The 72,089-nt window shown below is 39.9% G+C and overlaps 1 protein-coding gene across 1 annotated transcript; it reads right to left on the bottom strand.

Moving 5' to 3' along the window:
* Positions 1-31,229: 31,229 nt before the first annotated feature.
* On the bottom strand, positions 31,230-66,044 carry Btla (B and T lymphocyte associated). The gene is made up of 6 exons (XM_051149989.1): positions 65,873-66,044; positions 42,366-42,689; positions 38,735-38,767; positions 37,350-37,508; positions 35,419-35,465; positions 31,230-32,053 (listed from the first exon to the last, which is right to left on the bottom strand). The coding sequence occupies exons 1-6, from the start codon at positions 65,979-65,981 to the stop codon at positions 31,805-31,807; spliced, it is 921 nt and encodes a 306-aa protein (XP_051005946.1). The 5' UTR covers positions 65,982-66,044; the 3' UTR covers positions 31,230-31,804.
* Positions 66,045-72,089: the final 6,045 nt, after the last annotated feature.

The raw sequence follows: 72,089 nt of genomic DNA, 5'->3' as shown, positions 1-72,089 counted from the left end.
GAATTTTCAAATTCTGAGACAGAAGTGATTGCAATGATATTTTAAACATTTTTTTCTAGCCATTCTTTTCTTTTCTTTTCTTTCTTCTTCTTCTTCTTCTTCTTCTTCTTCTTCTTCTTCTTCTTCTTCTTCTTCTTCTTTTCTTCTTCTTCTTCATATTTTGGCTCTTTTGAAACAGGGACTCCCCATTTAGTTCAAGCGAGGCTTGACCTTCCTATCCTCTTACTGGGATTATAGTTGTATACACCTATACCTGGCAGCCATTCCTTTTGAACTACCGATTCAAATCAGAGAGATTCCAGTATATTCCAGCTAAATGTAATACTTCTCTCTCTATGAAGATGAGAAACTGATCTGCAATGTTATGTGAGATGTGGATTTCCATTACTACATTACCTTGTACAAGCTCACCACCATGTCCCTCATGCTTTTTTTTTTTCTCTCTAGCCTCATTGAAAGCTGAAAGTGTGTCTTGCTGCTTTATTTCCATTAAGAGGCCAATATGATTCAGTGCACAGAGGAAGAAATAAATGGGACACTGAAGAAATGCTCTACAGACCCACCTTGCTGCACTTGGAAGTTATCTTTACCGTTAAAAGCATCATGAGATATATTTAGGTTTCTCAAAGGGTGCTCATCTCTTCCCCAGGAAGTAGTTATCATAATGTCGGCAAGAGGTTTCAAGTCCCAAGCTCCTTTGGCTCACCCTGCTCACTCCCTGGAAGTTATGGGAACAAGGTTTAATCATAATTATGGCTTAATGCCCAAATGCAAGTAGGTTATGGTAAAATTAGAAATCAAACATCTGTAAGAATTTTCAGCCCTGGAAAAAATGAATTATTTTTGCAAAAATCAAATAATATTTAATTTTGCCTTGGACTGAAGGGCTGAGAAGTATATGTAGTTTTAATCTTGTAATTATTACAAAGAATTTTTAGAGTTATTGATGGCCTGTTATAGTTGATCAGAACCTGAAAAAATCAGGAATGTTGCTTTTTTCGTTTTAGAAAAATTAAAGTGGCAATCCCAAGTGTTTCTGTTTTCTTAAAAAATAATAAATTTAAAGGTATTCTCCTGTATCCCAGGTTGACCTCAAATCCACAGCGTAATTAAGAATGACTTCGAATTTCTGATCCTTCTGCCTCTACCACCCAAGTACTGGCAGTAGAGTCATAAGTCACTACAAATGGAGTACGCAATGCTGGGGATGAACCTCAGGGTTTTTGTGCTCGAGCCAACTGAGCTGTACTCTTAGGCCTTGAGTGTTTTCCATATAACAATAAACTATGTGTCTCCTTGGCAGCGAAAGGGAAGTTTGTTAATGGGATGAAACAATTTTGCCAGTTTATAGTATTCAACTGTATTGGGGGATTTCCAGAGAAGAATAAAGAACGAGATAGAGAAATCGCCTAAGCAGGTTTCAGAGTGGAAGTGGGAGCTAGAGAGGGAGGGTGGAAGTGAGGAAGGAGAGAGGGGGTGCATATGAAGATATAGGTGTGAGGTCCTGTGACTGGGGAGGATTGCAGGTCCTGCAAGGTAGACTGTCAGGCTGCAAACTCAGGGAAAGCCAAGGTTTAACAGGTTAAAACTTATTTCTTGGCAGAATTCTCTTTTTTGGAGAAAGTCCATCCTATTTTGTCTTATTTTATTTTACTTGTATACAAATGTTCACAGCAGCTTTATTCATATTAGCCCCAAATAACAACCTAAATTTCTAACAACAGATTAACAGGTTAACCAATTTAGATCCGTCCATGCAATAGAATACCGTGCAACAATAAAAAGCTGAAGAGTATTGGTAAGTACAGCACCAATGCTTTTCAGAATATGTATAGTCAGTGCCAGAAGGCAAAAGGGGTCCCTACTCTCTTCAGGCTTCCAGGGGTCTAGAAGAAGCCTCCCCACATACAAGGAATGACCCATATGTCAATCCCACTTAAGAATAACTTCCTTGGCAACCTAGAATGATGTTTCATTATGCATTTGGCCACCGTGCCAAGCCAACTTGACTCATGAAATTAACCATCACGTTGTACTAACCCTTCGCAAACCTGTCAAGCATTGTGGTCCTTTTCTTTCTCATACTTCACAGCATAATTTCTCTGGCTCTACAGCTTGTGCCTTTGTTCAACTTAGATCATCATCTCATCCCTATTCATACATAGTATCCTTTGCTTTAGTGTAGTTTAACACATCAGTCTCATCTTCCCTCCAATTCGCAGAACAATACAATCTTGTGTCTTTGTCTTCCTGTAGTGACTTTCAGTCATATTTGAATTCAAAGTCACATCACTGAAATGTAATGACGAATGAGCCAACTCACTGAGCACCACACATAAATGAGTCACAGGATACACCACAGGTTATCATCATACGCTAATTCGAACAGGAGTAAGACAACCCTTTGGGTGATAATTTCAGTGTTTATTCCGTTCCAGGGGTTTTAAGTGTGAGTGGATTTCATTGGTTTAGGAGGTTGAGGGTTTCTTTATAAATCAAATAAGTTAAAGAAAATATTCTTCTATACCACTAATCAGCTCAAGTGATCAAACGGCCTCAAGCATCCTCATAGTTAGTGTTCACAATGTTGCTCACTTTTCTCTCCGTACCTGAGGAGAGATGTGCATTGTGTGCTACAGCATCAAATGGCCAGCCAAGATTCATCTGTGTGAAACCAAAGAAAGCACTTGTCACATTCCAATCTCTGTATTTAAGGTACACACACACACATGCTCTGTCTCTGTCTCTCTGTGTCTGTCTCTGTGTCTGTCTCTGTCTCTCTGTCTCTGTCTCTCTCTCTGTCTCTCTCTCTGTCTCTGTCTCTCTCTCTCTGTCTCTGTCTCTCTCTCTCTCTCTCTGTCTCTGTCTCTCTCTCTCTCTCTCTCTCTCTCTCTCTCTCTCTCTCTCTCTCACACACACACACACACACACACACACACACACAAGAAAATAAAAGATTCAACTAAACTAGCTCTACCATTGAGAATCCAAAGCCATAAACTCGGTGTTGTTAAAAAAAATACAGTACACATCAAAGTGGTGAGGATCTTCATAGCGGGGAAGAAGATCCAGCGTAATAGACCTCAGCTTTCCCCAGACACAGGATTGATGACTGTCAAAATGCTGATGTATGCTAAGGAGAGGGTCTCGGCATGTTAGGGGAATTTTGTTCCACATGACCAGGCCATCTGGGCTCACTGGTACTTACCCTAGAAGACAAACTTCCTCAGCTCTTTATATCTGGAAGTAGTGATGAGGCCAGAACAAGGTGGCCTTAAAGCTGAAGTTTGATTCTTACCCTTTCTGGGGGCTGACAAGAGCAAAGGGGAGTTGCTGCCCTCTTGTGTCCATCAGTTGGCTAGGGCTATTATAGCAAAGTGACAAAAAAAAATTGACCATATTAAACAGTGGCATTTATCTTCTCAGTTCAGTGAGATCATGTACATCCAGAGTGGTATGGCCATAGACATCTTCTTCTAGTTCTACGGCCAGAATTCCAAGATGGGAGTTCTACTGACTCAGTGTCCAGTACAAGCTGCCTTCATGGCCTTCCGAAAGCAACCTTCCTGTCATGTGCACACATGGACCTTCACAGAGCCGGAGTGCTGAGAGATCCAGATCTCTCGGGTCATCTACAAGGATACCAAACAAGGTCCTTCCATAACGACCTTCTGTAACTTGAAATATTTCCTTCAGCATCTTCATCTTCAAAAGTCACCACACTAGAGCCAGGACAAAGCTTGTTAAACCTTTCCCACTTGACATTTTTTTTTTTTTTTTTTTTTTGCCTGAGACATTTTTATGCAACTCCAGATACACAGACATACAAAATAGGCATACAAACCAAACGTTTACTTCTAATAGTTCATAAGAAAATTTATTTTAAAACAATTCCTTGCATACAAACAATGTTATTATTTATTAAAAACAAAAGCAAAATTTTCATACTAGTGAGATGAATGTGCTCATTTGTTTTGCACAGATAATTAAATCTTGGCTGAACATTTGATACTGCCGGACATGGAGCATCCTCAACACTCTTTGGAGTTTAGTAAATGTTTCTATCATCAGTCATGTCAAGAACACTGCTTCACATAGATGCATAGTAAAAGATACGAAAGTATGTTTAGGGTCATTTTAAAAGTTGTTGGGAATTCTGTTCTAATCTCAAGCCAATAAATTTTATTTATTGATTTTTTTATGAAACTCAAGTCAGTAACTCAAACAATTTTTAGAATCAAACCTTTCAATATAATAGTAGCTTATTTAATATATTACACACACACACACACACACACACACACACACACACACACATATATATGCTACTGGTGTGCTGATAGGTGGTTAAAGGAAAATACTGTCTTTACTTTCAGTAATTAAGTCATAATATTTCTATAAAAGAATAACACTTATATGTGCACTAAAAACATTGTGATTCATAACATACAATAGTCTGGAATTAGCATCCATAGGCATGATCAGCTGAATGTACGCTCAGTGCACTGTTCATGTTGTGTGTTCAGAAGCGAGACTGAAAATGAACTCCTACAGGGCAACCTGAGTGAGCACTGCCAGGAGCACCTTGGATTTATTATGCAATTAATTTTGAATTCATCTTGATTCTGAGTGCAGAACCATTTTACTGTTGCCAAAATTTTGCAATCTCCACATTCATTTATACAACCCCAGCTCAGGAAGCCTGAGGCCAGAGCTCCCACACAGGAAAACGAGAGAAACAAACATTTGCTTCAGCCACTGTACAAACAGTGTTAGGGGGTAAAGTCAGATGTCAAAAAGGAGATAAAAGATTTGTAACAGCAGACTTTCTATAAAGAAAATTTTCTTTAAAGAGGCTCAGGAGATAGTATTCCTGCCTAGCACAACCCTTAGCAGAACAAGCAGGGAATTCTCCTGGTGGCACTCACTTCCCTTGCTTTGTTTTGTTTTGCTTTGAGATAGAGTTTCTCTATGTAGCCTTGACTCTCCTGGACTCACTTTTTAGACCAGGCTAGCTTTGAACTCACAGCAATCCACCTGCCTCTGCCCTCAGAGTTCTGGGATTAAAGACATGTACCACATTACCCTGCTGTCACTGATTGTTTTTCAAAACAAACATTATCGGAGACTGAAGTCATTGTAGAGATTCCAGAAGCCATCTTATTCTGCTCATGTCTCTTCGTGGGGCAGTTTGTTTGGAAATGTGCTGAGAACTCTGCAGGTCCTCATGACAATGTAAAAAAAAAAAAACTCACAAGAACGTTTGTCAGGAGGGAAAGTATTTTGCCTGTGTAAATGTCACTGGGATGCTCTTTCAATCACTATAACTAGCAAAGCACTCTTCTGCCTCAGATTTCTGCATGTTTACATGATTTGAAGTGTAAAATATCCAACAGTCCAACATGGATGAATATACAACTTAATGCCATTAATGCCTGGGCAAATTTTAGTTATTGATGAGAACTCTACAGTCCTGGGGACTGAACCCTCCCATCACACTAACCATTTTACTTTTGTTTTATTATATTTTGAGAGAACCTTGCTGAGTTGCTGAAGTTGGCCTTGAATTTATAATCCTCCTGCTGAGCTAAGATTATGGACCTGAGCCACCAGGAGAGCTCTGTTCCTTTCTCTTTAGTGCAGCATTAGGTAGGTAGTCTATTTTTTATCCAGATCAAATATTATTAGAAAGTAAATGCCTGTGGTTTTCATGTGATTAACTATGGTTAAATGCTATAAAGTATTTGGCTTTTTTTTTTTTTTTTTGAACGTTAGTCTTGGATTTGACTTCTTTTGTAATGCCAGCCTCCCACTTGTGGCACTGAGGGAAATTTTAGGGGTCCTTCTGAAGTCCTGGTTTTGTTCCTCCTCTTGACCTGAAATAAAGCCACTTCATATGTTCTTTCTGATTTGCTATGAATTTTCATTTACATAACTTTTCTATAGAATAAGACACATATCAGGGAGTGAAAAAGCAACAAATTCAAGAAATGTGAAATGCAACTGCCTTTTTGGGAATAAACTAAAAGGTAACAGCAAAAGATGTTATAAAAATATAAAAAATTTTTGAAGGATGTGTTTTTGAATGAAAAGGGAATCACTGGAGTAGGGGTAATTTAAAGGTCTTTTTTCTAATTAAATGGAAATACAGCATAACATAGCATGTGGGATATGGCAGAAGCAGTACTACAGGGGAGGCCTATAATGGTGAGTGCAGAGTGCCCCACTCCTGTAGCAGACTGCTTAAGGGGCCTCTCCACATTCCCTGCGCCCCCCCCCCCATTCTCTGGAGACTCCACCAAACATTGCAGATGACTGAGCTTTCCTCCCCCTCTCCATCCCTTTGTGTGATCTGCCTAGACCTAGAAACACTTTCTACAAGGGATCACCAATGGCCACACCTGGCAAAGACAAAGGTAGAGGAATCGCACTGTCCTTTCTGTCCTGTCCTTTATGATCTGCGCTCTCACCCTCAACATAACAGCCCTCTTGCAGGTGCCCCTCTTTCCTGCTCGATTCCGTTCACTGGAGCCGCCCACTCTCCCTAGCCGGCCCTTCCCTGTCTCTCCAGACCATTCTCTGCTTTGCTGCAACCTACTTGCAAGATCCTCTCTTCCCACTACACCTCCAGCTCCCTGGGTTCCCATCTCTAGGTGTGAACAGGATTTTCCTGAAGCCTTTCTCGGCCTTTCCTCCTAGGCCACTTCTGCTCCTCTCTGCCACCCACTGACATGCAGAAGAATTCCTAACCAGGCCACCCACAGCAATCAGATTTTTCTGAAATCCAGACAGGGCAGCCAAAACCAAGGAACAAAATGCCCACCCAGTAAAACCAAGACTAGATATCAACACCCAAAACTACTTCAATCACGCTAACCACAGATGCCTAGACACAATACAAAAACACACTCCTTAACAGCCGGGACACTATGTCTTGTACAGAACCCAGTAATCTTTTTATAGTAGATCAAAGGTGATATAACTATATAGCTATATATAAAAGTGTGTGTGTGTGTGTGTGTGTGTGCGCGCGCACACGTAAAGTAGATATGAATAAATTCCTTAATGAAGTCTGTGAAAACACAAACAGTTTAAGGAAATAATGAAAACAGTGAAGTAGAAATAAAATCACTAAAGAAAACCTAAGCTGAGATAAAACTGGAAATGAAATGAGGTCAAACAAAAACCTCACACAGAAGCCTTACCAACAGGGTATAAGAGATGAAAGAGAGAATGTCAAGTTTGAGGATAATTTAGAAGAAAATTATTTCTCAGTTAAAGAAAAACTTTAAATAAAAAAATTAGGCACAAAACACCAGGACACCTGGGACACTATGAAACCACCAAATTTACTAATAATAAAAATAGAGAAAGGAGAAAAAAAACCCAGGCCAAAGGCACAGAAAAATTTCAACAAAATCATAGAAGAAAAATTTCCCAATCTAAAGAAGGAAGTATCAATAAGGGTATAAGAAGTGTACAAGACCAAAAAGACCAGAAAATAATTCACTGCAACACAAAATTACCAAAACACTAAATGTAAAAGAAAAGAAAAAATACTAAAAACATTAAGGGGTGCATGGGCTAGCGCTAGGCCCCCTCCACATATGTAGCAGATGAGCAGCTTGTTTTTCATGTGGGCCCCCTAACAATTAGAGTAAGTACTTGTTGTGGAAGTTTTGGGTGATATGCAAATATGTTTTTTGTTTTAATCCCATGTGTGTGATATGGGGACTGCTCCAGTTTGTCCACAGCTGATAGTTGCCTCCTGAAAGGGCAATTTGTTTATTAGCTGTGAACTACCTCATGTGGGGACATGGCCTTTGTCAGTGGGAATAAAAGCCAGACCCAAAGAGAGACTGGGGGCTCCAAGAAAAAAGGCTGCAGATGCTTCCCCCTGCTGCTCCTGGTTGCTGTTGATGAAATGTGACAGAAGAAGGCAGAGATATCTTCAAAGGAAGACTGGCCTTTCCCCCAAGGAACCTGACAACCCTAAATAGCAGGAAGCAGCTAAGGAAAACTACACCCCCTCTCCCCATTAACCTTCTTTCTCTCCTACCTAGTGTTTGGGTGTTGGAAGGGATTGAGGTGGTGTATGGATAAAGAGATTTAAAGAACCCAAAATAAAAATACAGTTTAAAAGTATGCCAACAGGCTCTGTCTCTGATTCTGTTCCCTGCCTTTGGATCCCTTTCACAAGGATGGGCTGTCTACAGTGAGAGAAGATTCACCCAGTCCTGCTGCAACTTGATGTACCAGGGTGGGTTGGTACCCAAGGGAGACCTCCCCTTCTCTGATGACAAGGGAATGACGGGCTAGGGAATGGGTGTGAGGGTGGGACTGGGAGGAGAGGAGGGAAGGGGGCTGCCATCAGGCTGTAAAGTGAATTTTTAAAACACACACAAAAAAGAAAAAGTTTCAAGGGGAAAAAAGACCAAATAACTTATAAAGACAGACCCATTAGAATAACACCTGGCCTTTCAATGGAGAATCTAAAAGCCAAAAAGGCCTACATGTATGGTCTACAAACTCTAAGACCACTGACATCAGCCTAGATGTCTCTGCAAAAATACCAATTGCACTAAATGGAAAAAGAAAACTATTCCACATAAAGCCAAACTTAGGCAGCGGTGGGATTTATCTACCACCCCAACATTACAGAAGGCACTAGAAGGGCAACTTCAATTTGAAGAAGTTAGCCATATGCAAGAAAACACAAACAAATAATCCTAGACCAGAAAACCAAGGAGGCAGGACCCACACACCAACAACAGAATAACAAGGATCAATAATCATGACTCATAGAAAACTCCCAAGGTTAATGACATCAACTTCCCAATTTAAAAAAAATGGCAGAATAACAGTTTGAATAGAAAACAGGATCTATCTTTCTGCTGCATCCAAGAAACAGACTTTAGCATCAAGGATAGATTTTACCTCCAGGTAAAAGGATGAAAAGAAGATATTCCAAGAAAATAGGACAAAGAAGCAAGCAGGCATAGCAATTTTAATACCTGACAAAATAGGCTTCAAACCAAAACTAACCAATAGACAGAGAGAGAAAGCGGGACACTACATACTCATCAAAGGAGAATCCCACCAAGAAGACTTTGTAATTCTTAATACCTATGTACCAAACACTAAGGCACCCTACTTCATAAAAAGAAACACTGCTAAAGCTTGAATAGCACATTGACCCTCACACAGTGATAATGGGAGACTTCAGTACCCCACTCTCACCAATAGTCAGGCCATCGAAACAAAAACTAAATGCAGAAATGGTGGAGCTAACTGACATCATAAACCAAATGGATTTAACAGATATTTACAGAACATTTTGCCCAAACACAAAAGAATATATCTTCTTCTCAGCAGCTCATACAACTTTCTCCAAAATTGACCAGATATTGGACACAAAGCAAGTCTCAACAGATGCAGGAAAATTTGAATAACACTGTGTCCTGTCTGATCACCATGGATTAAAGCTAGATATCAACAACAGAAAGTTTACAAACTCATGGAAATTGAAAAAGTCACTAGAAAAATGAGCCGATCAAGAAATTAAAAAAGAAATTTAAAACATTTTAGAATTGGATGAAAATGAAAACACAACATACTCAAGCCTGTAGGACACATTGAAGGCTATTCTAAGAGGAAGCTTTATATACCACTAAAGTTCTTAATTTAAAAAAAAAAATAGAGAGATCTCATATTAACAAATTAATGACATTCTTGAAAGATCTAGAAGAAAAAGAGTAGCTAACACCCAAAAGGAGTAGATGCCAAGAAATAATCAAACTAGGGCTGAAATCAAAAAAAAAAAAAAAAAAAAAAAAAAAAAGAAAAAGAAAAAGAAAAGAAACAAACAAACAAGCAAAAACAATATAAATAGTCAATAAAACAAAGTGTTGGTTCTTTGAGAAAATCAATAAATTAGTAAACCCTTAGGCAGACCAATAAAAATACCGAAGAGAATATTTAAATTAATAAATTAGAATCAAGAATAGGGACATCACAGAAACTGAAGAAATCCAGAGAATCATAAGGACATTTTTTAACTCCACCAAACTAGAAAACCTAAGATAAATGAATAAATTCCTCTATCTGTATTACCTAGGAAAGTTAAACCAAGATCAGATAAGCAACTTAATAAAACCCATAACTCCTAGTGGAACAAGAGCAGTAATGAAAAGTCTCCCCTCCCCTCACCACCACAAAAAAAAAAAAAAAAAAAAAAAAAAAAAGGAAGCCAAATGCTAGATGGTTTTAGTGCAGAATTCTACCACACTTTCAAATTCATTTCACAAAACCACAACTACCCTGGCACCCAAACTATATAAAGACCCAATAAAGAAAGAAATTATAAACCAGTTTCCCTTGTGAACATACATGCAAAAATTCTCAATAGAATACTTACAAACCAAATCCAAGAACACATTAAAAAGATCGTGCACCATGAAGAAGTAGGCCTCATCCCAGAGATGCAGAGATGACTCAACATATGTAAGTCAATAAATGTAATCCACCTCATAGACAAACTGAAGGACAAAATCCACATGATCATGCCATTAGATGTAGAAAAGGCCTTTGACAAAACCCGACCTACAGATTCTACCAAAGACTCCAAAGCTAATAGAGAGTGCAAAATCAACAGACAAACCCAATGGCTTTTGTATGTAGCAATAATAACATACTTTCAAAGAAAAAACTATGATAGGTATCCCATTTATTTTCAACATCAATAAAAAGCAAATGTAAGATATCTAGAAATTAAGTTAGGAAGTAAAAGACTGCTACAACAGAAATTATAAAATACAGGGAAAAATTGATAAGGACACAAATAAATGGAAACAATCTCCATATTCATGAATTGAAAGAATTAATACTGGTAAACACCTGTATTACCCAAATAGAGTCAATGTAATCCCCCCTCACAAAACATATAGTAACCTGAAGGTCCATGGTAGTTTTAAGTAAATGGAATCAAACTTAAGGTATAAAAAATACCTGATTTTTCTATATACTCCAGAGCCATAGTAGCCAAAACAGTGTTGTACTGACATAAAAGTCAGATACTTGTATCTGTAAAACAAATACTGACAGAAAAGTTAGATGCTTGTATCTGTGACACAAATGATGAGGATTTTTTTTTTTCATTTTTTGGTGGTTTTTTATTTACCAAAATGCAAAAAAATTCACATTGAAAAAGGCAAATTTCTATAGTGAATTTTGTTCAATAACTGGATATCCACATTTTAAAAGGCTAAAATTTGATCACTATTTTTCACCTTATATAAAAAGCAACCCCAAATAGATTTTTTTAAAAAAAACCTTAGTATAAGACCTGAAGCTATGAACATACTAAAATAAAACATAGCAAAATCTTTTTTTTAATTTTTTATTAATTTATTCTTGTTACATCTCAATGGTTATCCCATCCCTTGTATCCTCCCATTCTTCCCTCCCTCCCATTTTTCCATTATTCCCCTCAATTGGCACAGGCAGTAACCTAGCAAAACCCACATGTGGGGCTACATCAAGTTAAAAGTCTTCTCAGCAAAAAAAACAGCACAGTGATGAGACACAGTACAGAACAGGAGGAAACATTTGTCAGCTATGTATATCACAAGGAGTTAATATTCAAAACATATAAAGAAGTTTAAAAATGAATAATCAAACATAGCCAACTAAAATGGGGACATCATCTGAATACACAATTACCAGAAGAATATGAAAATGTTCTCAGTATCATTAGCCACTTGGAAAAAGCAAGCTAAAATTGCAATAAGATTACATCTCAGGCGAATTAGGATGGTTATTATCAAGAAGCAAAACAAAAAAATATAAATGCTGGTGAGAACATGGAGAAGAGACCCTGTACACTGTGGAAACAGAAGTTTGTGTAGCCATGTTAAGAACCAAATAGAGGCTACCACACGGTTCAGCTACCCCATTCCTGGGAATATGCCCACCAAAGATGAGATCATCAAGCAAAACCGATCACTGCATAGCCATGTTTATTGTGGAACTTTCCACAATAGCCAAAATGTGGAAGCAGCCTAGGTGCCCATGAACAGCTAAATGGACAAGGAAGATATTATAGAGAGAGTTGGTGACATGGTTCAGTGGGTAAAGACACCAAGTGCCAAGGCTGATGACCTGAGTTTGATCCCCAGAACTCATGTGGTGGGAAAAGATGAAGCAACTTCCCTAAGTTGTTCTTCTATTTCTATACGTATATGTGCATACACACACACACACACACACAGAGAGAGAGAGAGAGAGAGAGAGAGAGAGAGAGAGAGAGAGAAGTGTATACACACATACTAAACAATTAAAACAATTAAAAAAGAAATTATATATGATACATATTTATAGACATTAAGAATAAAATGCTTTCATTTTAAAAAATGATAGCATTATAAAACATCATATTAAGTGAAAATTTCTGACACAGAGTGATAATTATCATGTATTCTACAATAAATAAGACATTAAAAATTAAAACAAACTTTCTACTTAAGTATTTTTAAGGCAGTAGCTTAAATTGCACAGGCTGCTGTAGATTGCCAAGCTGGCAAATTTTAAAATGTAAAATGATTTTTCCATAAGTCAAAGAAAAAGACAAGAACAGACTAAGTTTGGCCAAGGGGTGATGGAAATAGAAGTGGTCTCTAGGAGAAATAAACAATTCTTCTACTTGAGATTCCAGAGGCAGGAAGGGTCGAGACAGGCATGTAGCTGCACAGATAACTGTTTGAAATTCAGAATTTAAAGCATAAATTTGCAAGTATCTAGTCATGAAGAGAGACAGGGGATAAAAAACAGAAATACAATTAGAATGTGTCCAAAGTATGAGAGACTATCTGAGGACAACACTTGGCTCAGTGACGAAGCCCAGAACCTTAGAGGACTAGCTACATCATTCTGAAAGGGGAAGAGAAAAGCTACTAAAGAATTTTGAATTTAGTCAGGTTATCGTCTACATATGAGGAAGAGAGAAATGATCTGATGCATAGGTCGTTTTTAAATGTGTAGTTCTCTTTATCATCATCATCATCATCATCATCATCATCATCATCATCATCATCATTATCACCCAATATGATTCCAGCTGCCTGAGAAATAAATCTAACTCCACATCCCAGAGAAGGGTGGTTCAGGGAAGAAGAGAAGCTACAAATCATTAAAGGGTCCTTGGAAGTTTTTGTTTGGTTACAGTTCATGTGGACACTTATGTTCTGTCATGCATCAGTTTGTCCTTTTTTCCTAATGGTATTTCCAAGTCTCTTGGTTCCAGAGATTTCTCATGCTTATAGTCTATGGCTCTAGACAAGTGGTCATCCTGAGGGAGAAATCTATCCAGTGTAGAACTGATCCTATTGCTGTCAGTACTGGGAGCCAGGTGTATACAAGAACCCTTCCTGGAAGCTTTTCCCACCCAACAGCTCTGGCAACTCCAGCTTCATTGTCTGCCTATTCAGCATGTCCCAGCATTTCCATCAGAAAGAAAGCCAAGATCAATTTCTGTGAGCCATCCTTCTTTAAGCTCAGGAACTGGCTTTGTCTGGTGTTCAGTCCTCGGGGGGAAGGGGGTACTTCTCCTTGACACATGCAACCACAATCACTACACTGCATATTCCTTCTCATGTACCAAAGGAATACCAAAGGAATACCTACTGTAGCCCAAATCTCATATGTTAATTCAATAAGTCAATGGCTTATAAAGTGTAATTTCTTTCAAAGGAATGTTCTTTAAATCTATTTTTAAAATCTTAAGTAGATTAAGAAAGAGAAAGACTTGTCGTTCCATGTATTTTAGAGTGCCAAATATGCTATTTAATGTTTTTTGGATAATTGTGGTGAAGCCTCGCCTTGAAAAATAAGTAATTTCCCTTAAATCACTGTGGTGTTTCTTCACAACACAGCATAGTCATACAGTGCAGAAACCAGCTGTAGAATAAAATGTTTGTACGGTGTCAGATATTTGTATGGTGAGACCCACCGTGCTTCGAATGGTGTCACATTCTTAAAACGGCAGCATGTGGGGGTGTGGAGGCAGGAAGATCAGGAGTTCAAGGACAGCTTTTCTACGGAGGGAGACTGAAGTCAACTGTGGCTACCAAAACCTGGTCACAAATAAACCAACCAAACAAATGAAAACTGGAATGCAAGACTCAGAGGAAAACTACATTTCATGGCCCATAGATTTTTCTCTAAAGACAATAGCTCATCAACAGAAGGGGCATTGTGGAGTGTCATGTAGATTCATGTCTAGGGGCCATAGCATAGTAAGGACAAGAATGTTTCTAAAACGACTTTATGATCTGCATTTTTCACCTGCAGAGTTGGTTGCTCAGATAAGATGAAGTAATGTAAACTATTCAAGGCTCACCCCTCAGGACGTGTGAATATTTTCCACACTCGCTAGGATGGAAATTAGGAACCATTGTAACTTTCACTGTGCTTAGGGTATACACTATCCAAGAGTAGATTCAATTTTGCCTATTATTAAGTATAAATATTTCATTACCTTTAATTTTTTCCCTCTAGGTACAATCCAAGAATGTCATTTTTCTTCAAACTGGAGGAACAGCCCAGGTGCAAAAATCAAATCAGCTTCTCTCCGGCACATGTGCTGATGGACATGTTGAATGGTTTGTGGGCCTGTAACGGGCGGGGGGGTGGTGGAGGGGAGGATACACAGGGACACAGATGAGTTAAGGCAAGGGGGTCACCAGACAAGGTCAGAGTGGACTGTGACCCAGAGCATCTACTGGTACAGACTTTAAATATCAAAAGTAATTGCAGAGTCAAAACTTTGTGAATGCAGAGATAGTGAATCGCAAATTAGAACTAGAGGCTTGGGCATAGAAAAACAGGGTAAGAGGAGTGAATTCATCTCATGGGTATCAGGAAACAGTATTAGAGTGCACAGAAGGCCTCACAGATTACCCTTAAACTTAAACATCCATATTGTCTAGAAGTAGGGCAAGGAATCCAAAGCCAGCCGTGGCTACACAGCTGATGACAAGCCAGTTTGGGATTACATGTGACTTGCATCAAAAGCAAACTAAACCAAACCTTAAAGGACCTATAAAGAAAGTGATAGGAATTAAGTCTGAAATAATCTTTGCCCCAAAAGGCACAAAATATGGGATGAAAATGGGAAATATTCAAGGCTAAAGAGGGATAAAGAGTTCATGGGCACGGGGTTATTATGGTTATATTTTCAGCATAGGTATTTTTTCCTGTGCACCCACTCTTAAAGTAGTACCCAACACTAATTTTAAGATTCTGTGGTAAGTAAAAATATGCTGAACACAGTGCACAATATGACAACAAACATGAGTATTCAGTGGAACATAGTGAAGGCTTTACTATGTCAAAGACAGACAGAGTCGGGATTTTTTGTTTGTTTGTTTGTTTGTTGTTTTTCTGGGGGAGGGGTTGAAGACAGGGTTTCTCTGTATAACCTTGGCTATCCTGGACATGCTTTGTGGACCAGGCTGGCTTTAAACTCACAGAGATCCGACTGCCTCTGCCTTCCTGAGATTAAAGGTATGTGCCATAGCACTTAGTTCAGTGGCACCTTTTATCTGTTCTCTACTTAGGAAGATTTGGACACTTGAGACAAAGATAATTTTATCTTTTCTCTTAGAAAAAAAAGGAATGAAGAAAATGAGGGAGATAAGCTTGAGAAGAGGTTTAAGCTGGAACCAAATAGCATAGTTTTTTTTTAATGTCCTATAGTGGAGTTTGTAGTTTACCTTCATCTGGGATTCTGTCTAGGGAAACTATTAGACTATAAGGAAAGGAGAGAGAGAGAGAGAGAGAGAGAGAGAGAGAGAGAGAGGCGGGGGGGGGGGGGGGGAGGGAGGGAGTCTCAGTGAGGGTGCCTGCTGCTGACCCTGGTTATTTGAGTTGTGCCCTCAGGACTTTATTGGTGGAGGGAAGAGGACTGAGTCTCTCTGAATCCCTCTGTTCCCCAAGGCAGCACCATGGCACACACACCTAGATGCACACACACATGCATGCGCGCGCGCGCGCACACACACACACACACACACACACACACACACACACACACACACACACACACTACCAAATGTAAGACAAGTGCCAAGACAGGGTAAGCAAGTCCTCAATAGTTCCTGCCTCGCAAATATGTCTGTCAGCTATATTGGGACAAAAGGCTGAAGATGATGTCCCAACGTTATAGAGAGTGTTGGGTGACTGTTCAGGCAGTAAACTGTCTCTGTCATTTTTTCTTTTTCATTTTGGAAGCTACTAATCTGCACTTCCAGTTCACTCAGGTACTTAAGTTTTATGCCTTCTCAAGTCTCTGATGGGGATGAAGACCAGATAGTTTAGTCTTACAATTAAGCTTAGTTGGTTAGGGGTTAAGATGTTTTTAGATCAAGATAGATGTTTTAAGTTAATAGAGATGAGATATGATAGATATTGATCTTCATTCAGAAATTTAGACCCAACAAGATAGGAAAGATGCTTACTTCAAGTTAGCCAAATATGAATAGCCAAACCACTATGAATGTAACATTTATATAATTCCTGACTGTCTCATGGTTCTTCCTGCTGTATGCAGTTCATTTTATTCATGTGTAACAAGATAAATGTATACGTTAAAAAAGAAACATAATAAAAAAAGTTTTTAAGAAAGAAATTATGAACTGAGAAAATGAGAGAAATATGAACAAAGCATGTTGATACAACAAACTCCTGTCTAACAAAACTCAGGACATTGAGTAAGAACTTAGTTATCAGCCAGAGTAGAGATGGCAATGCTGGTAAACCTACCATCATCATGTACTCAAATCCAGAGGCAAGCAGGCACGCCTATGCAAGTGATATCTCCTATCAGCAAGAGGAAAGGAGCCCTAGCTTTAAAAAATATTAGCCAGAGCTAAGTGTTGGAAGAAACCTTCCACAAACAAGGCAAACAGATACGGGAAAAGAGACCAGAGCCAGGAATACGGTTTTAACAGACTAACACAGGAAAACAATTCAAGAGACTTGGCCAAGACAACAATGCAGATCCTCTTCCTCTTCATTTTCAGGGGTAAGGGTGGGATAAGGTTAGAAGAAAAATATTTTGTAACTAAGATACTAGCCAGGTTGACTTCGAAAGCCATGGTGAATTCTGGTGAATTCCATGTTTACAAATTCATTTCTTGGACTGGAATTAGCTAAGGATGTTTTTCCATTCATTATTGAAACACTCCAGGAAATTCTCTCAATATCTAACTATTCTTGGGCCTTTGGGTGCCAAGGCGTGATGGGTCACCCTTAATGCTCTGGAGCACATAGTTAAGAGGTGGAATGAAACAAAGGTAGACTGACATTCTTCAGGCCAAGATTGTCCTGCCTTTGGTGAAGGATGCAGCCCCAGCCTCAAGATCATATACGTCTTCTTCTGGTTACTGTTCAATAGCAGTGTGTGCACTGAGCAAAGGTGCTGCCATATCACACAAACTGACGCTAGCAGAGAAACCATTGTCTCCAGACATATTTTGCTCAATAGTCTAAACCAAGGGTGGGGAAAGTCTAAAGTACCCGGAGCTTCACTAAGAACCTGAGTCTGCACATCTTTCCTTGTGCCACATAAACAAGACTCTTAACATGACTCCCAAGCCCTTGTGCAGGCATGCGAGCCACACTGATCTCTGATCTAAGCCCCAGCTCACAATTCTCTCTGCTTAGTCTCATCTGTTGGGCAACATCGTGGGGCTTTATGCATGGAGTGGATACTAGGTCACTTAAGATACAGGGGAAAGTCACAATTAACCCTTCACATTCTCCTGGAAAACAGCTCTACCCTATTCTATTATAAAGGGATCATTTTCCAGGCCACAGAGAAGCATTTTCTAAGCAGAAAGAATCACAGAGGAGATTACTTTTAGTAAGCACACCTTTTCTGTCAATGGAAGGACTCATGCTTTTACTGGACTATATGGTAAAAGCTGTATCTTTGCGTGCCAGGTTTTTCATCTCTGAATGTGTATTTGAACTGGCACCTAGTTACAGGGGTACTAAAAGGATCATCTAGTATAAGGCATGAGAAACCTTAATATTCTTCCTGCTACATGATTTGTAGCCAGTATTATCTATGACTGTTGATTCATGTCCAGTAATTTGGAAAAGTCTTAGACTCAGTTTTCAACTCTCATTTGCTCTCATGCCTCAGGAGTCTCATTAATGACATTGACAGGAACTGCAACATGATTTACCTGTTTGTAGATCAGCAGTCTTGGATCATAGGAGAAAATTTGCTTATGACCACACAAAGGACAGGATATTCCTCTATGTTGTCAGAGGTCCCTAAATGAACTCCACCCTTACAATTATCACTTCATATGATAACGCTTTCCTCATGATTCCTTACCACATAACAAGTGACCTAAAGGCAAGGCTTCTTTGAACCCTTATGAGTGTAATACAGGCCTTGCCATGTGGTATACTCACATCGTTATCATCACCACCACCACCATCGTCTTCATCACCACCACCACCACCACCATCATTATCACCACCATCACTGCCATCACCAAGACGACCATTATTATCATCCTGACTAATGGCTGATCATCATAATGACTAATGAATGACCAGGACAGCAGTTTCCTAGCATATGGACGTGATGTGGAGTTTTAGATCTCTTTTATTTTCTCTTTTACCTTCTAGGGCTCTTTCTAGTTCTGGATAAACACCCAATAAGAGTTCAACAAACAGAACCTCTGGCCTTACTCCACACATAGCTAATCAAAACATACAATTTGTAAAATCCAAGGGTAATGGTAATCTCAGGTTGGGGTGCATTGCTTGCAGGCCACAAAACACCAGTGTTTAGTAGCACAAGCATTTGCTTGCCTTCAGCACTCCACACTTTAAACAAGCATCTTCCTCAGTCCTTCTCCCACAAAATGGCCTAACCTTTTTGCTTGATTATCTGGTGGGTGTTTTTTTTTTCCAACAAATATTTAAAATGTGTTTATGTAGAATGCTGTAATGTTGTATAGTGTGGGGGTCGTCAAGAATCTCCAGCTTCCAGTGCTCTGAGAAACAAACACTCTGTACAATTTCATTTCAACCTGAAAATTCTTTCCATGGAAATATGAAAAACCCTGAGCCATTATCTGAGCAGAGACTATGGGTAGAAAGCTTCTAATTGGTGATATTTCTATACTTACTCAGTTTTTTTCCACTGATGTTCAGTCTCTTCTCAAACCAATTTTAAATATTGGTAGTGTTGTTAATTTAATGTTGGCTTTAACCCTTCATTTTCTAAGAAATTACCTAATCTTTTTCATTTTCTAGGTGAGATTTGGTATAATTTTCCTAACTTTGGAATATAAATTACATTGATATTTTAGTTGAAATTCATTAACTATTGGAATTTAAGGGGGGGAATTCATACAAATACTACTATCTAAAAAGAAGTTTGTCTTTTCCTTTAATTTAGTTAATAATGTAATAGGGACATCTTAAAATTTTGAAGTATAGTTGCATGCAATAGAGCATACAAATTTAAAATATTCTCTGAGTTTTGATGACTGTGTCTACCTCTGTAGCTGTATCTCCCTATCAAGATGCAGAGTACTTCTGTGTCTCTGAGAAAATCCCCTTGGGAATCTTCCCATCAGTGTCACCACACATTGTGCACACCCAGCAGCCTAAAATCACTCTTCTGGTTCATTTTCTTATTCTAGAATTTCCTACAGATGAAATTACCATTTTTATGTCTGCAATTCTTCCACACAGCAAAAATATTTTAGAATTACATCCACATAGTTGTATGTAATAGGAATATTTCTATTAAACTAATGCCTATTGAAATAATGGTGCTGCCTAGTCATTGCTTTTATTATTTAGGTATCATGCATATGTGCAATTTCATTTATTCAGCACAGCAAGTATTAATATATGGCCTACACTCTTTCCACATTCCTGGCTTTGAATGTTCTGCTTGGTTCTATTGTTTTGTTCCATTGTTTCAATTTTGAAAAAAACATTAACTGAAGATCATTCATCAATGATAAGAAAGGTTCTCAGGCCCAGTCTGTTTGGTCTGATTCAGTCTACAGATCTAAGAAAGAGTGTCTTGAAAGGAAAAGTCCTGGATTTATGAGCCTACTTTTGATTCAGTATTAAACTTCAGGTTCTTATTTAACATGTTTAGTTGGTGTTTGTTTTTTTGTTTTTTTTTTGGGGGGGGGGGGTTGTCATTTTTGTCACAGGGAAAGGCTTTGTTTCTAACCAACCACAAACACAGGCTTGCTGCACCCTGAGTTCTTCATATGTGATCTGTTTTTACTTTGAGGTCGTTGCATGGGTGGTGTATGCCTGCATACCTATTCATCTGTATGAATGGCCTTGTGTGCGTGGTGTGTGTGTGTGTGTGTGTGTGTGTGTGTGTGTGTGTGTGTGTGTGTGTGTGTGTATTTGGGTAGAGGTCAGAGGTTGGTGTTGGTTTCTTCCTTAGTGGCACTACATCTTATTGTTCTCAGATCAAATCTCCCATTGAACTTGCAGCCTACGGATTTGGCCAGACTGACTGACCAGGAAGCAGGATCTTCCTGTGTCTGCTTCCCTCCCAGTGCTGGGATCATAGTCCACCATCACTGCACTTACCTTTTACTGTGGTTTCTAGGGGACTGACTGAAGATCCTTGTGTCTGTGCAGCAGGCGCACAGTGACTGAGCCATCTCCTTAGGCCTCCATGTATCATTTCTAAGCTACAGTATTAGTTTTATTACTTAAAAATATAGATTAAAGTGTCTTTCCACCCCATCTTATATCAAACTGATTAAAATCATTAGACATAATTGTTTTTATCTGTCTGGCTATGCCATCAAACCAACATGAGTTTGAATTTTTATTACAGGTTATTTATTAAGTATTGCTATTATCTAACTGTGCAAAGAATTCCTGATTCCAAAGTCAAACTTTACAAGATAGTTTTTAAAAAATTCACTTTCTTTGAGTTTTATTGAAACAGAGTCTCTCTGTGTAGCCCTGAATATACCAGAACTCTCTATGTAAACTAAAATAGCTTTGAACTTGCAGAAATATGCCTGCCTCTGCCTCTGCCTCTACCTCTGCCTCTGCCTCTGCCTCTGCCTCTGCCTCTGCCTCTGCCTCTGCCTCTGCTTCTGCTTTTGCTTCTGCCTCTGCCTCAGTGCTGGGATAAAAAGCATGCACCACAGTGCCCAGCAAGACTCAATTTTCTTTTTTGTTTACTCTACACTATTTCTTTACATCAAGAGGTAGCCATTTAAAATTTTTTAATTTTCATTTTTTGAACAAAATCCACATATGTGTCCATGAAAATGTGTCTGTGTATCTATGTGTGAATGTGTATAGATATGTTATGTTTTTTATATAATACTGTTTGTTGTGGCTTCTTAAATGCTAAAAAAAAAACCTTATAGTACAGAATAAATAGTTTACAAAACAACCAGACTGTGTGGTTTGTCCATTTGAAAGTTGTTTGGATTTCCATGGAACCGTATACCACAAGACCAGCATATTTTAGAGTTGTCAGCTAACAGACAGTATAATTAGGCATTCATAAAATATATGGGGTTTAGAAAATGGGTTACCCTCTGATTTTCCTGAGGCCACTAGAGCACATTTTTAGCTCATGGATGATGGGACTCACCCTTAACCATAAACTCGATTCAGCAGATTGTCCCATCCCAGCCTCCCCTTCCTTCACTGGTATTATTGCTAATCTGATTTTATTTGTCTTTTTCAACATATTTGGGCTTCTCTACATGGGGGAGTATGTGGTAAGAGTATCAGTTCCATCTGTGAACTGTGTTTCTCTCAGGACTGTTAATGGAAGCATCTTCTTTCTCTCATTCCACAACATTCCTCTGCAGAAAGGCCTAGAGTGTCTTCATCTTCAGATTTCAGCCTTCTCCAGCCTGCAGCCAGGTCTAGGTAGGACCTATGTTAGAGCCTCCACACTCACATGTGATTGTTCTGAGCCCTCGTCAAATGTTGGTTTTCTGTGCCTTTTGCTTTGTCTCCAGCAGCTCTTATTTGGATCACTGGTCTCTCATTCATTTACTGCCTGCCCATTTGTCTCCTCCTAAGCATACAGTCTGCCCTTTCCTTCCACAAGCAAGTTGCCAACTCCAGTGCAAAGCCATGCACTTCTCTTGACAATGACGCCTTTCATCCACGGGTGCACCCTGCTGAGAACCAGACAATTGCAGCCATTGTTGATCTTGCACACAACTGTGAGCCGTAGAAAGCCCTAAATAGCATATATTTCTTAAGTTTAAAAGAAAAGACATCGAACATTTATAGACTCAAAATGAATTTGGAGATCACACTGTCCCAAATTCTGTATAGAATATCAGCCAAAGAAAATAAAGATACTCGAAAGTTTGCAAAACAACATAATCTACGGTAGGAGCTATCATTTAAACCATCTTCAGTAGCTTGTGAATAGTAAGAAAGTGTGAAGGATTTTGTTGCTTGCTGTTAGTATTTGTGGTGATTAAATAAAAATGGCCCCCATAAGTCTATAGGGAGTGGTACCATTAGGAGGTGTGGCCTTGATGGAGTAGATGTGGCTTTGTTAGAGGAAGTACATCACTAGAGGTTGCCTCTTCACAGCAATAGAATCCAAACTAAGATAGTATTTTTGTTTGTTTCTTGGTTTTGTTTTTGTTTTGTTTTTTCTGTTTTGTTTTGTTTTGTTTTTTTGAGACAGCAGCTTCCTCCATAGCCTGGACTAGCCTCATACTTAGGATCCTCCTGCTTCAGCCCCCTGAGTGGATCACAGGCAAACAGCACCATTCCAGCCTACTGAGTTTGAACTTTCTAATCACTGTTTACCATTTTCCAGAACTTTATAAAATTCTAGCCATTCCTCCCAAATGAAATTATCAACTACTCCATAGTTACTAAGACTTGCATACGTTCATAGCATTGTCATAAATAAAAAAATTATTGTTACGTAAGCATCATAACTTTGCATTTTTGTGTGTGTTAGTGCATATGTTCATGAATATGTACATGCATGTGACAGCCAAAGACTAATGCCAGGGTTTTCCTCGTTTGCTTTCTACCTTAATTTTTAAGACAGCATCTCTCACCAAACCTGGAGCTTAATGATTTGACTAGACCAGATGGTCATCAAGCCCCAGGGATCTCCTATTTCTTCCTCCCCGGAGCTAAGGTTACAGCTGTGCCTCACTGCTCTTTCAATGGATTCTGGGCCTCACACTCAAATCTTCATGTTTGCATTTCTCGCAATGGTGAGATATGCTATGTTCACAGGAATAACTGCAGAGACTCTTAACTGGTCAGCATGTTCAGAATAAGAGCTTGAGTACTCAGCAATGAACAAAATATCTACATCTCCCACTCCAAAATTCATGGAATATCATAGAAGTGGGACAAAAAAAATGTAAGAGTTGCAGTAGGTGGTAGGGCATTGCAGAATGCACACACAATAGGGCATTCTGCACACGATGTAACCATTGATGTCTTTTTTTTTTTTTTAATTTTATTCTCCTTATTGAGGGGATGGGGATATGTAGTCCATAGCATACATGTGGAGGTCAGAGGACAAATTATGAGAGTTGATTCTTTTTTTTTACCTTATGGGTCCCAGGGATCAAACTCAGGTCATCAAGCCATGAGGCAGGCACCCTTGCCCAATGAACCATTTTGCTGCCCTATTCCACTGCATTCCTGACCTCATAGCAGTGTGAATACCTGCCCAGTACTTCAGAAAGATTGGGGTTGTCACCATTCCATCATAGAGTATGGAGGGGCGCATGAAAATCTCCATTCCTCTGGAACCCTTCAGATCAATAAACAGTTCATGCCTCTGGATAGGAGACAGACATTTTCTTCAATGACACAGCCACTAGTAAGGCGTCTATGTTTCTGGAAACTCCTGTAAATAATGCTGATGAAACTTATTAAGTCACCAAAAACAAACAAACAAAATCCAAAGAAGACATGATAGCCATTGAGGGACAGGTTGGGAAGAGAATATGAGGGTAAGTATGATTGAAAATACATTGCATACTTTCATTGCATACATTGAAATCCATTGTCAAAGTAGGACAATGAAACCAGTTAGTGTGCATAATTTGTGTATGTGTACTAATAGAAATAACTTTACAAAATACCCCACACTCTTAGAAACTATGGCTATCTCCAACTAGAATTTCCTCTCTTAGTCTGGCTAGAAGAGAAAGCACAAATACTAGTTCTTTGATCTCCCTCAAAGAAGTGCACTTTTTATCTTATTCCACCCAGCAATTAGTGTAACAAACTGTTCATTCTTATTATAAACTCAAATAAGCAAGAAACCATGGATTTGATTTACTCATGACTTTACCTCAGGCACAAAATAGGATCTTTGTCTGGCCTACCCTCTATGAGGGCACTCCCTCCAGAAGGACAGTATTTAGCTGGCTTTGAGAGATGGTGTTCTTGCTACTTTGACCACATTAACCTCAGAAAGAAACCCTTCCATTAAAGGTCAGGAAGCTGGAATCCTGTCTCTCCTCCTGTGGCTGCAACCAAAGCTTGGAGCCAGCTGGCATCCTCCACAGGACTGGGGCAAGCCTCTGTAGATCAACTCTGTGTGCGTGTGAGTCCCAAGGCAAAACAGGCTTCAGGAAGGAGATCATGGGAAACCTATTTCGTCTTTGGGCTCAAGACATACGCGCCAATTCTTTCTTACTATTGATATTAGTAATTTTCCTTATCTGACTCCCCATTTCTTATTTGGTTAAAACCTGATAGAGATAGAGGAATGTGGTAAACTTGGGTTTCTTCATAACCCCCCAGGCAGGTTCTAGAGAATGAAGATTCTAGTAAAGTAAGAAACAGGTTTTACCCTCAAGGGCTTAGCATTGCGTGGGGTTTCCACACACTTTGAATCCACGTCTATGACATCATTAAGGTGGCAGGTTACAATTGTTCCTCAATTCTCCCTTGCTCCATCTGTATGCAGAAACAGGATCTCGCTCCATCGTGTAGTCTCGGAAGCCAGCTAACCAGCAGGTCCTCCTTTGTGTTCATACATGCGGGTGAAGCAAGGCACACAGATGTTTACTCATTCTGGCTTCTGAACAGAGCCTTACCTTGTAAACCAACATCTATAATTTGCTTTTGTAGAAGCTGATCTCTAGCATGGAACTTTCAGTTCTCTTATTCTCCAGTTCTTTTTCACAAGATTCTAAAAAAAAAATATGTTTTTTTTCTTGCTTGCTGTTTTTACTTTCTGAGTCGGGTGGTGAGGCCCTTCCTGTATCTGCTTAAAATAGAATTTTCCACATTAGTCTGTCATATAAATGGACTTGGCTTCCTACCACACTTGACTGAGGTTGGGGAGAGATGAGGTCAGAAAGACTAAATGCATTGTAAGATCCACAGAGTGCGTAAACCTCATCTTGGATCTTGTTTAAATGCAGATTCCCCTTTAGAGTGTGAAGATTTGTGATTTTTACATTACTACCATATTCCCCAAAGTTCCTACGTATCTGACATAAAGATCACCCTTTGAGTATGAATGAGGAGGAGGATTTACTTCAGAAACATCTAACACTAATTATAATGCATGCCAAGCACTGGGTTGTGAAACTAAACAGGAATATGACAATATTTACCCTTAAAACAGAGAGATGGCTCAGCTGTTAAGAGACTGGCTGCTCTTCCAGAGGACACAGGTTTGATTCCTAGGACCCACATGGCAGCTCACAACTATTTGTATTCCATTTCCAGACTATCTGATGCCCTCTTCTGGATTTCTTGAGCATAAGGCAGCACATGGCGCACATACATACATACAGGCAAAACACACACACACACACACACACACACACACACACACACACACACACACATAATAAAATAAAATTTGAAATCCACAGTATAATGTGGCAGCCAACACAACAAGCAAGTTCTATCATTATCATGAGCATAAGATGAACTATAGATTGGGGTGAGAAATTTGAACCTTACCAAAGAAGATACCAGAGAAGACAAATAAGCCTATAAAAGATGATGAAGACCACCGGCCGTTATGGAATTTAAATTTTAAAACAGCCATGAGATATTATCACTAAACATTAGAATGATGAAACTCTAAAACATGACATCAAATACTGGCTAGGCAGTTGGTGGGAATACAAAGTGGTACAGCCATTGTAGCAGTTATTACAAAAGTAAACACACCCGCAGGCCAGCAATCATCTTCCTTGGCTTTTATCCAAGTGAAATGAAAATTTATTCCTACACAAAGATTTATGCATGAATGTTTATAGTACTTCATAATTACCAAAATTTGGAAGCAACCGAGAATTCTTCCAGAAGGAAAATGAATAAACTATAAGATGTCCAGACAATGAAATATTACTCAACACTGAGAGGAAATAAACTATTAAGCTATAGAAAAACATGAAGGGACATGTCACTTCATCCAAGAAGCCAGTATGATAAGCTGTAACTCCAACAGTTCTGGAAAGGGCAAAGCTACAGATACAACACACACGTCACACAGTTTCCAGGAGTTAAGAGAAGGGTTGAATAGATGGGAGATAAATAATAAAGTTATTCTTCATTTACCATAACTGTGGGTACACTATGCAAGTCAAAACCCCATAAAAATGACGGTACTACGAATATATCCTAAGACAAACTAGAGAGTTGAGTTGATAGTGACATCTAAGCTTTGGTTCTCCAGGCCTGATGGTGCACACCTGTATTCCCAGCACTCAGGAGGCAGAGGAAGGCAAACTGCTGTGAGTTCAAGGCCAGCCTGGACTACAAAGTGAGTCCAGGACAGCCAAGACTACACAGAAAAACTCTGTCTCAAAAGCCAACCAACCAACCAAAAACTCCTACTATTTTTCCTATTCTGCAAGTTGTTGATGGGGGGGGGGCAGCTATGAATATTGCAGAAAAGAGGACATGAAAAATATTTGTGCTTACTTCTTATTATTTTCTGCTATTTTAATTTTCATTATCTTAATTCTTTATATATATTCTTTTTGAAAATACTTTTCTTTTTATTATTTTTTACATATACATTTATATTATTACACATATATACAATAAACTACCTACAGCACAAAGAACCACAAAACAATCAGGAATTATACAAATAGTACATTCATAGTGTTTTGGCTATTTGTACTTGGTAACCTTGAAGAAAACATCTTTCTTATCTTGATCTAAAATAGTGAATGTAAATCAATATCTATCATATCTCATCTTTATCAACTTAAAACATCTATCTAGACCTAAAAACATCTTAACCCTTCAACAATTAAGTTTAATTATAAAACTAAACTATCTGATCTTCAGCCCAATCAGAGACTTGAGAAGAAATAACATTAATTATCTGTGTAGACAGGAGGTGCAGGTTAACAACTTCCCAAATGAGAAGATGAAAAGAGACAGTTTGCTGCCTGAGCAGTCACCCAAAACTGTCTATAACATTGGAGCATCATTTTTAGCTCTCTGACCCAATATACCTGATAGACATATTTGTGAGGCAGAGACTATTGAAGATTTTCTTACCCTGTACTGACAGAGTTTGGCTGTCAACTCTGCCTGCCTCCAAGCTTGCCCATTTTTAGGCAGAATTCTGTCTGTGGCCGAAATGAGGACACTTTGCCCAGTGGCTTGTTTGCCACATTTAAAGCCATCTCCATAAGGAAGTTCACTGATGCTCATCATCTTTGTGGTAGTCTGGGTGTTGCCAAGAGTTAACCTGTCTTATTGTCAATAAATCTTTAAAATTATAAAAACATCTTTAAATGCCATATTCTGTAGGTCTCTGAGGTTGAAAATATTTTTTCATAAAATATATTCTGATTATGGTTTCCCCTCCCTAAACTCCTCAAAAATTTCCCCCCACCTATCCAACACCACATCCTTTCTCTTTTTATCTCCTTAGAAAACAAAGGAAAAACAAAACGGAATAAAAATTTTTAGAAAAGAAGTCCAAGAGAAACACACACACACACACACACACACACACACAAATATAAATAAAACCCATAAAATACCAGAGTTCATTTTGTGCTGTCCGTGGGAACAAATACAGAGACTCACAGAGACTCACAGCCACACATTCTGGCTGTGTGAGACATCCTAGACCATCTGGTCCTAAATGGGCCATCTCCACCAAAGCCTCCCCTCCTTGCTCAAGTAACCCTGCTGGAAGAGGAGGCAGATCACTGTGAGAGCCAGAAAGCATAGAGGACACCAAGGAAACAGGCTTTCCAAACACTACAGGACCAACACATGCATGGTATCACGGAGACAGAGGCAGGGCCAACACAGATCTGCACAGACAGGGTTCTAGAGCTGAAAGTAGTCATAAGCCTCCACCCTTAACCCAGATGCTATCTCTAATTAATTACCACCCACAGAGAAAAAGTAATTTTCTCCCAACAGAATCTCACTGAATATGCAAACCACTCTTAGGGGCAAACCCCATTCCCAGCAGTAGATGGCCAATGCAAAATGAACACAATGGCAACTTTGGAGGTTTCCTCATAATCTTTTGCCAGCGCATTAAAACACACACACACACACACACACACACACACACACACACACACACACACACACAGAGGGCCTTTGTATTTCTATTATGGCTTCTGGTTCTGTGTTCTCATGGGATTCCTGTGTGTCATTGCATCTGTGTTTCTTTGTTTTTGTCCCCCCTCCCCTTTCTGTCTGCTTGTTTTATCCTATTCTGATTTGTTTCTTTTTGTCTTATTTTATTATTACTCTTTAGATGCATGTTTATGGGTATTGTCTTGGGTTGGGGGTTCGGGAAAGAAAAACTGTAATCAGAATGTATTGTATAAAAGTATATTTTCAATAAAAGAAACATTGAAAGAAAGAAAATGCTCAGCAAGTTGTCACCTGGTCTGGCAGGTTCTGAAATACTTCCGTTTATGCCCATACATATGGACTGTTCGCAGGCCTGGTCAGAGAAGCTTTTCACTGTGATCAGTGGGGCCAATGCAGAGACTTACAGCTGGTCAAAGGGTCAAGAACGAGTGACTGTTGAGTGCTCAGCTGTAAGTGTGACTAACATCTGTACCACTCCTTCCAATGCTCAAGGAAGATGAAGGGGAAAGAACATTAGAGCTGGAACGCAGGAGGGAGTGTTGTAAAATGCCTCCTTCTTGATATGACAGGAGCCTTGTACCCATGAGCTCACAGCAGCTGGTATTACTTGTGCAAGACATATACAGGATGGGGCCATCAATGTCCCTCATGAGTTGGGACGGGACTTCCAATGCCTGCTCCAGCCTGTGGAGCTAGTGGTAGTTGACTGCTGGGGGAGAGGGAGGAACAATCTTCTCCAGTGTTTTAGCTACTGGTAAGCTGCCATTTCTTCCATTTCAGTTCCAGGTAAATTTTAACAATTTTGCTGTCGTACTGGAAACAACCAGCAACCTTGGTCACAAGAATCATCAAATTATCTACCACCTGTAAGTTTTGTTAACATGAAAATAATACTGGAACAGATTTATTTGGGGACATACATGTATTTACTAAGTAGGAATAAGAGTATAAATGATGTGTGATTTTTTTTTTTGACAAACACGATACAAACATAATTGATCATTCATAGAGGTGAAATCTCTAGCAGCTTTTCACACTGGAAAACATATTAAGAACATGCTCAGCAAGTAAGAGTGTTTATTGTGCAAACATGAGGACCTAAGTTTAAGTTCTCCCACACCCATGTGAAAAGCTGGGCGTGAGCAAATACAGCCCTAGCAACGTGGAGGACAAGGACTGGAGGATCCATCGTCACTGGCTTGTGCCTGCCAGCCTAGCTCCAGGCGCAACGAGAAACCTTTCCTTAACAGAATAAGGAGGAGAACAGAAAAGGGCGCCTGACGTTCTTTTCTCGCTCCCGCACATATGTGTGCATACACCACACACACACACACACAGCACACGCGCATACACACACACACACACAGAGACAGAGATACATGCACACGCAAAGTTTTCATAAGAATGGTTTAAGCAGAATAGACAGATGTATTTTGTTTTTAAAATTGGAGAAAATTCTCAAAGCAACTGCACGTTGATCTGATAAGAGGGAGAGGGTGCTGGGCTCATCCCCCCACCCACACTTCCTGTTTCTATTCTAAGGTCTTTTTGCATAAATGCCCACAAATGCACCTGGCTGAACAAGCTTACCTAGGATTGGTTGCAACTGTGTCTTTTGTTCCAAATCCAGAGAACTGAAACCTGATGCGAGCCGAGGGTGAGAAAAGCTTTGCAGTAAGGCCTCTTAATTGTCTGCTTATGGGTACAGACTCTACTCACATTCCTAGTTTCACCTTTTCTCACCATTTCTTTAAATGACGAGTTTGCTCTAGTGCTCTGCACCTTCAAAGCAAACTAAAAATAGGGTGACCATTTTATTGGTTTCTCTTTTCTCGTTTCCAGAAGTCATATCTTGTATTTGCATGCTGGCACACACTCACATGGCACACACAAGCAAGCATGCAATTACATAGACCACATTCATTCATCCAGCAGTTCATGTGTTTGCTCCAGTGGCTTCTAGCTCTTGCCATCCACTGCATATTAAGACTATGACATTATTCATTCAGTATCCGAGAATTCAAGCTTCAAGCAGATGAATCAAATTATGGGATATTTTTTAGGTAATTAGACTCAAGTAATCTGGAAATTCAGAACACCTGAAACTTTTTAACTATCTTCTCAAGCAGCTACAATGTCAGAATTTAAACCTGAATGATCTCCATGAGCCAAGTTACATTACATATGATTCATCCTGATTCACTTCATAAGAGCAAGAAACAGATGGTAACGAATGTGTGTCAACCCCTACTGATCAACTCCAGATTTCAGACTCTTTCCTCTTTCGTGGATTGTCCTTTGAGTTTGCTTTCAGGTAAAGCACAGGTAGTTTTTAAATTAATCTGCATTTGCCTGATAGTTTCCTATTCCCAGTCACTCTTGTCTTGCTCATAGGCCCTTGTGTATATTAGGTCATCAGCATTGGGTCATATCCATGTGCATTACTCTAATTGCTCCAAATACTACCACTCTCTGATTACAAATGCACTCAGTGCACATTGATGGATCCTTTGCTAACTGACTTTCTCAATCTAACAGGGTAAAGGTGAGCATCTCATTGGCAGAGATAATGAATACTGGCCCCACATCTATTTGGCATATTCTGTATCTGTATTGTACCAATTACCCTTTCTAATTTTTTAATTATGAATTGAGTCCAAGATAATTTTCCTTTACATTTAAAAATTAAATATTAAGTATGGTATAGATTTACATGAAAGATTGTCTTGCCATGAATGACTGAGAACATACAATCATTACGGTATTTATGATTAGCTAGTCAATTTAGGACATTCATTTTCTAGAAGGTATAGTGAGCAGATCCAAACAACACACCTCTTCCTTCCCTGTAAGTCAAAGGAAATGTTGAATTCACACATAGGGGACAACATGGTCAATCTTAAGTATGCTAGTAGTCTATTATTTGTAATATGAGTTTCCCCAGTGAAAAGTCTGTTGTCCAAGGCTCTTGTACAAAACTCTCCCAAAGTTTTAGGAGAAATTTAAACTAAATATTTCATGGACCTTTAAGACATGGACCAGCACAAATCATGTTAATGTGAAAATTCCCAGGTGGAAGGTTATTTGACCATGGTGGTCCAGACAATGAAGCTGGCATGTGCTCACGCAGTGCAAACATCCCAGGTGAGTGACAGGTTTAACTTCTCACACAAATGGATGCATATTCTGTGGGTGCCTCATGCACATTGCTTGCCCTTCTTGGGTTTCTTCCAATAACAGAATGGTTCAGAGAAGCATAAACAATGCCCTGTTTGTTTTTCTCCAATTGGGAATTAGTTGTGGATTCAGATTCCTCGTGGATACTGGACCAGCGATCATTATCATAAACTCCAGTTTCTGGTGGCAGTGCTTGGGGATTTGTACTGGAACTCACTGGAATATCAACCTATGAGAGAAAGGAGATATACCAAGTAAGGACATGACAAACATACTCATGATTAGACTTAGTGAAAGTCTGCATGATGCCTTGCTTATTGAGAGACAAGGAGACATCTATTGCTCCTCATATAAACCACTTAATATCTACATGTTTGTTAAACTTTGTATTATCAAAGGATGAAAGGGTTCCGTTTGTTTGTTTGTTTGTTTTTGTTTAATGTTATATACAGATCCTCCCGAGTATTAGGCAGGTACATGACCTACTTTGAGCTCCAAAGGCCAAACATTTGAAGTCCACTATGCTCTCCCCAAACAATTGCTATATGCTGTATTATAGATCATTTGAGGACACAGAACACACACACAATGCCCTTTCAATGGAAAAAATCACAGTTCACATTCATGGGAAAAGAAGAATAATGCTACAAAAACATTAGGCAATTCATAGCACATTTGGCGTATGGAACATAGAAGAGAAAAAGACCAAACACAAGACAAAGAGAACTGAGACTTCTCCAGGAGAGCAGGAACAGGAAGTGTCATGGGTTATCCAAGACAGGTTATTATGCTCAGAGAGCTAAACTGTACAACAGGAGCCAAATTGAAAGAACAAAGTCTTGATGATGTTCTAAAATATTTTCAGTTGTCATTTCTATCACAAGAAAAATCATCATACTTTGAAACAGTGTGAGAGACCTAAACCATGTGCAACGGAGGGAAATTTGTCAAAACTAAAGTGAATCCTGATGGGTTTTTTTTTTTTTTGCTTGTTTGTTTGTTTGTTTGTTTTTTTAATTAATTTATTCTTGTTACATCTCAATGGTTATCCCATCCCTTGTATCCTCCCATTCTTCCCTCCCTCCCATTTTCCCCTTACTCCCCTCCCCTATGACTGTTCCTGAGGGGGATTTCCTTCCCCTGTATATGCTCATAAGGTATCAAGTCTCTTCTTGGTAACCTGCTATCCTTCCTCTGAGTGCCACCAGGTCTCCCCCTCCAGGGGACATGGTCAAATATGAGGCACCAGAGTACATGAGAAAGTCATATCCCACTCTCCACTCAACTGTGGACAATGTTCTGCCCATTGGGGTTTAAAGTGTACCGCCTGTATTGTCCTTGGCTGGTGCCTTAGTTTGAGCGGGACCCCTGGGCTCAAATCTGCCTATCATAATGTTCTACTTGTAGGTTTCTAGGACTCTCTGGATCCTTCTACTTTGCTATTCTCCCATGCTTTTCTCATCTAGAGTCCCAATAGGATGTCCTCCCCTCTGTCCCAGTTTCCTGGTAAGTGAAGGCTTTCGTGGGACCTGCCCCTTGGGCTAGTATGCAGATATAAGTGAGTATATACCATTTGAGTCTTTCTGCTTCTGGGTTAACTCACTCATTATGATCATTTCTAGCTCAACCCATTTATCCACACAGTTATTTATTAGATGTTCCTGGTTATATGCCAAGCACGCATGGTAAAAATGAGGATGTTCTATTAATAGTAAGGATTTTAACTTTCACGTGTGGAAGGTGGTGGGGGTGGAGCTATATGTGTGTGAGAAGGCACACTCACGCGTGTGTGTGCACATGGAAGTCAGAGGTCAATGTCAGGGTTCTCCCTCTACTCTTCACCTTATTTCTGAGAACGATTTTCTTCCTGAAGCTGGCACTTTTCCTACTAGGTTGGATGGCCTGGAATCCCCCCACCCCCACCCCGGTTCACCTTGTTTTCACAACCTCCCCCACTGCTAGGCTCACAATAAATGCATCCATGCTCGGGTTTGACCTAAGTGCTAGGGAAGCCAAACTCAGACTCTGTGCTTGCACAGTGAGTACTTTACCCCTTGTTCCATCTCCTCAGGCCTCTATTTTGAGTTTTTAACTCTCCATTTTGCCAGCCAAGTTATGTTCTTCTTCTAAGTTATCAGGTTCTTCGTCTTTGATTATTCAGACTCCAGTGGCCCTGGGTAACTCTCACTGTGACACATGCAGTAGGGTTTCTCCTATATCTGCTGAGGAAAGCTCTGTTCCTGCAAGCATGCTTAGCCCTATCTTGAGATATGAGGCAGTAACTGCTGATATTCTGCAGTTTTCCTATGAGGTGAGCATCTAGAAATATCATTAAGGCTCAATAGAGATCTAAAAGAGCCAAATGTGGATTGGCTAAGATGGAAAGTGCCACCACAGAAAATGAGTCTTTATGTGGGACACTGAGGGCTGTCACGTGAACTCTCCACGTGTCACTGAGGTCCCTGCTATACGTCCCAGTCTTTGACAGTCTATGAGTTCAGTTGACTTGGATTTCTTCCCGTGGATGGCTCATTATCATTTAAAATTCTTTCAGTGTGAGCATGGTTCTTTGCACCCAAAGCTCCCCTATAATACTCTATAAAAGTGGTAGGTGCCACAAGGCTGACGCACTATGACATGGTGGCCAGAGATGATAAATAAAGGATGTTAAACAGAGGCAGCCATCTCATTTTACATACCTATTGCACTTAGCAGTTGTAAATCTCTTTAAATTAAGCATGTTGATTCACATTGCAAAAGCTTCCTCCTTTTAAGTGTATTATGACTGAGTGGACTTTACTAACAAGCACTTTAACGCCCTAGAACAGCTGTTCTCAACCTGTGGGTCCCAAACTCCTTTGGCAAAACTCTATTTCCAAAAATATTTACATTACAATTCATAGCAGTAACAAAATTACAGTTATAAGGTATCAGTGAAAGTATTTTTATGTGGGGTCATGTTGGGGTCACCACAACGTGAATAACTGTATTGAAGTGTCACAGCATTAGGAAAATTGAGAACCACTACCCTAGAAGGGCCATTTTGAAATAATGGTCTTTCCTGGACTTTTCCATCATGTTATTGTTTATATTTCTTTAGTATATAGTAATTACCCATAATAATGTTTTACTATGACATACACACATAGAACAGATTTGTTCGAATTCACTCTCCAGTGTTATCTCTTTCTTATTATACCTTTCCCAACCCTCTCACCCCTTCCTCTTCCCCATTTCTATTTTGAGTGGTTTTTGTTTTGGTTTGGTTTGGTTTTATTTTGTTTTGCCCCAGTGTATTTCACTTCAGTTGCTTACAATGGTGTAGGTGCGGGTTTATTTACAGTGACTACACTAAAAACGGCCCTCGATCTCCATCAGTTATCCACTACCTTGTGAGTTTCTCCCCACTTCATAACAAAATATTTATTACTATGCAGTATTATGCAGGCAATCATAGCTGATGTGAAAAATCTGTGGTGTGGTGTGGGGTGTGTGTGTGTGTATGTGTGTGTGTTTTAGTTATATTAACCTCCTACGAAAAATACATAGATAAAATATAAAATGCATTTGTCTTAGCAGATACTTCAAACATACCAGGTTAATTTCCCTTCCTGCTAAGTCAGAAGGCTTCTTTTCTTTCCCTGAAAGATTGAAGGAAACAAAAGTAACCAAAAGGTGTTAATAAAGCAAAGCAAATATCTTGGTTAGCCTTGTGGTTAGTTGAGAAACTAACCGTGCGACCTCCACATTGCACGCCAGCAGTCACGTTAGCTTTACCCTGCTAGCTCTCCTGGGTAGCATATACCACACACATTTCAGTCTGTGCAAATACACATACACACTTCACCCCATCATTTCTTGATGCACATAACAGTCTTTACATCCAAGAAGAAGGAGTAGGATCTAGTAAAACTGTTTCAAAAGGTTGGTAGTCATTGCAAATTCAATGCTAAAACTGCCTGTCATCTCTGTGATATATGAGACATCTTTTTCAAAATCCTTTCCCCCAGGCTGAGGGAACATTGAGGAAAGATTATAAGGCCAGAGCTTGGGAAGACTGAGGAAAAACTCTCTTCTGGACATGACTATTTTGTCATACTAACTAACTCATAACTCCTGTGACTTCTTGCAGACCAGTATAAGATTAAGCCAGTCAGCATCCCAGTAGATGAGCCTTGCAACCCTTAACTGATGACAGATGGTGGCTGCTAGGGGCGGGAGGGTCAGGTGTTTTTTTGGGGGGGGGCAGTCTCTGGTAGGTTACCATGCCCCAGTGAATCTCCACAGTATATGAGCAACACTAACTGGACTCCATGGATCATTATATATTTTTTTAAAGAACATGAAATTTAGGAGGGCGGGTATAGGGAAATCCATGAGGAATTAGAGAAAGGGAGTTGGATGAATATGCATTTGTTTGCATATATTAAATCCTCAAGAAATAAAAACATAAAAATTTAACAGATGCTTCTGTCACGTATACATGCCCCCTGTTCCATTCAGATAAGATTATCCCAGTTTCTTCTTCATCTGAAGTTAAGAGAGAGATTCTGACAGCCCCAGGGAATAGGAAGCTACAGACAGATCATGCATGGTTGCAGATGCATAGGTGTGCTTCCAGGGCAATCCTTAGGGCTGTAAGACGCCTCTGAGACCCAGAAGCACTTACTTCGGGATGGCAAAAGCACTTCTGCCCCAACAAAGCTTGCTCTTGTGGCAGCCAAATAAGGGATGCTTTGTCTGCCTCTGTTTCTATAGCTAGCTACACTGTGGCTGGTATTGTAGCAAACGGGAGGGGAGACATGGAGAAGAACAGGGAAACAGAGAGCATAGATGGACAGGTCACATGCCTCTCTTGTTGAGTTTCACTGTTCAGTGGTGACAATGAAAATGTAATTGCAAAAGGGAAAAATAACTGCTTTTAAAATATCGCACTCTCTGATTATAGGCAAGTCCACACTCAAATACAATGCTTTTTGGGGGAGTGGCTGATTCAAGCATCCACTTATGGCAGCAATAGAAAGTACACACACACACACACACACACACACACACACACACACACACACACACACACACACACATGGATTCCTTCTGGGGACGATGATTCTTTATTTAAATGGACAAGGGATTGTATCATTGGAATTATGTGGTATAGCTGTGAAAAGAGCTCGCTCAAGCCAAAGAACTCAAACCAGACGGGTTGACCTAAGAGATTGTTTTAATCTGTCCTTCAACTTGGTTAAAGTTGTGGAGAATGCTTTCTGAACACACCTGATATTGAGGCATATAGAACGAGAATGTTCCAGCCATGTGTACTCTTAGACCAGCACAGTGAGTGGTCAGTGTGCCTGACCATGCCTCAGGGGACCCAAATCAACCCACTCAGTTTTCTAGTGGAAACCAGTAGTTTCCCAGGAATTGTCATCCTGAAAGAAAGCAATAACCAGCTAAAAAACCTATCTGCCATAGTAAAAGAGCTCCAACTGTGTGGCACATGGGAGCAGAGGGGAGTTGCAACCCACCTTGGAGCCTCTTCAGAAAGCAAACCACACAGAAACAGGTGAGGAGCAGAGGCAATGCTCCCAAAGGAAGCAAGATGCAGAGCAGCCACATCCTGCCTGGCCTCTCTTCCATGGTGGATGGTCCCGAGGCATTGGTGGCATCTGGGACTTCAGACACTGCTGAAAACAGTTAAGAAGTATGAGAAGCATTAGGGTTGGCAACCCCCTTGCATTTTGCCATAGTTTGAATGAAGGAATTTGTAGGCTAAGTCCTCAATTTCTCCACTTTGTGGTCCTGGTATCTTCAACCTCTTTTTTTTTTTTTTTTTTTTTTAATTTTGTGAAGATCTCACATTCTTCTTGGATGACTCACCTGTAGAACGATCTCCATGACAGTTCTCACAAGCCACTTCATCAGGCCCTTTCACTTATATATTTAGCTCAGTGCTCAGAAAGCCATTTTCTTTGTGAAAAGAATATTACTGGCCCCCAAATGGCCCAAAGCCAGAGAGTTCATGAGCAGCAGTTAGGACTTACAACAACAGCTTTCTACGCTGTATTTTTGCTTCCTCTTATAAGTCATCATTATATCCAAAATTAAGTACTTTCATTTCTACCAAATATGCTTTGCTTGACATCCAGCCAGTGCTCCTGACAACCCACTAGTATTAATATTCACCAGATCCCTGTCTGATCAAGGTTAGCTGCAACTTACAACTAGTTTTTATCTGTAACTCAGTGGCTCAAAAATAGTATCTTTTAATGATATAAAAGAAACTGGAAGCTATCTGAATGAATAATATAGGCCAATGAAGTGGTTCTCACCCACAAAATTTCTCATCCTCCAGAAACATTTGGTAGTTTTGGAGACATTTCTGGTATCACAAGGTGGGAGATGCCCCGCATCTAGTGTAGAGAGACCAGGGGCTTGATAAACTCCTCGAATCACACAGGATCCTCCTCCATTAGCATAACCCAGAAATCAAACACCCAGCTATCTATGGATATCGTGGAACTGCTTTTTATGAGTGTGTATTCCAGGTATGATGTAAGACGCACTTTTTCTCTGGGGTCCCTCTTAACATAGTACCAAACACACTCAAGTAAAATACAGATTGCAGTGTGATTACCCCGAGGTTATTTCTTTGAGGGTTAAAAACCAACAGGGGCAATTGAATGGAGATATACAGTAGCCATATAGCTTATTGATACAGAACGGTGGCAAAGGTACTGCAGCTGCTGTTTGGACAAGCATCCAAGAGACAGACACAGCTGTCTTGGGGGAGGCAATTGGATAGCAAACAATAAATAATCTAATACAAACAAACTTAATTAAGAAGACTTTATTTCCATTATTTATCTGAACACCAAACAAACTTGATTATTTTGATTGGTTTGATACTTACTTTGAGGGTGTTCTGAATAGTTCTGAGCCCTTTCTGAAACAGAAAACAAGATTCAGTATTAAAATGGCCTGAAAAAACACTAAGGCAGTGCTCAAAGTTGCGCTAAAGTAAGAGTCAACTTGAATATACTCCAGTTTTGGCACAACAACAGAGAACCCAACCGTCCAGGCCAAGTTCAACTCACATAATTCATGGATATTCACCTTGAGATCATAGTACACAGAGCAAACAAGTTCTTTTTAAGCCTTAATAAGGGCTACTATTAACAAAGTACAACCATCATCTTTGCTTCTCTCTTTCTCATCTCTCAAACATGAAGATACACAGACCACATGTGACCTCTGAAATAAAGACCATGGCTCTCACTTCCTACCATCTCCCTCCACACTCATCTCTCTGCATGAATAATGACCTCTGCATTTTCAAGATGTCTTTAATCAGACACTGACTGGGAAGGACGAGAAGTACAGAGTGTCTATTCCAGGGGCAGTTCCCAGCCCTGAGAAATAGCCTCCTAGGACTTTGCTTTGTTTCACAAGGTGCTTTTTCTCATTCTAGGAGACAGCTACTTCCTCAAAATTATAGGAGCCTCCTTCTGTCCATGTTTGTTCCTACATAAAGCAATTCCTATGGTGAACATAGCAAAGGTGAGTCAGATATAAAAACAGGAACATTCATAGTATCCCCTGAGAAAGATATTCCAAGGGGAGAAAATACTTATGTCGTGTCTTCAAATTTTACTAATTACAAGTATGTCCATAGTTCCAGGACATATTTTTGTTTTTGTTTTTGTTTTTTGAGACAGGGTTTCTCTGTGTAGCCTTGGATGTCCTGAACTCGCTTTGTAGACCAGGCTGGCCTCGAACTCACAGCGATCCACCTGCCTCTGCCTCCCGAGTACTGGGATTAAAGGCGTGCACCACCACGCCCAGCTCCCAGGACATATTTTTTTTCCTCATTTCATAAGCAGTTTCCTTAGCAGTCTTGGGTTCAAACATAAAAGGAATATTTTTACTGTTTTCCAGTAATCACCATTTTCTTAAAGGAGACTGTATATTTAGCTAAAATTTAAACTAGTCCTAAAAAGAAATTTATTTGACTTCTACCATAGAAAATCAACTCCCAAAAGCAAGGCATAATTTCTAATCTGTAAGGTACTATAACCCTTTATGGAACTTGACATATTTTTATATAATGCAATGAGGGAAAGAAATGTGTGATAAGTGCGAGACATAGACCTTAAATGGTAAGCAAATCAACAGACTGTAGTATCAGTTCATCGAGAGTAATCCTGGAAGCTTCCTAGAGAAATTGAGTAATAAGCTAGACTTGAAAGGAAAAGCATAGTTGTGATAGGTATAAAAATGGGTGTTCTGAAGTGGATGAGAATTGCACAGGAAGGGTGACGATAGAGACGTGACAAGGCTGGGCCTGGGGAGATGGATCACATGTGTGAGTCTGAGGACCTGCATTGAATCTTCAGTACCCATATAATCCATATAATCTTCAGGATTATAGACAGGATTTGTCCTATACATGCTAAGGAGGCAGCAGCAGGAACATCCTGGGGCAATCACTGACTGCCCAGCCTAGCCATTCAGTTGAGTCCAAAGTTCACCAGGAGACCTTGTATCAAAAAAAGAAAGGGGAAGAGCAATTGAGGAAGATACCAAATATCAACCTCTGACCCTCTTGTATACTTGTATACAGACACATATATGTACACGTGAGTACACTTGTACACAGATGAGGCAATGAGAAGTAGGAATGGAGTCTAGCAGAGTCTACACAACGAGCTTCAGGCCAGCCAGGACCACATGCTAAAAACCTGGCTCAAAACAAAAACAAAAACAAAGCAAAGCAAAACAAAAAGGTAATTGAGGAGCTATAGAGATTGCTAAGTAGATAAGAACATTGGCTGCTCTTTCAGAAGACCCAGGTCCAATTCAAAGAACCCACATGGAAGATCAAAACTGTCTGAACTCCAGTCCCACAGGCACCAAGCATATACATGGTACATAGACATATATGCAGGCTACAACACACACACACACACACACACACACACACACACACACATACACACACACACTCACACAGAAAATAAAAATAATATAAAAAGTCAATGATCATATACACAATTTTATTCTAGATTGTCAACCCTACAATGTTGATCTCACCACAGTATTTAAATAACTGTATTTCAACAATTCATTTTGAAAGAGAAAAGTATTAATCTTCTCTCCTTTTTATCAAGATTGTTTTGGCTACTTAAGGTCTATTAAAATATCATGCGAATTTTAGAATTATCTTTTGCATCTCTTAAAAAAAGTTTTCAGAAGTGTGATTTGATGAAGATGATGTTGAGTCTGGTGGACAGTCATCTTTATAATAGTAATTTTTCCAAGGTGATGACAATAGGGTATTTTTACATCTTCTATAATTTTTTGTTTATTCATGTTTTATTTGTTCTGTCTATGAGTCTGTTGTTTATTACTACCTTGTACATTTCAATTTGTTATAAGTAGAATTGTTTACTTAACATATTTTTAGATTACCCATTGCCAGCATGTAGAACCCACAAATTCTCACATGTTAATACATTTTCCTAAAACTTTGCTGAAGTAAAATATTAACTTGAACAGTTTTTATGAATGTTAATGTATTTTTTCTGAATATAAGGTCATGCCATCCATGAAAAGAGATACTTTTACTTCCACTTCATTTTCAATATCTTTTATTTATTCTTGCCAAATTTCTCTGGATGGAGCTTCCAGATTATTGTTAAATGAAAGTTCTCACTCTTAGGGGTTAACCTTTCACCAGGGAGTATAGTATTGGTAATATATTTTCATAAATTGATTATTCATTAATCTGCATTAATCTGCCTTTTAATTTTTACTTGTCTGTGACTTGTTCATTTTGAGTGTTCCCTGGCCTTACTATCTCTTCTTAGCTCCTAGAACCAATTAAATGACATGGGGAGTGGGAGAAACTGAAAAATTCATTTGAAACTCTGGATATTTCCTAAAACTCAACAGATAATCAAAACATAGAGTTATTTTCTTGTTCTTTGTCCTCTAGGCAAACTGTGAACTAGTTATATTAAAAGGTGTGTGGCTGCTAGAATATGAAACATAACTTCTACAAATTCTAATCAGTAAAAGTCAACCACAGAAAAAATAAAAACAAAGAAGAAAAAAGAAAACAGCATTTCTGTGATCTATTTTTGAACTTGTCAACTAAATGTTTTAATTTCTAAAGGCAAAAACAGTCAGTAATAACTTCACCAGATGTGGTGGCACATGCCTTTAATTTCAGCACTCAGAAGGCAAAGGTAGATGGAGCACTGTGAGTTCAAAGCCAGCCTGGTCTACATAGTGATTTCCAGGATAGCCAGAACTGCATAGTGAGACCCTGTCTCAAAATAGACCAGTAACTTCCATTATTTTTTCTCTACTGTTCTTGACCTCATATTCCTCTCTCTACACAAGTAGTTTATGTGCGCATGACCACCATAAACTCAGAGATGTGGTGGACTGTGAATGTGATACAAGGGTTTCAACTGCTAACTGAAGCACCTCAACATCTGGTGAAAAAAGCCATAGATGGTCTGGGCTAGAGCACTCACCTATGACATGGACGGTTATTGTGTGGCTATTAAAAAACTCAGAGTTACTGTTTGCAGAACATCTATACATTCCATTATCACTGAGACGTATTGATTCAAACTGGAGAATGAAAACTGAAACCTGGTGATTCTCTTCCCAACTAGTTCGAAGATGAGGTTCATGCTCAAGAGGTAAAAAGGTTGATTCTCTGTACTTGTACCAAGTCACATTAGGTCTTTGAACACAGTATGTCACAGGACATTTGATTTTAAGTAATTCTCCTGTTGAGACACTGTATTTTGAATATCTCTTAACATTCAGCTGTACGTGACAGGACTCTTCACCTAAAACACAAAAGCAAAACTGGAGTCAGTATGCTCTTCCAGAGGAACATAGAAACCTCTACAATTATCTCCACCAAAGTTGTTCTCATGTGTAATTTCATAATTTTCCTCAATATTATTTTTCAATATTTTACTTCCACTACCCCAGCCTGGTACATGGATGGCACATAATAGGTGTTTTTTTTTTAATAAATTATTTCACTGGGCGGTGGTGGTACATGCCTTTAATCTCAGCACCCTAGAGTCCAAGGCAGGCAGATCTCTGAGTTCAAGGCCAGCCTGACAAACAGGGAAAGTTCCAGGACAGCCAAAGCTACACAAAGAAACCCTGTCTCACAACAAACAAATAAAACATCAAATAAAAAATTTCATTTTCCCCCAAATATTATAAATTCTGTTTTACAGATGAAGTAGAAATACTAAAGAGCTTGTCCATGACTATATGCTAATAATTAGGAAAATTGAGACTTTAAAATTATAACAAGGCCTTTATTGTGTAACTTCCTATGATTATTTTGTTTGTAGTACTTCTAAGCTAGTAAACATATTTTTAAATGTGTTTACTGCTATAGCACATTAAGGGGAAAAGGAATTATAAATAAACACTTCCTTATAACATTGGGCATTAGTAATTTTCTTCCCTTTTATGTCTTCCTTCCTTCTTTTCTCTTGTTTTATTTGGAATTTATTTATTTATTTATTCTTCTTTAATACATTCCAATCACAGTATCCCCTCCACCACTCCTCCCAGCCCATAGATCCACCCCTCCTCCCTTTCCTTTCAGAAAAAGAGCAAGCCTCTCAGAGACATCAACCAAATATACGTAATAAGACACAATAAGACACAAATGTTGAGCTGGTGTGGTGCACACCAGTAATCCCAGCACTCAGGGAAGCAGGACCAGGTTGATCTCTGTGAGTTCGAGGCCAGTCTGATCTTCAAACCAAGTCCAGGACAGGAAATGCTACACAGAGAAAACCCTGTCTCAAAAAAAAAAAAAAAAAAAAGACACAAACCCTCATATCAAGGCTGGATGAGGCAACCCCAGTAGAATATAGGGGATCCTGAGAGCAGACAAAAGAGTCAGAGACACCCTTACTCCCAGTGTGAGGAATCCAACAAAAGTCCCAAGCTAAACAGCCATAACATATATGAGAGGACCTAGCGCAAATCCATGCAGGTTCCTTGGTTTCTATTTCAGTCTCTATGATCTCACATTAGTTCTGCTAAGTTGATTCTGTAGGGCACATTTTCCTGGTGTCCTCAACCCCTCTGGCTCCTATAATCTTTCCTCTCTTTCCTTCTTCTGAGGGGTTCCCTATCTCTAGCTAATGTTTAACTGTGGGTCTCTGTATCTGCTCTTATGGGATGCTGAAAGAAGCCTCTCTGATGACAGTGGGCTAGGCACTGCTCAGAAGAGCAGAATATTATTAGGAATCATTTTGTTGATTTTTTTTTGTTTTGTTTTGGCCATGGTTATTCAGCCTCCAGCTCCAGGTCATACAAGAAGTGTTGCATGGGCTCCCTCTATGGTGTGGTTAATTCCCTCAGGTTAGACCAGTCATTGGTTGGCCACTTCCAAAAGTTCTGAGTTACCATTGCTCCCAATACATGTTTCGGGTAGGATGGAGTGTAGGTCAAGGTTTTGTGACTGGGTTGTATCCCAGTCCCACCACTGGAAACTTGCTCATCAATTTAAACAAGGCTATAGCCAACAACAACAAAAATTATACGGAGAGAAACGCAAAGCAATTCTACTAAAATCAGGAACAGGACAACTGGCTACTATCTCCATATCTGTTCAATATAATTATTGAAGTTCTAGTTGGAGCACTGAGACTACCGAAGGAGAACAAGGGGTTACCAATTGGGAAGAAAGAAGTCAGAGTATTATTTGCAGATGCTATGATAGTACACATAAGTATACATAATTCCCTTATTTTTCAATGTCATTAATACTGTCTTGCAGCCTTTTCCATGAATCTGTATGAGAGCCATGCAACCCAGGATAACCTTGGCAAGGCAGGATATGTGTTGAGGAAAGCCTGCGTTTGTGTAGTTTGTGAAGCAGAAGGAGAAAGAGCACCCCACCTCTTCAGGAATGTCTGCACACCAGACAGACATATTGGAAATATGCCTCCTTTTGTTTGGGGGAAGTGAGTTTTTCTCCTGGAAATGTGTCTTCCAACGACTTATGAACCTTGAGGTAGTAACTGCCAAGAGTTTATAAAAACTGCTGCACAAGTCAGGAGCAGCGGCTCAGAAGTATAGCAAGAGTACTTAAGAGACTGGAGCAGATGGATTATTGCTAGTTTAAAGACAGCCTGAATCACATAGCACTTTCCAGGCCAACCTGTGCTATATGACAACATACTGTCTTAAAAAGAAATTCAAAAACAAACAAACAAACAAATGAAAACAACGAAGAGAACAGAAAAACAATTTAAAATTTCTATGTCATTGAATAAGTCATATTATCATTAACTTATGAATTATTATATCATTTACTTTGTAACCTCAACACAAAGAAAATCTGAAGCCAAGGCACATGAAAGAACGATTTCCTTTAAGCAGAAAGATAGACAATGTGAGATTCCAAATCGATCTCATTTTACACATAGTTCTACAATTTCATTATCATTTGATAGCTAACCTATAATTGTGTTATATAAAAACAAAATATCATAAAACTTAAAATTATGTTTAGTTTATACCCCTTTCTTGAAACAAACAAGTATTCAGTTTGGTCCACAAAAGATTCTACAGCGTCTTCCTTCAAAACAGGACCCGCTTCACAGGCTCGAGCTTTGATTGCTCAGGAAACAGCCGTCTGTAGGTGTTCACTCTCATAACTTCATCACTCCTCTTGAGATCCATGCATTAAAGGAGCAGGGGAAATGGCATGCTCATGGCAACTTCAGAAGCCCTTAGGTCCCAGTTACATCATATAACCTGTATGTCTGAACATCTAGGAAGTACTAGATGAGATTCCCTTAGCTGGTGAAACAAAATAAGCAAAATATGGAAAGGTTCCTTTTTGTCATGTACTTTGTGGCACTTACATCTTTTAATTTTCACATTAGAGATAAGTCTAAGCACAGGGTCTTAAAGCATCTCAAGCTCGTTTCCCTCCACCTTTGTGATTCCTTCTCAGTTTCATTTGTTGTCTCTGGTTTGGTTTGCTATTTAGGTTTGAATTTTTAAGACAAGGTCTCGTTACATAGCTCTAGCTGCCTGGGAATTCACTATATAGACCAGGCTGGCCTCAAACCTACAGAGATCTGCCTGTCTCCACCACCTGAGTGCTGGGATTAAAGGCATACACCACCATGCCTGACTCTTTCTTAGTTTTGAGCTCTTCTTTTTCATGTCAATAAACACTCTCCTGCCTCTTCATTAACTTTCATCCTTGAGTACCTTTTATGAATATATTTATGTAATTATGGGCTATTATGATGCCTAAATGAAATTTGAATCAGAGATTCCTTTAAAGATGAAGACTGCTCAGGGCCTTATTTTAACTACTTCCTAACACATAAAAAATCTCTCATTGTAACTTTGTTCAGATCTCATCAACTGTTGCATAGAATAACTGAGATGTGATTGAATTTTCAGAAGTCACGTGGAGACTAAGACCCTGCAGCGAATTTTTAGAAGCATTGATAATCCACTTATTTTAAACTATATTGCATCCTCAAACAACTTCACTTTAAGACTTCATAGTTGAGTTGCCTCAAATTTTCTAGAATAAACATGAAAGCAAGTTAAAAGATAAGTCATAAGGGTGAGGTTTTCAAAAACTTGAAGAGAAAGAGTAAGGCCGCTGACCAAAAGTAAGTGCCTAGCAATACAATACCTGGTGTGGTCAGATTTACGGCAAAAAGCAAGGGAGCCAAGGGTGGAAAGAACAAGTGAAACCTTGTCTCCAAAGTCTGTTCCTCTCTCGAGTTAAGAAGCCCCAGACTCCTCACTTCTCTTTTTATTTTCCAGAGTACATCTGGACAGCAGGCTGTGGAGAAATAAATACCTATTGTCTTCAGTGAGCTTACTGTTCAGTTCCTGAAACAATTCTGTAGTGATAAGTACAGTTTCTAAATAAATCCACTATGTACTACTCTTTTCCCCTTCAGATGTACCTGATCTTGAAAGCAAGGCTCTGAGGAGTCTTGTGCACTCATTGTTAGGGGGAATAGGGATTAGAGATGGGATCTGCCTTGACTCGATTTGCCTCGATATGGAAAAATAAACACGCACAATGGTGGGAGAGCAGCAGCAGACACAGTACAGGGCACAAACCACTTGCTACGGGATGCTCTGCTGGAGCCTGAGCTGCCCTTGGGTGGGGAGCAGAGATGGGCAAGGTATGGAAGTCTGAGGAGGTGAAAAGGTAAAGGCTTTCTATTATTGCAAAAGCCTCGCAGCAGATTCAAAAAGCAGATACACAGCAGGACTGTGGCTTTCTGGAAGTGACAGAGGCCATGGTTATTTCAGAATGAATACGACAAGCACCTCTGGGGGACATTGAAACTTTTCCCATCCATGGAGGGGGGAAATGTGATGTCCAACTTGGGCAGACACATAAAAGGCATGGGATCGAAGGGATCCAAGATGGCGGCGAGCAGTGTGGACCGCGTTTAGAGGTTCCAGTGAACAATTCAGGGAATTGCACAGATTTCTGAGCCAGGAACACCGAGGTCCAAACATCATGGCAGCGGGAGTGCTCCACGGTTAGGAGGGACCAGGGTGTGGAGGACCTGCATGCCCCTGCACACGAGAGGAGTGTGAATTTTCTCTTATCAGAGCGGCAGTGGCAGAGGCAGCAGCACCAGCGGCACCAGCAGCGGTGGCTGAGGTTTGCAGCTCATAGCCTTCCGGTGGAGGCGATTGGTGTGGTGGCTGGTGGGAGTTGCTGCGGGAGAGGGGGACTCAGGGCAGGATTTGGGTCGCATGGAGCCTTCGGACCCAGACTGGACTCGGCGGACAGTTCGGCCCCAGAGTCCCGGGTACTGGCCCAGCCCAGCAAGCAATTCTGCCCGAGGTACTAACTCAGCTTCAGCCACAGCTCCCCTGCTGTGGCGCAGGCTTAGTTGAGCGTGCAGCTCCACACTAGGCAGCACCTCAGCTCAGCGGCAGCTCCCCTGCGGTGACACAGTCTGGGCGGAGCACTTGGTTCCAACACAGGCGCTAACTCAGAGCAGCCGCAGTTCTCCTGCTTTGGCGCAGGCTTGGCGGAGCACTCAGTTCCACCCTAGGCGCCACCTCAGCTCAGCGGCAGCTTCCCTGCAGTGACACAGTCTGGGCGGAGCACTTGGTTCCACCATTGGTGCTAACTCAGAGCAGCCACAGTTCTCCTGCTGTGGCGCAGGCTTGGTGGCGTGCTCAGTTCCATCCTAGGCACCACCTCAGCTCAGTGGCAGCTCCCCTGCGGTGACACAGGCTGGGCGGAGCACTTGGTCCCACCACTGGCGCTAACTCAGAGCAGCCGCAGTTCTCCTGCTGCGGCGAAGGCTGGACAGAGCGCTTGGTTCCACCAGCTCTAAGACTCTGGTTGGACACAGTGTGCAGTTTGAATCCAGAATTCCTGGCTGAGATTGGTGGTCAGTTCAGGCCCTGAGTCAATAACTGACTACAGCACGCACTTTGGGCCAAAAGGCCCTAGCGGAGCTTCGTGCGTAGTCCCAGCCCAAAAATTCTGGCTGGACCCTGTGTGCATTTTGGGCCCAGAATCCCTAGCTGAGCTTGGCAGATGGTTCAGGCCCTGAGAATCTAGCTGAGTTCAGGCTGTGGTTCGGGCCCAGTGTTCCTGGCTGGACTTGGCAGGGAACACAAAAGGCTGTGGATACCTTGGCCTGACCCAACGCTCATTCAGAGACCCAGAACAATTGCAGGATCCACAGCACAGGGGGGCTGAAGATCACTGGCTGTGAGAGACCAGAACAACTGGGCTAACCTCCTAACATCCACACCAGTGAAGCTTTGAGCTCACAGCCTAGGGAAATCGTGAGAAAACAAGTGATCTATCTTCAGACATCCTCCATCCAACTCTGGAAGCTACCCAACAAAAACAAAGATGGCAAAGATGCCTAAAGGACAACGAAAAAGCATACGCAAAAAACCCCAAAACAACATGGCGTCTCCAGTTTTCAGCTATCCCAAAGAAAACAACCCAGAGAACTCAAATACAACGGAAATACAAGAAAATGATCTCAAATCCTTAGTAATGAGGATGATAATGGAGGAAACAAATAAAATTCGTAATCAAATGCAAGAAGACGCAGACAAACAGGTGAGAGACATAAAAGAAGCACATAGAGTGGAACTGGAAAAATTGCAGGAAAATGCAAACAACCAGATAAAAGAAATAAATAAAACGGTTCAAGCTCTGAAGACCTATAAAGAGGCAATGGAAGAAACTCAGGAATATACAAAAAATCAGATGAAAGAAATCAAAAAATCAGTTCAAGATCTGAAAATGAAAATGGATTCAATGATAAACACACAGACAGAAGAAAAACGAGAACGTGAGACCACAGAGAAGAAGGCGAGCAACACAAAGGTGAGCTTTTCTAACAGAATCCAAGAGATGGAAAAACGAATCTCAGGGCTAGAAGATACAATCACAGATATTGAATCAACCATTAAAGAAAATGCCAAATCTGGAAAACTCCTGACACAAAACATCCAAGAAATTAAGGACACCATGAAAAGAAGACATCTGCGGATAATATGCATTGAAGAAAGAGAAGACATCAGACTCCAGGGCCCAGAAACTATTCTCAACAAATCATAGAAGAAAATTTCCCCAATCTAAAGAAAGAGATGCCTATAAACATACAAGAGGCCTACAGAACACCAAATAGAATTGACCAGAAAAGAAAACTGCCCGCCACATAATAATCAAAACACAAAACATGCAGAACAAAGAAAAAAATATTAAAAGCTGCAAGGGAAAAGGGCCAAATAACATTTAATGGTAAACCTATCAGAATTATACCCGACTTCTCAGCAGAGACCATAAAAGCCAGAAGGGCCTGGACAGAGATCCTGCCAACCCTAAGAGACCACAGATGCCAGGCCAGACTACTTTACCCAGCAAAATTATCAATAACCATTGATGGAGAAAACAAAATATTCCATGACAAAAACAAATTCAAACAGTACCTATCCACAAATCCAGCTTTACAGAAGGTACTAGAAGGAAAACTCCATCCCAAAGGGTCAAGCTACTACCAAAACTACCCAGGAAATAGATAACTATCCCACGGCAAAAACACAACTACACAAACGCTCGACTGGAAACAACATCAAAATTAAGACTCTTAACAGTCACTGGTCATTAATATCTCTCAACATCAATGGCCTCAATTCTCCAATAAAAAGACACAGACTAACTGAATGGGTACAAAAACAAGATCCAACATCCTTCTGCATTCAAGAAACACATCTCACCCATAATGAAAGGCATTACCTCAGGGTAAATGGTTGGAAAAAAATATTCCAAGCAAATGGTCACAAGAAGCAAGCAGGCGTAGCCATTTTAGTATCGAACAAAATAGACTTTCAACCAAAATTAATCAAAAGGGATGAGGAAGGACACTTCATACTCATCAAAGGTAAAGTCAACCAAGATGACATCACAATTCTGAACATCTATGCTCCCAATACAAGGGCACCCACATTTGTAAAAGATCTCCTAAAAAAGCTTAAACCACACATCAATCCCCACACAATAATAGTGGGAGACTTCAACACCCCACTCTCACTGAAGAATAAGTCTTTGAAACAGAAACTAAGCCGAGAAATAACATCATTAACCAATGCCATGGGTCAAATGGATCTAACAGATATCTATAGAACCTTTCACCCAAACAAGAAAGAATACACCTTCTTCTCTGCGCCCCATGGAACCTTCTCCAAATTGATCACATCGTAGGTCACAAAGCAAGCCTCAATAGATACAAGAGGATTGAAATAATACCTTGTATCCTATCAGATCACCATGCTCTTAGGCTGCAATTCAACAACAACAGAAATAACAAAAAGCCTACACGTACGTGGAAACTAAACAACTCTCTGCTAAATGACACCTGGGTCAGGGAAGAAATAAAGAAATAAATCAAGGAGTTTCTGAAATTCAATGAAAATGAAGAAACAACATACCCAAATTTGTGGGATACATTGAAAGCAGTGCTAAGAGGAAAATTCATAGCACTAAGTGCCTTTAAAAAGAAATTGGAAACATTGCACATAAGCATCTTAACAACACAACTGGGAGCCCTAGAAAAAAAAGAAGCAGAAACACCCAAGAGAGGTAGACGCCTGAAAATAATCAAACTCAGGGCTGAAATTAACAAATTAGAAACTAAGAAAACAGTCCAAAGAATCAACAAAACCAAAAGCTGGTTCTTTGAGAAAATCAACAAGATAGACAGACCATTAGCCAAACTAACTAAAAGGCAGAGAGACAGTATTGAAATCAACAAAATCAGAAATGAAAAGGGAGACATAACAACAGACACTGAAGAAATTCAAAGAATCATAAGACCCTACTTTGAAGGCATATACGCCACAAAATTTGAAAATCTAAGGGAAATGGACGATTTTCTTGATCAATTTCACTTGCCAAAGTTGAATGAAGAACAGATAAACAAGCTAAATAGTCCCTTTTCCCCTACAGAAATAGAAGCAATCATCGATGGTCTCCCAACCAAAAAGAGTCCAGGGCCAGATGGTTTCAGGGCAGAATTCTACCAGATCTTCAAGGGGGAGCTAATACCGATACTCTTCAAGCTACTCCAAAAGATAGAAATGGATGGAAAATTACCAAATTCATTCTATGAGGCCATAGTCTCATTGATACCTAAACCTCACAAAGACTCAACAAAGAAAGAGAATTTCAGACCAATTTCTCTTATGAACATAGATGCAAAAAAACTAAATAAAATACTTGCAAAACGAATACAGGAACACATCAAAGATATCATTAATTATGACCAAGTAGGCTTCATTCCAGGCATGCAGGGATGGTTTAATATATGGAAATCCATCAATGTAATCCACCATATAAACAAACTGAAAATAAAAAACCACATGATCATCTCCTTGGATGCAGAGAAAGCATTTGATAAAATTCAACACCCATTCATGTTTAAAGTTTTAGAGAGATCGGGGATACAAGGCACTTTCCTCAACATAATAAAGGCTATATACAGCAAGCCAATAGCCAAAATCAAAGTAAATGGTGAGATACTCAAGGAAATTCCTTTAAAATCGGGAACAAGGCAAGGCTGCCCACTCTCTCCATATCTCTTCAATATAGTACTCGAAGTTCTAGCCAGAGCAATAAGACAACTAAAGGAGATCAAGGGTATCCAAATGGGAAAGGAGGAAGTCAAATTATCCCTATTTGCAGATGATATGATAGTGTCTACAAGTGAACCTCAAAACTCCACCAGAGAACTCCTAAAGCTGATATAAACACCTTCAGCAAATTGGCTGGATACAAAATTAACTCAAAAAAGTCTGTAGCCTTCCTATACACAAATGACAAGCTTGCAGAGGAAGAAATTAGGAAAACCACACCCTTCACATTAGCCACAAGCAATATAAAATATCTAGGAGTTACCCTAACTAAGCAAGTGAAGGACTTGTATGAAAAAAATTTCAAAACTCTGAAGAAAGAGATTGAAGATGACCTGAGAAGATGGCATGATCTTCCTTGCTCATGGATCGGGAGAATTAACATAGTAAAAATGGCCATCCTACCAAAAGCAATCTACAGATTCAATGCAATCCCTATCAAAATAACTACACAATTTTTTATAGACATTGAAAGTTCAATTCTGAACTTCATATGGAAAAACAAAAAACCCAGAATAGCTAAAACAATCTTGTACAATAAAAGGTGCTCCGGAGGAATCTCCATACCTGATTTCAAACTCTACTATAAAGCAATAGTAATTAAAACAGCATGGTACTGGCACAGCAACAGGCTGGTTGATCAGTGGAATCGAATCGAAGACCCAGATATGAATCCACACACATATGGTCACTTGATTTTTGACAAAGAAGCCAAATCCATTCAATGGAAAAAGGATAGCATCTTCAACAAATGGTGCTGGTCTAACTGGAGGTCTATGTGTAAAAAAATGTTAACTGGACCCATATTTGTCACCTTGCACAAAACTCAAATCCAAGTGGATTAAAGACCTCAACATAAAACCAGAGACACTAAGCCACTTAGAGGAAAAAGTGGGAAAGAGCCTGGAACATATTGGCACAGGAGACAACTTCCTGAACAGAACACCAACGGCCCAGGCCCTAATGTCAACCATTAATAAATGGGACCTCATGAGCCTGAGAAGCTTCTGTAAGGCAGGAGACACTGTCAAGAGAACAAAGCGACAGCCTACAGACTGGGAAAAAATCTTCACCAACCCTACATCTGACAAAGGTCTAATATCCAAATATATAAAGAACTCAAGAAATTAAACACCACCAAACCGAATAACCCAATTGAGAAATGGGGCTTGGAACTAAACAGAGAATTCTCAACAGAGGAGTATCAAATGGCTGAGAAACACTTAAAGAAATGCTCTGGTTTTATGTTGAGGTCTTTAATCCACTTGGATTTGAGTTTTGTGCAAGGTGACAAATATGGGTCCAGTTTGCCCAACCATGTTCATAGCAGCCTTATTCATAATAGCCAGAACATGGAAACAGCCTAAGTGTCCCTCAGTAGAAGAGTGGATAAAGAAACTGTGGTACATATACACTATGGAATACTACTCAGCTATTAAAAACAAGGAATTCCCGAAATTTGTGGATAAATAGATTGAGCTAGAAATGATTATAATGAGTGAGTTAACCCAGAAGCAGAAAGAATCAAATGGTATATATACTCATTTATATCTGCATACTAGCCCAAGGGGCATGTCCCACAAAAGCCTTCACTTACCAGGAAACTGGGACAGAGGGGAAGGCATCCTATTGGGACTCTAAATGAGAGACGCATGGGAGAACAGCAAAATAAAAGGATACAGAGGGTCCTAGAAATCTACAAGTAGAACAATATGATAGGCAGATTTGGGCCCAGGGGTCCCGCTCAAACTAAGGCACCAGCCAAGGACAATACAGGAGGTAAACTTTAAACCCCTTCCCAGATCTAGCCAATGGTCAGAATATTCTCCACAGTTGAGTGGAGAGTGTGATACGACTTTCTCACGTACTCTCGTGCCTCACATTTGACCATGTCCCCTGGAGGGGGAGACCTGGTGGCACTCAGAGAAAGGACAGCAAGTAGCCAAGAAGAGACTTGATACCCTATGAGAATATATAGGGGGACGTAATCCCCCTCAGGAACAGTCATAGGGGAGGGGAATAATGGGAAAATGGGGGGGCGGAAGAATGGGAGGATACAAGGGATGGGATAAACATTGAGATGTAACAAGAATAAATTAATAAAAAAAAAAAAAAAGAAATGCTCAACCTCCTTAGGCATCAGGGAAATGTAAATCAAAACAACTCTGAGATTCCATCTTATACCCATCAGAATGGCTAAGATCAAAAACTCAAGCGACACCACATGCTGGCGAGGATGTGGGGAGGGAGGAACACTCCTTCATTGCTGGTGGGAATGCAAACTAGTACAGCCACTTTGGAAATCTATCTGGTGCTATCTCAGAAAAATGGGAATAGGGCTTCCTCAAGACCCAGCTATTCCACTCCTTGGAATATACCCAGAAGATGCTCCAGCACACAACTAGAAAATTTGCTCAACCATGTTCATAGCAGCCTTATTCATAATAGCCAGAACATGGAAACAGCCTAAGTGTTCCTCAGTAGAAGAGTGGATAAAGAAACTGTGGTACATATACACTATGGAATACTACTCAGCTATTAAAAACAAGGAATTCCCGAAATTTGTAGATAAATGGATTGAGCTAGAAATGATCATAATGAGTGAGTTAACCCAGAAGCAGGAAGAATCAAATGGTATATACTCACTTATATCTGCATACTAGCCCAAGGGGCATGTCCCACAAAAGCCTTCACTTACCAGGAAATTGGGACAGAGGGGAAGGCATCCTATTGGGACTCTAAATGAAAGATGCATGGGAGAATAGCAAAGTAGAAGGATCCAGAGGGTCCTAGAAATCTACAAGTAGAACAATATGATAGGCAGATTTGGGCCCAGGGTCCCGCTCAAACTAAGGCACTAGCCAAGGACAATACAGGAGGTAAACTTTAAACCCCTTCCCAGATCTAGCCAATGGAAGACATTCTCACAGTGAGTGGAGAGTGGTGTGATATGACTTTCTCACGTACTATGGTGCCTCACATTTGACCATGTCCCCTGGAGGGGGAGACCTGGTGGCACTCAGAGGAAGGACAGCACGTAGCCAAGAAGAGACTTGATACCCTATGAGAATATATAGGGGGAGGTAATCCCCCTCAGGAACAGTCATAGGGGAGGGGAATAATGGGAAAATGGGGGGGGGAATGGGAGGATACAAGGGATGGGATAAACATTGAGATGTAATAAGAATAAATTAATTAAAAAAAGGAAAAAAAGGCATGGGATCAGTGAAAAATGACAACATTTATTTAACCTAGCCGTTTCCAATGAAGCATGTACTTGGAACAGACATTTAATCTTATTGACCCTCAACTTCTCTGCCCCCCGCCACTGTGACGTATTACCTTTCCATTCAGCCAGAGAACTGAACCCTCATGCTAGTAGCACAGTTGAACATGCCATCCATCTTTACTACTCTGTGACTACAGACTTGAGAGGAGTGCATGGATCACATGCAGAGAAGAGCCCATGGTTAGCCCTGACCACATTGCTGGCCAGGAACGGGGTGACAGAAACACCATTGTGGCTTCTGAGTATCCTTCTCAGCAGGACAAGGGTGACTGACAACCACATCAGCTGGCACACAATCTTTCCTTGAATGTCCCAATAAATAGAAGGTGAATGCTCTTACAGCATTAGATATAAGGAATAACCGCCCTGTGTACAAACAAGGCAGTTTCCCCCTTCTTATTCTCAAAGCCTGGAACTGACGTTAGTTGAATCAAGAATGAGCCACCGAGTCAGATGTCACAGTTCTAATTTTCTGTCTGGCAACCACGTTGACAATTCCATTCTTCCTGCCTCATAATATGCCAGTCAAAGGTGTGTCACTGAAGATGCACACTGCTACCCTTGACCGGATTGTTTTCTCAAGCAAACATTTTTGGATGAAGGGATACCCAAAGCTGATTTGAGCTCTGGTTCATCTACCAACTCCCAGTCACTTTGTCCTTGGTTTTATTGTTCATGCTGCTTTTCTCAAACATTCATATCTGATGGGGAAATTCATTGCTAAAAATGATGAAAATGTGTAGAAAGACAAAAAAAAAATGCCTACCAGCCCCAGGATTTCATATGCCAGCATATGCCTTTGTGAGCCACTACAAGTGGAGGAGCCCCTTTAAATGTCTCCCAAAAAGCTGCTTGTGCATTCTATTCTATATGAACTGTATACACAGAAGCATAGCCAGGTAGTGCTGAACAAATATGAAGACTGGTTGTATTATTTTGAACAACTGCTATCTCCATATGAAGAATGCACTTTCAGAAATCACAAGAGGAAACAAACTATAGAATGACCAGATATATAAAATAAAGCCACCAAATAAAACTTTTTAAGGAATATGTATCATCACAGAGAATATAAGGACACTGGCCAGAATCAAATTCTGAACATCATGCTCAAAGTGGGCACAAGGACTGAAATTCATGTGCTCAGGGCCAGCTCTATAGGCAGTTCTATGAGTTAACTAACTTTCATGTAGAGTGACACATCTGCTGAAGATTACAAATATGTTAATTTGAAAATTACATATATACTATTAAAACTCAGTGGTAACATATTAATTAGAACCTTACTCCAGAACTATTCTTGTGGGGAATGTTTTACCATGGACATTTTTCAAAACTTCAAATACATAGTAATAAGCAAGAATAGATAGTATGGCTCCTGTACCTTGTTGTCATCCATACTGTAAGGATGTAGATAGTATGGCTCCTGTACCTTGTTGTCATCCATACTCTAAGGATGTAGACAGTATGGCTCCTGTACCTTGTTGTCATCCATACTCTAAGGATGTAGACAGTATGGCTCCTGTACCTTGTCATACACACGGTAAGGATGTAGAGATCCCACTGCCTTTGACTATTTAGGAATGTGATGGAATTTTACACTTACACTTGTGTTTTAATCCTGGAGGTGATATAATCTCCTGTCTTTCAGATCCTCAAGAAATGTTTCATGAAAGGAGAGGAATCTAACCCCAACTCTACCTCTTCTTGCCATCACAGTTAATACCATCTCCATCCTTATGAAATGCCTTATGTTATTCTGTGATGATCTCACACCTTTGCCTTGGTGAGAGCTAGTATTATAAAGCAAACCCCAACTGAAAGTCACCAACCCTCCATTGAAGAATTCTTAGAAATGCATAGAAACTTCAAGAATGGTTTCAGTCACTGAGTGAAATTAATAAAAGAAAATTAAAATGAATTAACTTGAGTTACAGTGGTGTGTGTGTGTGTGTGTGTGTGTGTGTGTGTGTGTGTGTGTGTGTAAATCAGAACTGTAATTGGAAAAGAATCCTCATTGGAAGAAACCTTGTGTCTTGGCGTCAAGACACCAAGGATACAATGAAAACTGAGGCTGCTGTGAAATGGAGCTGGAGAGAATTGACTCCATGGGAGGTACACACATGGTATGAATTCACACAACACCACTTAAAACACAGCAGAGACAAAGAAATAAGAAAACTGGAAGATTTTCTTAATCATTCATTATTTTTCCACTTAAAGCATATACATCTTCAGAATCGTGTAGGAAACATTTAAATTTGCTTTCATACAGTTTTTTTTAATACAGTTTCTTCTTCTAAGTCTAGAATTTCTTAGAGTTACTATGACATTTTGAAAAATATTTTAAAGACTGTCTCTTAAATGTAGTTGTATATGACTTTCAGAGACTTTAAACCAGAAATCTCTTATTTTCAGTAATAATTTTACTATTTTGGGCTTAAATATCATTTGCCTTTAAATGCTGAAAGGTGCCTGATATTTTCTCTCCTGGAGAAACTTAAAGTGGAGCAAGAAAAGACCTTGAGAGGTCATCCAGAGAACAGATGTGCCATCTAAGCCACTCTTGGCAGATACTTCCAGAACCACATCTACTTACTCATAGCCAGTTACCCACAAGTTGACCAAATCTCCCTTATCACTGTGCCATGCACACCTTCTAGATCCAGCACAAGAGCAGGCCAATGGGGAGATTAATAGTGCTCAAGTTCTTACTATGGGCGCCATATATAGAAGTAATCTTTGGCTTATGGTAGGATTCAAAACATATTTTAAGTGAAAATGTATTTAGCAAACCCAGTCTATCAAGCACTATATATATTAACCTAGCCTGCCTTAAACCTATTCAAAATAGATTAGCCTACAATTAGCCCAAATAAACTAAGATAAGGTCTATTTCATAAGTGTTTGTACTTCATGTAATTTTAGAGTATAGAGTTATAATAATAGAGTATGCTGGCAATATACTGATACACTGAACAGTATTGGTTGGTTACCTTAGAGATTGCGTGCTTGGGTAGGGTAGCAGCATTGCAAAAGGCTATCATAATAGCATATATTGTTAACCTTGGACAATATCAAGATTTGGAAGTATGTCTTCTACTTAAATCATATCACATTTGCACCATTGTCGAGTTCGACAGTTTATAAATTGACTCATCCTAACTAAGGAATCATACATACATATGTTGCTTCAATCCTTCACCACATTGATTTATGAGGTGGTTACTAGTACTATCTTTGTATTTAAGTTGAGCAAACTGAACTTGAGAACAAGTAGGCCATCTGTCATAGCTTATCAGCTATTGGGAGAAAGACTTGGGACTAGAATTTAAACCCAGATCCACTGCTTGCTCCAAGGCACAGGCTGCTACCCAAAAGACTTATTATAAATAAGAATTTGTAGAAAAAGTTCTTATTTCTACACTGATTATTCTTAGCAACAATCAATGCCAGGTGTTGCTATTTTTATAATAATATGGATTTATAAAACTGACACCTACGTCAAGTAGTTGCTAAGCCAATGAGTCTCAGGGGCAAAATAGAAATCCAAAGGTTACACCCAAGTCCCTCCGTTCTGAAAAATGAGTCCTAGTAGCTTTCATGAGATTAACAGTTGTGTGTGTAATGACTATGATCTGTGAGAGTGAAACAAATATATATAGAGAAAAGAAACATGTTGTATAAAGTTGTAGTTCTTTTATATAAATAAAAATCATATGGAATTACACTAACCCACAAGGTTTAATTGACATACCCCAAACTACAAACTGAAAAGCTTTATCTTTGGCTCTTTCCAAGTTGGCTCTTGGTACTTCACTATGTGTTTACCAGGTGGCAAATATTTCCTTATCCTTCTACCGTATTGCTCACTGCCTTTCCCCGCCAGGTCAGAGGGTTCACATGAATTCCACTTCATGGAATTCTTGTCCATTCTATGTATCAAGAGGTCTCGTCAATTAGTTGAGCAGATAATACCTAAATATCTAAATAACAGAAATTTTTGGACAGTTTAATGACTCCGAGGAATAATGATTCATTTGATAAGATACAGAATACTTCTAGTCAGGGAACACCGACTACCCGGTACAAGTTGGCCCTGTCTTCCATAAATGCTAGGTCCTCTACCTTGGTCACAAAGCTTTCAGGAAGAGAGGCCAACCTTAACAGCTGTTGACAGTAGAATTGGTGAACTCCACATTCTATCAGAAACTAGCATAAGTTTTGACATATGTTTGTCCGGGGAAAGGTGTTTACTTGCGATACTCAGTAAAAGTGTATTAAGTCAGAAAGGTACAGGGAAGTCCACTTTCACTTCCCTCCAATATATTTTCTCACATCCCTAATACGGTCTGCTACAGAGATGCCACACTGAGGGTCATTGGATCTCAAGCCCCAGATATGGTTAACCATATCTCTGTGGGAAAAAAAATAACTGTCAATTGTCCCCCAGTGTTCACTTTGCTTTTCTAGTATTACATAAGACAATGAAATGATTGTGACTATCCAGCTCAACTCTGAACACCTTGGTTTCTCCTTCTGATGACTTCTGAACCATGAACAACTTGTGATGAGTGTTGATTTCAGGCTGTTTCTTAGTAAGATGGACATGGCAATTAGGGAAGAGGCAAAAAGTATCAGAGAGACTTACCAGCTCAACTTGACTTTGTCCTGTGACTAGCCTACATGGTCCATCAGACCTTAGCATGATCTTTGTATAACAAGAATATGAAATGATACAGTCAGACTCTGAGGATAGGAAGAATGACAACTCTACATGTACAAGAACACAAGCACATAGGGCACTCCTTCATGGGATAAACACAGAAGCCATAAACAGAGAGCATACAAGACAGGAACATGTTATTAGGCTAATTTCAGCACAAGAGAACTGAGAACTTGAGAAAAGTGGATTATAATTTACAAATGCTTCATCTTACTGACACCGTGTTAGTGAAACTGAATAAGTCTGAAAAGATAACGCATGTCAGCACTCCCTGTGACTGAAGACAAGAACAGATGACATGGAGAACTGCTAGGTCTGTCAGCCTCAAAAGAAGTATCCTTCCCAATACAAGTCTAAGGGAACAATCAAACTAATTAGACTTTCAACTAAAAGAAAACAGTAACAATTACTCTTAGCTAAACTTGCAGAGCACTGACTGTGTTCTGCAGTGTTCTGGGTATTTGTGCAGAATCAAGGCACTGAATCTCCACAGCGCCACAATGAAACACCACGACTGTGTTCTTTAGGTGAGGAACTGAAAACTGGAATTGCTGTAGTCACATAACCGGTCAGTAACAGCCACCGGGCACTGGTCAGGCTGTCTTCAGATACCCAGTCTTAACCACTGCACAGCAGAGCTTGTCCCTGGAATCAAGCAAGCAAAAGGTCAATTGCACCATGCAAACCTGACAACAAATAATTTTCAGCTTTTTTTTCTTTCAACAATTTTGGACTCCCAACTAGCAGCAAAAGTGACAGGTAATGGGAAAGTCCCATTGGAGGTATGGTAGTAGTTGCAACTTCCGTACTACAATAAAGGACAGTGTTATAGTGGGGTAAAGGAAGTGACAGGAATGTTAAGAGCCCTGCAGTGCTAATGAGTCAATTCAAGGATAAAATCAGCACACACGGCTTAATCTGATCGTGTTCAATGCAGGAAATCCTGAGCAGAAGAATGTATTCCTAGAATTTGCATAAATAGCACTTTCATGAGACACAAAAGCTGTTTGTAATTTGGTGGAAGGTGCAGGTCTATTTCTAGTGTCCTCTTGAACATTCCAACAGAGACAAGTCAAAAAGGGCTGGAGAAATGACTCAGAGATAAAAACCCTTGCTGTTCTCCCAAGGGTCCCAGGATCAGTCCCTAGAGCCCCTGTCAGGCAGCTCATAACCATGGTAATTGCAGGTCCAGGGGGACTCGGATGCCTTCTTCTGGATTCTATACATACTCATAACATGGCTGACCCAAATACATACACACAAATAAAATTCTAAAATAAAAATATTTTAAAGTGTGGTGATGACACACTACACTGTCAAGGGATAATAGACTGACTCAAAGCATCTGTTTGCTCTGACCCAATTTATTTATTTATTTTTATTTTTCAAACTTTATTTTATTTTTATTTATTCAGACTACAACTCAATTGTTATCCCATCACTTATATCCTCCCATTCCTCCCTCCCACTTTCGCCCTATTCCCCTCCCCTAGGTCTATGATGGAGGGGGACATCCTCCCCCACTATATGTCTGATCCAATTTAAAAGTTGCTCCACACAGAAATATTACAATTCTCACCTTTAGGAGAAAGAAGACACAGGCAAGGCCAAGTTGGTGACACAACTTTATCCACTGTGTCCACAAAAGACCTAAACTGTAAATGTTGTTCCTTTACTGTACCATATTATGACTATTTTTATCACAATAATCAATGACCAGATTTGCTACTACCTTTATTACATCTCTCTCTGTCTCTGTCTCTCTCTCTCTGTCTCTCTCTCTCTCTCTCTCACACACACACACACACACACACACACACATGTGCGCGCGCATGCGTGTTGAAGTCTCAGCTGATCCTCCACTGAATGAGCGGTCCAGGCCCACAGAGATGGACTAGTCTCCACCTGCAGTTAGATGCTCTAGCATCACTAGGAGCAGGTGTTTATATTCCATTTCCGTCAGGAGAGAAATGACGTTTTTGAAACTGGGGGAGTTTTCACCTATCCTTTTCTTCTTTGAGAAACACAAGAGCTTGCTTCCTGAGCATTTCATATTACTATAACTGGAGGACATTTCTTATGAAATATTTTTATTTTTACATATACATTTACACTATTACACACATATACAATAAACTACTTTCAGCAAGAAGAACCATGACACAATCGGGAATTACATAAATGTTACATTCTTAGTGTTCTGGCTATTTGTATTTGGCAGCCTTGAAGAAAACATCTTTCTTATATTGGTGCGTCTAAAATTCTGGATGTAAATGAAAATCTATCATATCTCACCATTATCAACTTAAAACATCTATCTAGACCTAAAAACATCCTAACCCCTAAACAACTAAGCTTCATTGTAAAATTAAACTATTTGGTCTTCAACCCCATCAGAGACTTAAGAAGAAATAAAATTGATTATCTGAGTATGCTGGGAGTAAAGGTTAGTAGCTTTCCAAATGAGAAGATGACAGAGACAGTTTGCTACCTGAGCATCCACCCAAAAGCCTCTATAACATTGAAGCATCATCTTCAGCCTTCTGGCCCAAAATATCTGACAGACATATATGTGAGGCAGGAACTATTGAGGACTTGCTTACCCTGTCTTAGCAGAGTTTGGCCATCGACTCTGCCTGCATCCAAGCTTGCCTGTGGTAGGAACAAGAACATTTTGCCCAGTGGCTTATTTGCCACATTTGAAGCCAACTCCCTAAGGAGGTTCTCTGGGGCTCATCATCCTTTTTGAGGAGTTAACCTGTCTCATTTTCAATGAATCTTTAAAATAATAAAAAATATTTTAAAATGCCATATTCTGTAGGCCTCTGAGGTTGTGAAGACCTTATCTATTTTACCTTATCGTTCTATAGAATCATATCTTCCCATTGTACCTAATATGTAAGTTCTTATGAAAGAAATAGACTAGTAATTTATATGACCATGATTTGATCAACTAACATTTAACTCATATAACTTATCCTAAACAGCCTGCAATAGCACTTGCAAAGTATTAAAAGCAAACCTTGTATTATAATTGAGTTATATGGGTACAATAGCTCATATTAGAGTAGAAATATATATAATGTGTGGGAAGAATAATCTTACATTTGAATTCTATACCATTGTATCTAAAATTAAACTTATTTTGCATCTATATACAAAAATTCTATACCAGTAAATTGAAAATAACCTTGTGACTGACAAGGCACTAAGTTGAGGAGTAACTCACTAATCTATTTTTTGTTTTATTTAAAATCATACACTGCTATAAAGAATTCAGTAGTTAGCCAAGCATGGTGGCTCACACATATAATTCTAGTACTTGGGTAGGCAGAGGCTCTGTGAGTTCGAGGTCACCTTGGTCTACAAAGCAAGTCCAGGACAGCCAAGGCTACACAGAGAAAGCCTGTCTCAAAAACCAAACCAAAACAAAAGGGTAGTTTTTGAAAGTCACAGGAATTATTCTTTACTTTCTTCTTTTGAAGAAAGGGGACAACAAGGTTCTGAGGACAGAGCCTCAGCCTTCACATGCGGTTAGGCAAGTGCTCTACCACTAAGCCATACGTCCAGCCCTCATCAAATGGTACTTTCTCAACCTATATTGTTTTAAAATGTTTCATTACATTTATTTTGTGGGTGTGCATTGCACTGGTGTGTGTGTGTGTGTGTGTGTGTGTGTGTGTGTGTGTGTGTGTGTGTACACAACACATGTACACAGATCAGAGGATAACTTTCAGGATGAGGGGTTGGTTCTCTTCTTCTACCATGTGGGTCCCTGGGATTGAACTCAAGTTATCACCTTCGGCCACGGGCGCCTCCACCCATTGAACTATCCCACTAGCAGCCAATCTATGTTAGTAATTCAGGCTGAGCAACACTGTAACCCACTGGTCTATTCATTCATTCAGGCTGAGCAACACTGTAACCCACTGGTCTATTCATTCAGGCTGAGCCACACTGTAACCCACCACAACAACTGCTGGAGAAAACACCTGGCCTATGCCTTTCTAAACCCTTCCATTTTATTTTATATATATATATATTAACTCATTACATTTGGGGTTAAAAATTCCACACAAGGTATTTTGCTAATTATTTTAGCCTGGAATGAAGAATTTGAGAGAGATTGATCACAAAGCATGAAGTCAGAGCTGAACAGAAGTAAAAAAGTTTTAGTCACAGCACAGTGACTACAGCTAATTATTTTAATATTAGTAACTGGGTAGATTCAAGATAAGTACGTGAGGTCATAGGCAAGTTCAATTGATTTAAACATTCTACAGTGTATACCTGTATTATAATCCTACTTCATACTTCACATGTGTGTGTATAATATCTGACAATTTTAAAAACATGAAACAAAAAGTTTAAAACCAGAACTACTTGAAGTGTAATGTTAAACCTTAGTTCTCATTTAATTGGATTTTTTGGAGGTAGTGAGGGAAAAAACTATTAGCAAAAATTATCATTAGCATTTATCAAGGTTTAATGTTATGTACTTGCCGTACCTAGTCACTATAGACATAACAAAGGGCCATCAGTTAGGTGTAATTAGACGCTTTTAAGTGATCTAAGGAAAAGAAACTTAACTGAGCCCATAATGTAAGTGGTAGAGTCAGTACATAATCCAATTCTGATAACCAAGCTTATGTGCACACACTGGGGAGAAGAATGGCATGGAATACAAACAATTGTGATGCAAAATTAAAAACAGTTCCTTTGTTTCACAGAAGCCAGTCTATAATGGATCATTTAGAATTAAATAGATTCAGTTTAATATTTGACTCCAGTTGTAGCTATGTGATGGACTAAAGATAAATAAGGTGACTCTTAGATGACTGAAGCGATGTCTTACTCTGCTACTGGCTGTGTGGTTTCTGACATCAGAGTTCAATTCAAAACTTTCTAGTTCTAGAATTCAAGGTGACATCCCACAGGGCCTCGGTGGTGTCATATTTTCTAATTTAAAGCAAATGTGCCCAATGGGTATATGTGTTCTGGTAGGAGATAATTTCTTAAAGTATGCTTGAGCCCAGAGTTTACTGACGAATAAGAAACTTCCACTAGCCCTTCCCGGGCCTTTCTCCTCTACACTGGGTGGTTCTTCTGTGCAGGTGCAAAGTAACAAGAGCTGTGACGGTAAAGAAGAAACTGCAAGCTCGGCGAACATAAGGCTTTTCAGGGATGAGGCTGGGGCACCTGTGCAGAATTGATTTCTACGTTCACCTGGCAATCACTCAATAATCATCGCGTGCAACAAAACTGAAGCACCACGTGTGCTCTGCTCTCCTACCTCACAGCGTGAGGCTGCTTCAGCATTCTCACAACACACCCCGCAGAAACGAGGAGGGACTCTATTCAGATTGAACACCATTTGAGAATAAACATGGCCACGGCTGTAAATTCAAGCATCCTACACCTCTCCCACCCACGTAGGCACTACAGCATCTTGCTGACGACTGTTTGAAGAGAACATGAGCTTTCTTTCCCATTAGCATAGCAGCCAGAGAGATTTTTGTGACAGTGACAAATTCGTGCTTGGGTATTTATAACATCTGCTCAGATCTCTTTTACTTACCATCAGGACATGTGTTTAAGGAAACTTAGCCCAAGCCATGGATTCGGTGTCTGCTCTGTCAGCAGGCAAATGCCATGAATTTTAAAGCATTTTTAAGAAGCAAAAGTAACCATAACTCTGAGTTCTGCCTTGGACATAAACATCTTTCGACCCCCGAGCAAGCTCAAAAAGGAAAACTATCATGAACCGTGGGAAAGAAAACCAGAAATCCTCATAGTAGGTGCCTTACCCATCCTGTTAGTAGGTTGCTTACAAAGGATGCTCCAGAAGCCGAGGTGGAGGATTAAGAGTTCCTTAAATAACCCTGGAGTCCCAAGCATGGCAGGCAGGGTCTTCATCCCCAGCTCGTATCAGGCAGGAGGAACTCCACACGCAGAAGCCTTCCTCTTCTTCCTAGGGGTCTTTAGGACTGCATCATAGTTCTTACCCTAGCTGCATCTTAGCGGGGGGGAAAAACTCAGGAGCCCTGGTGAGAGCACAGGACGAAAAGCCTGAATGATTTTGTGAAAGCAAGAGACTCTGCTGTGGTTTTGTTGCTGATCCAATCTGCTGATCTCTTTCAGGCCCTCTGATGCGCAACGCAGCTGGGTCCTTGCTTCTCCTTCCGGTCTGCCAGCGTTCTTGCATAACCTTGAGGTTTTTCTCAAAGTGAACAATTAAGCTTTAAAGAAATCTAAATGGTTACCGCCTTTAGGTTTAGATTCTGATCGTATCAGGGCCAGGAAATTCATGGTAAAATGTACCTATGGGAAGCACACGTTTCCCCTTTTCATAGCTTGCGATTGTGAGACTTCATTGGTGTAGTGTGTCTCAGAGCCCCTCTCCCCCACCCCTCTCATGTCACTGCAAGATGAGAGTGTTTCTTGTCATGAAAGCAAGGAAGACTTATCTGACGTTATGGGGAAAATGAGCGACAGGGTACATTTCACCAACAGAAAAGGGACGGGCCTCCTCCTTCAGTCTATAGGTGCCTATCAATGGAACACGATCTCCGTTAGTACTAGCTACATGCTCTCTCTAAATATTAAAGTTCTAAGCAAAAGGAGGTCTTGAATATCAATTAAAGGAAACTTCCGTCTTCAGTATTCTTTATGTGGTTGCCATCTAGATGAACCACTGAAGTAAGAAATGGAAAAAGCTCAAAACTGGATAGCTCAGGGTGGCTGGGGTGGGGGCCCCCAGCCCACATTTAATCACTGACCTATAACAACAGGAACTCATTCCAAGTGAAGACGTGGCACCTGTGCATTCATAGTCATTACATGAAACAGAGAAATCTTTCCCTCGGAGGCCATTGATAGCCTTCCAAGGCCAAACTCTATTTAGTGTATTTATTGGGCATCATTGACTCAAACTGATAAGCTACGGTGGCTGGGATGCAAACATGAATGAACACTGCTCCTAAATTTAAGGCATTCACCAGCTAGTACCCACCCACCCACCCCCAGGCACACCAGGTAATACAGTCGGTCTGCAGAGCTCTTAGAATCTGCACGACTTGCCGATCAAGGAGGCACCAAGTTTGTGGTACATTTTAAACAGCTCATTCCGCTATGCTGCTCAGAATAAGGTGCAAAAAAATCCCTGTGGCACTTGAATAAAAAAGAATCAACGTCGCCCTAAAATGGCCTGAGAGGTTTAGAAGAAAAGCCTTGATTCACCTATGCTGAAGTTCAAATATCATCCAAACTAGGAGTATACTTGTAAACCACAGACCTTCATAATTCTCTACTCAGTGACTGTTTTCCTCTCTTCTCCTCTTCCTTTTCTTTCAGCTTTTGGTGTGTGCAGCGTATGTAGACTGTGGGCATGCGGGATGCATTCAGCTGAATGTGTGCAGGGGTCAGAGTTCTTTCACAATCATTCTGAACCTTATTTTTTAAGCCAGCATCTCTCACTGAACCTGGAGCTCATCAGTTTGGCTAAAGTAACAAGCAATGAGCTCCAGGAGTTGCGTCTCTCTCATGCACCCCCAGCACTGGGATTACAAATAGGTACTTTCATATTGGGCCTTTTATGTAGCTGCTGAGGATCGGAACCCAGGTCCACATGCTTGCTCAGCAGGTTCCTTAGTGACTGAGCCACCTTCCCAGCTTCATGATTTTTTTTTTTCATTAAAAAGAATCTGTACTAAATAGATAAAATTTGGAAAAATCTTTAAGAGCATCTGGTGGATTTTAAGTGATGGCCATTCTGGTACTTTTTATCAGTGTGTCTGGCTATTTATCCCTGCACAGCTGGGAGGGCTGGGAGCACCACTGGTCAAGACTTTGTCTCGGAACTCTTTCTTTATTCTAGTGAAGAACTGAAAGATGCAAGATTCAGAACTGCATTGCTCAGGGACAAGCCTGTCTTGTTTTGTGTTTATAACATATCCAGTAGTTAAGCTTTCTTATCTCAAACTATCCCATCATACTCAAGCTCTGTTTGGTTGGAAACTTGTAATTTCCATGCCAATGCACAAATTTAACGAGTTTACTGCATTCTTAGAAGTGCTTTCTTTGTTTACTAGGAACAGTTTTTCAAACACAAATCCATTGCCAGTTTTATACTGAATGACAAAATGTAAAATAGAATTTGGCTAAATGCAAATTATTTTTACCAAAACCCAAGAGCTACTTGCACAGCAAATTATTCCACTCAGCTGCTGACTCAGTTACTTTCATAAATCATAAAGAACTTTTTCCCCCCCTGAGATGTTTTCTCCAGGTGACCAGAAAAACAGCAATCACAAACAGCAACAGTGTTAGACAACATCAAACCCTTCTTAGTCTTAATTTTTTAACCAAATAATATTCCACAGCTTCTATAGAAGCACCATTCCACATCTAACGTCATTGCCATTCTAGTGTGTGTGCTTTCCTCACCAATGCTGTTGCTAGCACTGGCATCTGTACATGACTGTCCTTCACAAACAGCCTGAGTACATGTTAGAAAATGGCTGAGGTTCCTAGATCCTGCCCTTAGCCTCTTGAATTCAGATCCCACAGAGATGTAACCAGAGACTCCTCTATTTTGGAAAACATACAAGCCTTGTTCTGACACATTGGGTTAAAAGGATGATCAGAGACCAACTGGTTGGTAAAACCAGTGAACTTTTTTATATGTGGCATCAAATATTTGATACTCACTAAGCGTCATGTTTCTTTTAATTCTTAGAGCCCAAGGTAGACCCAGAGATGCCCTGTATATATCGCCCTCTACAGATGTGTTTACTCTTAGCTTTGAGGGTGGCAGTTAACGTAAGCCTCAGATGTTAATTCCCTCGGCTTGTTCTCCATTGAGAACCACCTTATCCTAGGCCGTGCTACTCCTGATGCCCAGCATGCAAAGCATTGGCTATTTTCAATCAACGTGGAGTGCTGCTGAGAAGTTCCTGATCTAGAACTCGTCATTGAATGGGCCAAGGGTGTCAGGCCCACGTCACAGTTGACGTTCTCCCTGTCCCCAATCTTGATTCATCTCTGTCTTTACATAGGTGTGGGTCCCTAACCATCTCAGTATCTGTTCCTAGTGAAGCCAATCTGCTCCTATCTCCATTACTAGTTCTGTTGAGTAAGGACCTGTTGGGGGTGACTATGGGTAGTGCTTATTAGCAATTGGATCAATAATTATCCTCAAATCATTTTGTTTTGCTTTGTTTTGTTTTTGGAAAAGATAGATACCAAGTAGTACTTCATTAATAAGCCAGAGGATAATGATGGCAGAACACACACACATGAACATACACACACACACACACACACACACACACACACACACACACACTGCATTCCAAGAGCCAACAGCTCTTGTGTACATTGTGCTCCTTTTAGTTATTCGCTATGAGATCCTAACACAAATTACATTCCGCCCCCCACCCCGTCTTTCTCTCTTCCTAACCTTACATATCCAACAAATTTATTAATTTTTAAGGAATGAATGAAAAGGGGCACAGGGTATGGAGCAGAAAATAAATACAAACATAAACTGTTTTGCTAATTGTTTTCTCAACAAAACAGTACAAAAGGTGCCCTATACAAAACACAATAAAAATTTTAAATGAGGGGTTTCCTTAGCAAGGCTGAAGATTTTAGTGTCCGAATTTGGAATTTAGAATGCAGAAGTTCTATAACCTCTACATTCTACAGTTTATCACTTCATCTGAAAGCAGAAATATTAACACCCACATGGAAGGTTGAGATGAGGATTAGAAACATAAAAAATAGCATAATTTAATTTAATATATATGAAAACACCACAATGGTTGAGACAATGGGCTGGAGAGTTGGCTAGGCAGTTAAGAGCACTCGTTGCTCTTGCAGAGAGGACCAGGGATTAATACCCAGCACCCACGTGTCAGCTCACAACTGTCTGTAACTCTAGTTCCAGGAGCTCTGATGCCCTCTTCTGGATTCCCTGGGCACCAGGCAAGCACAGTGCACATACGTTCAGGCAGATAAAATACTCATACATAAAGTAATAAATCTAATGTTTTTTAACACTCTAATACATGCATTTTGTTTTCTTTCATCCCCCTCAGAACGTTTGAAGTTTCTTGTATCTTTCTTAATTCTATCTCAGAAGCATACGCATATGGCTGGCTTCTCTTAAATCTATGTATGTTTAAAGTGTATTTGTTATATGCTTATCTTTTTTTAATCAAGTCTTGCCTAACTGATACAAAAATACTTTTTTTCATTGAAAATAGATTTTTCTCATACAATATATCCCCACAAAAGTTTCTCCTTCCTCACCTACTCCCAGTCCTTCCCTTGTCTCCCAGATCCACTCCCACTCCATTTTCCTTTCAGAAAAGCACAAGCCTCCCAGTGATATCAACCAAACATGGCATAACAAGATACATATCAAAGCTGGACAAGGCAGCCCAATAGGAGGAAAAGAGTCCAAAGAGCAGGTAAAAGAGTCAGAGATGCAGCTGTTCCACCATTAGGAGCCCCACAAAATCACCAAGCTAACATATCTGTAGATGCCCTGGGGCAGACCCGTGCAGGTACTTGCTTGCAGCTTCAGCCTCTGTGAGCCCATGTGAGCTCTGCTTAGTTGACTCAGAGGGCCATTCTGTTCTGATGCTCTCCATCCTCTTTGACTTCCACAATTTCTCTTCCCACTCTTCCAAGGGGTTCTCAGATAAGGAGGCTTGATGGAGACCCCAATTTAGACCCTCTCTGGATAGCGTCTGGCTATGTGTCTCCAAACATGTTCCTATCTGCTGCCAGAGGAGGCCTCTCTGATGATGACTGGACAAGGTGCTGACCTGTGAGTATAGAAGAATATCATTAGGAATTATTTATTTGTTTATTTATTTATTATTTTTACCAGTTGTGTTTGGTCTTACCCTCAGTATCTGGGATATCCCGTCTCTGATTCCTGGCCATCCTAGATTCATCTAGAATGTCGCTTTACATTCTAAGGTAAAAATATATCTTGCTGTTGGCACAAAACAAGTTGAAGCATGGGCTAGTGGTACAGACCTGTAGTCCCAGGACTTAGGGTGCTGAGGCAAGAGAACCCAAGTTCAAGGCCTGCCTGGGCTCAATAGCAAGACTCTGCCTCAGGAAAAAGAAGAAGAAGAAGAAGAAGAAGAAGAAGAAGAAGAAGAAGAAGAAGAAGAAGAAGAAGAAGAAGAAGAAGAAGAAGAAGAAGAAGAAGAAGAAGAAGAAGAAGAAGAAGAAGAAGAAAGGAAGAACGGGAGAGAGGAGGAATATGTAGCAATGATAAGGATGGTAATTGAGCAAGGGGGTCCAGTCTCTGGACTCTGACAACCCATCTCTGTCTTTGTGATAAGCACAAGAGAGATGCCTAAGCCATTCATTCCTGGGAGACACAAGACTCTCTGGTGGACTTTACAATGCTGCTTTGCATAGCAGTCTCAGATTCTTACATTCGCACTACTTCTGTTTTTTCTTTGCCTGAAATTAACTTGCACTGTGATGGAATTGTTCTCCTACTCCCCTCCCTACCTCTTTTTCCTCTCACAGAAATTTGCCTAAGATAAGACTTTTGCATGTGTAGCCCTGTCCTGGCATGTCTTAATGAGGTGACCCTATGCTAGTGTGTCGATACCAAGCATACAATATGTTGTTCTATGTTCTTCATTCTCTGCTTAACAGGTAACATTTTTGATAGGCATATGTTTTACAGGAGGTGGGAAGATATTAAAGATAGCTAGTAAAAATATGATTCAATCAGCTGATTTAAGATAAACTATATATTAGCCAATGTGCAAAACAGACATAAAAACAACAACACAGAGAGTTGATAATTTTTTAACCAAAAATAATGGTATCTCCAAGCATGTTGGGAATTTAACAAAATAAAGTGAAAATGTGTATTTCAGAAACACACTATGCATACTATCACATTTGTTTTGGCATGGACTTTTCTTAGTATTTTATTTTATTTTATTTTTATGCAGGGCCTCATACAGCCCAGGCTGGCCTCAG

This window comes from Acomys russatus, chromosome 8, assembly GCF_903995435.1.
Source record: "Acomys russatus chromosome 8, mAcoRus1.1, whole genome shotgun sequence".
NCBI lineage: Eukaryota > Metazoa > Chordata > Mammalia > Rodentia > Muridae > Acomys > Acomys russatus.
The sequence above is the reverse complement of the archived record's forward strand: the minus strand, read 5'-3'. Positions and strand labels throughout refer to the sequence as shown.

Bases quoted from the DNA above. Each gene is read 5' to 3' on its own strand.
- Btla (XM_051149989.1), bottom strand. From the start codon at position 65,981: ATGAAGACCCTGCCTGCCATGCTTGGGACTCCAGGGTTATTTAAGGAA. The intron at 42,690-65,872 runs GTAAGGCACCTA...TTTGTGTTTTAG, and splicing joins GCAACCTACTAACAGGATGG to GTGAAGAGTCCTGTCACGTA. The intron at 35,466-37,349 runs GTGGGTTGCAAC...TCAATCTTTCAG, and splicing joins CTTTCTGAAGAGGCTCCAAG to GGAAAGAAAAGAAGCCTTCT.